The sequence below is a fragment of the Carcharodon carcharias genome, chromosome 19 (genome assembly GCF_017639515.1).
Source record: "Carcharodon carcharias isolate sCarCar2 chromosome 19, sCarCar2.pri, whole genome shotgun sequence".
In the NCBI taxonomy this organism is placed as follows: Eukaryota; Metazoa; Chordata; class Chondrichthyes; order Lamniformes; family Lamnidae; genus Carcharodon; species Carcharodon carcharias.
The window spans coordinates 80,253,106-80,325,194 of record NC_054485.1 but is presented as its reverse complement, the minus strand read 5'-3'; the positions used below and the strand labels follow the sequence as shown (position 1 = coordinate 80,325,194).

General features: G+C 45.0%; 1 protein-coding gene and 2 pseudogenes across 1 annotated transcript in view; 1 reads left to right on the top strand and 2 right to left on the bottom strand.

Annotated features, from left to right (window-relative positions):
* Positions 1–16,478: 16,478 nt before the first annotated feature.
* On the bottom strand, positions 16,479–46,496 carry LOC121291256 (annotated as a pseudogene).
* Positions 46,497–54,766: 8,270 nt separating this feature from the next.
* Positions 54,767–54,910, top strand: LOC121292082 (annotated as a pseudogene).
* A 14,377-nt stretch (positions 54,911–69,287) lies between these two features.
* LOC121291741 (zinc-binding protein A33-like) overlaps positions 69,288–72,089 on the bottom strand; it is a 12,700-nt gene continuing 9,898 nt past the window's right edge. The window contains exons 5-6 of the mRNA XM_041213257.1: positions 70,690–70,838; positions 69,288–69,924 (exon numbers count right to left, since the gene is read on the bottom strand). Of these exons, the coding sequence (XP_041069191.1) occupies positions 69,383–69,924; positions 70,690–70,838 (691 nt within the window). The 3' untranslated portion in view covers positions 69,288–69,382. The remainder of the gene's footprint in view (positions 69,925–70,689; positions 70,839–72,089) is intronic.

Here is a 72,089-nt window from a genome sequence, read left to right as displayed (position 1 = left end):
CAAAGAGCGTACCCCAAAGCTGCAAAACTGATTTCGAACTGTCAAGGAACCCTGGTTGGTGAGCATGATCCCTGACCTCTCCTAGTTCAATTTAGTTAGGTTTTGGGGGTGAGACAAGGGTAAGGGGATTAGTAGCGTGATTTTCCCTCGTTATGCCGTGTGTTCCCCATTCTTAACCAAGTGTACTTTGCAAGTCTGTATAATCTCAGTGTAATCCTAATGTTATAAGTTCATTTGTGACTTCAATAAACCCAGTTCTTTTCTTGCACCAAAACCAGTTGTCTGCTGCACTTTGTCACAACCCCCAAATAAGTCCAAGGTCTAGAACCCAGGGAGTGGGAGTGACTCGAACCGCTCAGAAGTCAGAGGTGAAGCTGACACACACCGCCACCCCCTACATAATGGTGACCGCGGCAGGACCTTGGCAAAAGGGATGAGATGCAGTGGACACTGATTTGGAAGAGGGAACTGTAATAGAAGAGAGGATTTCAACTTATGTGTTCAGTAAGGTGAATATGGAAAAAAAAATGGGTCACTAATGTGCTAAAGGCTGGGCGCCCGGTAGATGGTGCAGCTGAATGGACAGAAGGGATGGATCATAAAAAATCCATAGAAAAGGCCGCCTGGCTGATGTGCTTCAAGAAACAGATGCAGCTTTCGGACTGGCCCGTTGAAGCCCAGGCAGCTGAGATTCGGGAGTCAGCCCTGGAAGTCCAAATAAAGGCCCTAGCAGGGGAGAAGTTGCTGTTAGCATTGCAGGCTCTGAACCAGGAAAGGGTGCAGTTAGTGGGGGAGCTTAAGACCCAGCAAGAATATTTACAGTGTCAGGTCACCGAGGCCAAGAACAATGAGCTGAGGTTGCAGGAAAAGAACGCCCATCTAGCAAGACAAGTAAGAGAGCAGGAGGAGAAAGTAAAAGGCTTACAGGCAGCCTATAAGATAGTTAGTGCACAGGGGTTTGAGAATGCAGACCATGGCCCCTGCCAGAAGCAGACAGAGAGTCTGAACCTTGCTCTAAGGACGGCAAAAGGCATGGTGTGCCTCATAAGCCCTAGTGCAGCTCAGGTCAACTTCACAGGGAACCTGAGGAGGATGTTTCAGACACCCCAGGTAGTGCCAAGGGACTACCCGTTTGAGGAGCAGGAGGGCCCATGACCACCACTCATAGCACCAAGCTTTAGCGAAATCTGGTGGGGGGGAGGTGGAATTAGGGGCAGAAGTTGAGGAGGAAACCCCCAGCGAGAGAGGCTGGGACTGGGGCTGATGTGCCGGGCCCGGCAGCAAAGGTTCAGCCCGCCCGCTGATAACGGGGATGAGAGACCCCTCCAAACCCAGTTCGTAGTTCCCCACGGCACCCAACAGCTTAGGGCCACAGTAAGCCATTTAACTAAACTTGCGGCAAATGGGGATCCCTTGGTCCACTTCAGGGAAGTGGAACAAGCAGCAAGCATCAATGAGTGTAATGATGTTGAACAGGCCAAAATGCTGCTATTCTCCCTGGAGAGTAAGCTCTTCCAGTCCCTCTCTGACCAATGTTAGATGGGACAGTGTGATTACGGGGAGCTCATGAGGCCACGGGGATGAATGAGGGAAGTCCTTTATCCCGGGTGGAAAAAACAGTGCAGCTCGTAGGAGAACCCCCGCAGGCTTTTGCAGACAGGTTGTGGCCGATGTATAGGATCGCATGCAGTGGGACGCCTAACCGGGCTAACCTGGACCAGGATCAGCGGGCCCACTGGCTCTGTTGCCTGGTGGCAAACAGCTTGGCACAGGTCAGGGCCGCAGCAGAAATGTGGTTTGACCCAAAGAACCCCCTGACTACCGAACTCACAATGATCAGACAATTGACCATAGCTTACCGTAATGGTAGAGGAACCGATTTACACCCACCTAAAGGGAAAGTGCATGAAATAAAACCCGGCCAGGGTAGGAAGGAATGGCATCAGGAAAGGACTAACCCTTCCAGCACAAAGCTCAACTGTTATGGGTGTGGGAAGAATGGACACTGGAGGGAGAAGTGTAAGAATCCTTGGAAAGATAACAAGGGAAAGAATTCCTCAACCCCAGCCCAAAGGGCAGAGACAGGAATCCCTCGCGCCACTGTCGAGTCATTTTTGGACACCATGAGAACCCTACTGACTGGCCCAGGGAAGGCAGCAGCCACCACCGGAGCGCTGACCACATCAGCCCCACCTAACCCACCACCCTGACTAGAGCCAGAAGCAGTGGGGGAGGGAGGAGAGGTTTTCATCCATAATGTGAAAGCCCATTCCTCCGCAGAACCCCGGAGTGAGGGCCACCGGCAGGCCGAGGTGCTAGCTAAGGAGGGTGCCTGCGCATGCATTTTCTGGGACCCATATGGGTCCCGTCCTATAACAGCAGTCACGGGTAGGAATGGGAACCAATGTAAGTTGTTTAAATCCGAGAGAAGGGAACAGCCAGCTGGGGCAAGGTCTGAGGATAAAAATCCTCAGCCTGCAGCAGGAGCAAACTCACAGACTGCACGAGCAGGTGCTGTGGCTTGTTTTAAGGGAAGGGCCATCCCACCCACCGTTTGGTACACTCCCCCGCTCATCTGGGACTCAGAGGAGGGAGACCTGAGGGCAGAGAGTTACCTGCCCCTGACACAGGTTTAGAAGAAGTACAGCCTGAGGATAGAAATCCCCAGCCAGCCGCAGTGGAGATTCCACAGACCACACAAGAGGGGACAGTGGCTCGGGTTGAAGACACACCAGCCAGAAAACCCCCACCAGCCAGAGTCCCTAGAAGGTCCCCACGAACGCCACGGCCAAAGAAACCGGGGTCACCACCTCCCCAGTTTAAAAGGGCAGCCCTTCAAGTCAGGGATCGATCTGAGGACAGAGGTCCCCAGCCAGTAGCCGCAGGCTGTGAGGGACCAAAGGTACAGGACAGGGCGGCCACACCGAAGGGAGTAGTGTGCTGTAGCCCAAACAGGGATTAACCTGGCCGCCCGGGGAGGGGCGGTGGATGTACACAGCTTCTGTTATTTAATTTTGAGATTGTTAAGTTTGGGTGTTTTAGTTAAATTTTAAATAAGGTGGTTGGTAGTTTAAGTATTATTGTTTAAGAGTATTGTATTGAGTATTTTTTGTTGAGTAATTTGTATTGAGTCGAGGTCACAAGACTCAACTATGTTTCACCCAATCCAGCGAATCTGTTCGGGACCTGGTGAAATGCTCTTATGCCTCCCTACAGAAAGGATTTTGATAAGATGGGGGGCATACTCCTACTCGCCCTGATAGGAATGGCCACTGGGAGGCGAGGTGACATGGAGGACTCCCACAATTTTGGGTGCTCAGGGGAGAGAGCACTGGTTGTGACTGCGAGGGGCAGCGAAGGTAACGTGGAGGAGATCACTACCTATTCCCATGTGGGAGGATGGCCGGGTGGCTGGGATCTAACTCCACCCGATACTCCAGTCAGACCGGGTTCACCCAAGGGGAGGCCTCCCTCCCCTGCCCCAGCATACAGGCTGTGGCCACACGGGTCGGGGTCACTGAGGGGAAACGCATGTGCCTGACCTACAGAGGACAGATTCCCCTGGGAAGGTGGTGGTGGCTCAGGAAGCTGAGCAGAGACATGGGGGACGGTACAGCTGACTGGGAGCGACTTGGGGAACGACACCCAGCGGACCATTACCGGGAACCATGGTGGGGTGAGCGTGTGCTGGGACAAGTGGTGGAAATCGGAACAGGGAATCTATGTCTGCATGTGGGGATCGCAGAAGACCTGCCCGACGGGCGTATCCATTATCTTTTCCGCAGCATGGCTGGACAAGGGGAAGGGGGTAGAATGGGATCCCACCTACACACTTGCATAACCCCATCCTCTCCAGCCTCAGTTAAGGCCACTGAACTCGTGGCACGCGCCCAAAAGCCCCTGCCCACGGCCCCGACAGTAAGGACACATATGGAGAAGTGCCCTGCCACCATCAAGGGACCATGGAATGGGCTGGTACTAGTGCTGACCGAAAAGGTGCTATACCAGGGGGTACACTACGCGGTAGCTTCCCTGATTCTAAACCTCACAGAGGTACACTTACCTGAGTGGTGCCCCAAGGGGACAGAACAGCTATACCAGGCCCTGTTAAGAGAAATGTTCAGGAAATTCTACGAGTTCGATTTTGCCAATGTAGACAAAACAGAACTGTACACTCCCCATACTGAGTACTTTAGCAATGTGGGGAGACAAAGAAGGGGAACCTGGAATGATGTTTTCACAGCATCTAACACAGGATCCTCTGTGATAAACAGTCTGGATGACATAGAATTGCAAACACAAATAAACGGTTTAAAAACACAATTACGAAAAATCTTAACAGAGGGGAAGACAGTGATAGGCTCAGAGCTACACGAGGACCAGGCCATGATGATCCATTTAAAGGAGATTATTGCTGAGTTGGAAAGGCACGCCAATACACTCTTACAGTGAATGCACTCATTCGAGAGGATAGGAATGCATCAGACAGGCTGCACAGAATGAGGTGTGTACGGGGCATTGTTACTGGGCGAGGGCCGCAGCAACCTGGAGGATTTAAAGCAAGGTTTAGTCCCCTCCTGGATCAGCAACAAGCACCTCGCAGCCCTCCACCCATTTGAGAATTCACTAAGACCATGTCAATTCCACCTAGCCTCTGAAGCCTACCCTGACCCAGTAGATTGTGGGTGCTCAAACCACACCATCATGGGAATAGTAGTGAGGATGCCGGTCATGGGTGGGACAGCCCGACGTGTACCGGTATGTAGGGTGGAGAACATTGGAGTCATTCAAGGGGGTGCACACGTCCGTTTCACAGCGGTCCCACCTTACGTCATAAAATAGGAGCACATGATGACAGGTACAGACCTCTATGGGTGCCGGAGCCGGGGCACACACGTAGTACTGTGTCCCCAGCACTTGAACGCCTATTCCAGACCACAGTGCGGGTTTAAAACTGCTGGTGCACGGCCTATAAACTGTACCATAGAGGTAATGGCACAAGGCCATGTTCCCCCACAGGTAGCATATATAGGGGGTGGGACATATTGCGTCACCCCAAGTGTGCTCCACTACCAGCTTGGACAGCACATCCGGTGTCCGGTAATTGACAGCAGTTTTTGTTTTAAACCCGAGGCAGAAGTTAAAGTGACCCAGGAACGGATTGTCCCCATTCCTGTACCCTCCACTGTTCACCTCAATGTTAGGGAAAACATTACCAACCTGTAGAGCTCTGTCACACATTTCGGTTACGAAATTCCCCCTCTACCAGAACATCTTATTAAACTACTAAAAGCTATAGAGTTATCACAAAAGTATTTCTATACATTGGAACAGAAAACACACGAGATAGAGGGACAGATTCAAGGTATCACAGTCCCACCCTGGGGAGACATTTTCGAAAACAGAGGTCCCTTCATGGGTCAGAATGGCTTCCCACATCCTCATGGTTTGCCAGATGGGAATAGTGTTGTACCTGCTGTGCTCTCAGTGCAAGAGAAAAGGCAAAATCCTAGAATTCCAAAACGAAAGGACCTGGAAGAAGCATTATGCAAAGGTGGAGAGAGATATACCTGTTTGAACATTTCATATATATTTTTTCTGTTCCTGAGTAAAGATTATTGGTTTTTTTTGTGTTCAGTTATTTTTAAGAAAGACTTTTATGTGTTGTTTTCTTTTAATAAATATGTATGTCCACCAAGTGGGGTGTTGGACCTCCTAAATGTTTGGATGTATGTAAATAACTGCCCCACTCTCTCCCCATAGCTTTGTATCAGTCCAAATTTTCCTGTGTTTACTGAATGAGATAAATAAATTAAAAACATTCTTTCTCAAATATCAGACATGTACGGGTTAGAAACTGAGTTTGTGCGGTACTAATTTGCAGTTTAATGAAAGACAGCATCATTAGTAAATTATTACTTATCAATATCATTTTAATAAAACTGTTATGTGTCAGCAGAGAAAGTGACACAAGGAGGCGTGAAGGTCAGGATTGTGATTGGAGCAGCAGCCCTCTCCCTCACTCTTCTTGACATCATCATTGAGTTTGGTTTCTGGAGCTAGAGGCCAAGCAATGTGACAGGCAGACTAGCAGATACTGGCAGAGCTGATCAGAGACTCATGGAGAGCAGCAGAGACTGGCAGAGATCAGCAGTGACCAGCAGAGACCAATAGCGACAGTCTGAGATGAGCCAAGAATAACAGAGATTGACAGTGATCAGCAGAGACTGACATGGACCAGTCAAGACTGGCAGGTACCATTCAGTTCCTCACTGCTGGCCGACAACATCCATTTTCAGTTCTGAAAGATTTATTTTCTTCCATTCTCTTGCCATATTCTCTGGAAGTTCCAGACTCTCAGTTTGAGAACCTCCAGAGCAAATCCTATGCTCCTTCTTCAGATATTTGATGAGGACTGTGTCGAGAAAGCTTTACTCTGTAACTAACCCCGGGCTGTACCTGTCCTGGGAGTGTTTGATGGGCACAGTTTGGAGGGAGCTTTACTCTGTATCTAACCCAGTGCTGTCCTGAAGGGTTCTCAAAATTCCCACATTTTTCATATCATCAACAAGGATATGACTTTTGGACTTTTACCTGAAACCAGACAATGGGAGGAGACAGGATACGCATTCTTCCCTTTAGAACAACCAACACAAAGCTAAAGCCCATCAAAATCTTGCATTAATAATTGTTACTAACTATGGGGGCAGGAAGACCACAATCAATGCAATTATGCAAACCCATCAATACTCCACACATACAATGGCTTTCAGTTCAAGACTAGTTACTGGGGCAGGAAAACAATGATAAACATTATGCAAGCCCATTAAAAACAACGGGACAACAATCACCTAGGGAAGCCCACCAAAAGCAAACAAAGAACTAACCTTGATTTGGATTGAGATAAGAAATTCAAAAAAAGCATTATAACTGTGCCAGGGGATCTGAAGTGAGCAGTTTTGGGGAAGGACACAGAAGGGTGAACAGTTTTGAAAGCTGACACAGGGCAGTGAGCAGTTGGGAGCGGTTGAAGCTGAGTTTAAGCAGGGAGCTGAGCCAAGCAGGGAGGAGATCTGGAGGTTTGCAGACCCACAGGCAACATCACAGCAAGGGGAACAGGGTGGCAGGCTCAACTGAAGACAACAAGGCCGCAACTGCAGCCCTCCATGAAGATCGACCACCCACAACCGCGCCCTCCACCCAACTGAAGAACCTTCGCAGTTTCCACAGACCAGGACCATGTGGGGACAGCAGGCCCCAGAGGACACAAAGAGCGTACCCCAAAGCTGCAAAACTGATTTCGAACTGTCAAGGAACCCTGGTTGGTGAGCATGATCCCTGACCTCTCCTAGTTCAATTTAGTTAGGTTTTGGGGGTGAGACAAGGGTAAGGGGATTAGTAGCGTGATTTTCCCTCGTTATGCCGTGTGTTCCCCATTCTTAACTAAATGTGCTTTGTAAGTCTATATAATCTCAGTGTAATCCTAATGTTATAAGTTCATTTGTGACTTCAATAAACCCAGTTCTTTTCTTCCACCAAAACCAGTTGTCTGCTGCACTTTGTCACAACCCCCAAATAAGTCCAATGTCTAGAACCCAGGGAGTGGGAGCGATTCAAACCACTCATAAGTCAGAGGTGAAGCTGACACACACCACCACCCCTTACAGTACCTGCCTTGGGAGTGTTTGATGAGTCAGTGTAGAGAGAGCTTTACTCTGTATCTAAGCCTATACTGTACCTGTCCTGGGAGTGTTTGATTGGCACCGTTTGGAGGGAGCTTTACTCTGGATCTAACCTCATGTTGTGCTTGTGCTGGAAGTGTTTGATGGGACAGCGTAGAGGGAGCTTTACACTCTATCTAACCTGTGCTGTACCAGTCCTGGGAGTATTGGTTGGGCACAGTGTAGAGGGAGATTTACTCTGTATCTAACCCCGTGCTGAACCTGTCCTGAGAGTGTTTAATGGGACAGTGTAGAGGGAGCTTTAGTCTCTATCTAAGCCCGTGCTGTACCTTCCCCAGGAGTGTTTGATGGGGACACTGTAGAGGGAGATTTACTCTGTATCTAACCCTATGCTGTACAGTCCTGAGAGTGTTTAATGAGTATAGTGTAGAGGGAGCTTTACATTGAATCTAACCCAGTGCTGTACCTGCCCTGGGAATGTTTGATGGGACAATTTAGAGGGAACTTTACTCTGTACCTAACTCCGTGCTACACCTGCTCTCTGTGTATTTGATGGGGGCAGCATAGAGGGAGCTTTACTCTGTATCTAACCTGTGCTGTACCTTCCCTGGGAGTGTTTGATGGGGACACTGTAGAGGGAGCTTTACTCTGTATCTAACCCAGTGCTGTACTTGTCCTGGGAGTGTTTGATGGGACAGTGTAGAGGGAACTTTACTCTGTACCTAACTCCGTGCTGCACCTGCACTCTGTGTGTTTGATGGGGACAGTGTAGAGGGAGCTTTACTCTGTATCTAACCCTATGCTGTACCAGTCCTGGGAGTGTTTGATGAGTATAGTGTAGAGGGAACTTTACTCAGCATCTAACCCTGTGCTGTACCAGTCCTGGGAGTGTTTGATGGGCACTGTGTAGAGGGAGATTTACTCTGTATCTAACCCCGTGCTGAACCTGTCCTGAGAGTGTTTAATGGGACAGTGTAGAGGGAGCTCTAGTCTCTATCTAAGCCCGTGCTGTACCTTCCCCAGGAGTGTTTGATGGGGACACTGTAGAGGGAGATTTACTCTGTATCTAACCCTATGCTGTACCAGTCCTGGGAGTATTTAATGAATATAGTGTAGAGGGAGCTTTACATTGAATCTAACCCAGTGCTGTACCTGCCCTGGGAATGTTTGATGGCACAGTGTAGAGGGAACTTTACTCTGTACCTAACTCCATGCTACACCTGCCCTCTGTGTGTTTGATGGGGGCAGCGTAGACGGAGCTTTACTCTGTATCTAACCTGTGCTGTACCTTCCCTGGGAGTGTTTGATGGGGGCACTGTAGAGGGAGCTTTACTCTGTACCTAATTCCGTGCTACACCTGCTCTCTATGTGTTTGATGGGGACAGCATAGAGGGAGTTTTACTCTGTATCTAAGCCCGTGCTGTACCTTCCCTGGGAGTGTTTGATGAGGACACTGTAGAGGGAGCTTTACTCTGTATCTAACTCCGTGCTGTACGTTCTCTGGGAATGTTTGATGGGGACAGTGTAGCGGGAGCTTTACTCTGTATCTAACTCCGTGCTGGAACTGCCCTGGGAATGTTTGATGGGCACAGTGTAGAGGGAGCTTTACTCTGTATCTAACCTGTGCTGTACCTGTCCTGGGAGTGTTTGATGAGGGAGTAATCAGGAGGCTGGAGCAGCTGAACATTGAGAGTCACATTATCGGTATTCCATGTGCTAGGAATCTCAAGGAGATCAATTCCTGGAGGTATTATGTTGCTCTTTGTCAAAGCTGGCATGGAAATGATGGGGCAAATGACCTCCTCCTGCACTGTAACCATTCAATGATTCTTTGGCCTTGCCACTGCCCAGCTGGGGAATATCTGCTGTTAGCAACATTTCCCAGTCAGATTTTTGTGTTTCTGTCGGAATGACTTTTCAACTATTGATGGAAGAAGGAACCTTCTCTAAACCTATCTAGTAATGGAACAGAATGAACTGTTATTCACAGTCGGACAGAGTTGGAGGCTCTCTGGGACTTGTACAGGGAGAATGTCTGTGCTTAGTTATGATCTGCCACTGCTCAAGCTGAAAGTTGAGAGTGGAGTTTATTCCTCAGTATTCTGGTGACCCAATGTTACACCCTTACATTAAGTAAAAATTCCTATCCTTAGGTCTCTCTCTTTTTCATCATCTGTTTGCTGACTCCTTGACGGCATCACCCACACTGGATCAGCTAACATGCCTATGCTGGGGACACCCAGCTTGATCTGACCACCAGCTCTCTCAGCTCCCTGACCCTGTGGTGCCCTCTGACTGCCTGTCTAACACTGTCATGGGTGAGCCGGCACATGCTCCATGTGGGGAAGAGTGAGGCCACAGGATGCATTTTCAGAGTGTGGCTTCATATTGAAGAGTGATAGTGCCAATAATGAAGGTGGCATGAGTTGATGGTGTGGGTGCATTGATGACTACATAAGTTAATACATGGTATATGTTATCTATCACAAGCCCTGCATAACTCATATCTCCCGGGGTGAGGTCTCCTGATCCGACTGCCTCTCGTGTCTTTCTTGCATGTTGCCATGGCAATGTAACTCAAAGCCTTTCAGTTCTCCTCTCACTCAGAGTGTTATTGTCATCCATCAATGGCTGGGGTTCCCAACACTCAACGCCAATATACACCCTTGCAGTGAGTTTTTTTTAAATCAGGAAGATTGAGTGTGTGCCAGACACCAAAGTAGGATTCATTTGTAGAGTTTCACTGGATATTATTGTTGGCAGAATCAATTGCTGCCCGGTAAATTTGGAGCTTATCACCACCCAGTGTTCCCTGGGGGCCAGGAGTGTGACGTGAACTCTGTCCAGGTCTAGCTGTAGGGGAATGTGCGATAAACATTATCCTTGTTTGGTTGTGAATTGTCAAAGCCAAATAAAACTTTGAGCTTCCAACTCACCTGGGCTCCTTCAACAGCACCTTCCAAACCCACGAGCTGTACCTCCTAGAAGAACAAGGGCAGCAGATAGATGGGAACACCACCACCTGCAAGTTCCCCTCCAAGCCACACACCAACCTGACTTGGAAAAGTACCACCATTTCTTCATTATCACTTGTTCAAAATCCTGGAACTCCCTTCCTAACAGCAGCGATTGAAGAAGGCAGCTCACCACCATCTTCTCAATGGCAGTAAATGCTGGCCTTGCCAGCAATGCCCACTTAGAAATATAGAAACTAGGAGCAGGAGTAGGCCATTCGGCCCTTCGAGCCTGCTCCGCCATTCATTATGATCATGGCAGATCATCCAACTCAATAGCCTGCTCCTGCTTTCTCCCCTTATCCTTTGATCCCTTTCACCCCAAGAGCTATACCTAACTCTTTCTTGAAAACATACAATGTTTTGGCATCAACTACTTTCTGTGGTAGCGAATTTCACAGGCTCACCACTCTCTGGGTGAAGAAATTTCTCCTCATCTCAGTCCTAAATGGTCCACCCCGTATCCTCAGACTGTGACCCTTAGTTCTGGGCTCCCCCATCATCGGGAACATTCTTCCTGCATCTATCCTGTCTAGTCCTGTTAGAATTTTATAGGTTTCTATGAGATCCCCCCTCATTCTTCTGAACTCCAGCGAATATAATCCTAACTGACTCAATCTCTCCTCATACGTCAGTCCCACCATCCCAGGAATCAGTCGGGTAAACCTTTGCTGCGCTCCCTCTATTGCAAGAGCATCCTTCCTCAGATAAGGAGACCAAAACTGCACACAATATTCCAGCTGTGGTCTCACCGAGGCCTTATATAATTGCAGCAAGATATCCCTGCTCCTGTACTCGAATCCTCTGAGATTTGGAGATATTCCATTTAGTTCCCACAGCCCACAAACCAATATAAAAGAAACAAAATGCCCTTTGCGGAGGTGTGGTGAGGATTGTGAATGATGGCAGCAGAATTATGAAGACCAACATACCATTTGCCTTCTTTACCGCCTGTTGCACTTGCATGCTTACCTTCAGCGACTGGTGTACAAGGACACCCAGGTCTCGTTGCACATTCCCCTCTCTCAATTTATAGCCATTTAGATAATAATCTGCCTGTTGCTGATTTTGCTACCAAAGTGGATAACCTCACATTTATCCACATTATACTGCATCTGCCGTGCATTTGCCCACTCACTCAACTTGTCCAAATCATGCTGAAGCATCACTGCATCCTCCTCACAGCTCACCCTCCCACCCAGCTTTGTGCCATCTGCAAAGTTGGAGATATTCCATTTAGTTCCCACATCCCATAAGCCAATACATAAGAAACAAAATGCCTTTTGCGGAGGTGGGGTGAGGATTATGAATGATGGCAGCAGAGTTATTTAACATTAATTTTTGCTGCTCCCCACTGTCATTTACTGGAGAGAGGGAGCCACCTCTCCCTGGGTGCCATGGAGTCACTGAGGATCTTGAGACATTGACTGGGTGTTCAATGCATTGTAGAAACAATGCCTCGTTACTGCTGTGCATGACCTCAGTTGTGTCCTCCATCCTCTCATGTGCGAAGGGTTGGGGCCCGTCTATCCAGGCAAAGAAATAAGGCTCACTGTTACTACCCGCCTCTACAATGTGTCTGTTGTGACAGTCACAGGCATAGTGGCCCAGGCGGTCACAATGAATACAGGGCATAGGAACATCCTTTCTTTGCAGAGGGGTTCTGGATGGTTCTGATACCCGGCTGGATAGCAGACAGCCGCTAACTTACCTTTAATAGGTATTTGGGGAATACAGGCAAAAATCTGCTCCCATACCATTCCAGAAAGTCTGCATGGATCAGCCTGTTTTTCCCATGACATAGGTGCCCAGGACCCTCCAGACTAATGGTCAGACTCATTCATAAAGAGGATTCTGAAGCCGAAGGTCTCCTCTATCATCCCTAGTGTGCCAGAAGATGTCATGCAGCCTATCCATAAAGACACTTAGGCTTCTTTGTATTGGCTGGAACTTGGTGGAAGTCAATGCTCCCTTCCCCTTATGCCCTCCTCAGGTCAGTCTCCACTTGCTCTATCTCCCCCTCAGTCAGAATGCCTAGACCCATTTTTCATTTTCATCCCAGAGACCATGTGACCAGGAGGACCTGTTTGAAGCAATTTCCTCCTAGTTCACATTGTGTGACTTCAAACATATTCTGCCTTGCTATGAGGCGGCTGGCGTTCACGATCGCCATTCCCAATTCCTCCTTCAGCAGAACCTCAGCAATGCCAAGGGTCCCATGTGTGGTTGTAATGGTGGCTTCTGCTGGTCCTCCATGAATGTGCATGGATGTTCACTATCTCCTTATACTCTCCAGTTGGGTTAGGCAGGCTTGCAGCTTTGGCCTGTGTGATTACACAAACCAGTACTTTCCCAACTATATTGCCAGCCTAGCGTGGGAAAGGCAGGGTGGGAAGTTTAGCCACCTTGCCCACACTGTCCCAGCAGGGGCCTGGCTCTCTGGTTTTGCCTTCTGTTGGCCATCTTGTGCCTGAAGCAGTTTGATTTTAGCTAAAGATGAAGCATGGGCAGCTTCAGGGGACAGGATTGCTTGTTGCTGAACTATTGCCCTCCAAAGCACCCTTTGCATCTTTTAACTCCTCACACTGTCTGGTATTTCCTGCTTGCCCCCCAGGTATTTGTTCCATCACTTCTTTGTGTACAAGGTGTCCCGTCGTTCACTTCCTTCTCCCAGTGTGACTGACCGTGCTCTCCTGACTGCTTTCGCTTGTGTCATGTTACTCATCTACCAATTCCTTTATTTTTAATTATTCAACTTGTGGTGCAGTGGTTAGTGTCCCTGCCTCTGAGCCAGAATGTTCCAAGTTAAAGTCTCATTCCAGGACTTGATGGCCACAGAAACTGCGTTCATAATGTGTCCAAATGGGTTGATTATCAACATGCAAACCCTTCCAATCCGCCTGTGGCAGGTGGTAAGAGTGGGAGAGTTTCCTGGTCAGCCAGGATTGATTCGGAGTGGTGCCCTTCAAGCTGTAACCTCTCACAAAAGGCTGGTGACCTGTTCAAGGAGAAACGAGCTATGGAAACAAGCCGAAACATGTGCTTTTCCTGTCTCATATGCCGTGAGGGCATGGGAAGAGAAAAGAAGGGAGGGTTTTTTTGGTAAATTCATTCGCAGGATGTGGGCTTCGCTGGCTGGGCCAGCCTTTATTGCCCATCCCTAATTGCCCCTGAAAAGGTGCTGGTGAGCTGCCTTCTTGAACTGCTGCAGTAGTTGGCGTAGGTACACCTACAGTGCTGTTAGGGAGGGAGTTCCAGGATTTTCACCCAGCGACAGTGAAGGAACGGCGATATATTTCCAAGTCCAGGATGATGTGTACATGTGTGCCCCCTGCACCAACTCATCCTGTCCCTTTGTTTCTGGACTTCCTCAGAGAGCTTACTGACAATGCCATCGGTAATCCTCATCACACTCCTCACATGGTCACCTCCCCCCAACTCCAGCCCCCAGGTATGTTCTGCTTTCTCTGGTAGCCAATGCATCAACTGTTCCCTGTGAAATGCTGATGCCATTGTACACCTGGCTTCACTTATTTGGAATGCCCTTTCTTTCCTCAAGACATCCGGCCCAGTCAACCGAGCTTGTCGGCTCTCATAAGCTAAATCTTGTATGAGCCATGCATCTGTGCATCCCACTCCTGAGACCACTGTAATATGCTAAAGAGATTCGGGACTTCTGGCTGAAATAAACAGCCCTCCTGGTCAGTTTAATCTCTGGTCAGTTTCCAAGCGGGACAGTGCATATACTGGACAGCTTCATCTCTGGTCAGTTTCATGCTGGTCAGTTTCCAAAGGGACAGTGCAGCTACTGGACAGCTTCATCTCTGGTCAGTTTCCAAGCGGGACAGTGCAGCTACTGGACAGCTTCATCTCTGGTCAGTTTCCAAGCGGGACAGTGCAGCTACTGGACAGCTTCATCACTGGTCAGTTTCAGCTCAGCCAGGTTCACCCGGTAAATGTTGATAAACAGCATTTCAGAGGTCACAGGGGCTGAGTGGGAAGGTGTTTAAAGGCAGAGGAAGCTGTCGGAAAGCATTTAAGGGCTGGAATGTTTCAGAGTTGAGAACAGCTGCTTGAACTGGCCGAAATAGCCAATCCGCTCGATGTGGTGTAAGCCGTGCTTTTGCAATCGTTGCCTTTGCTGATGGGAAATTGTCAGCACTGTTTGTGAGATGGAGAAGGCTGTCAGAGATACATGAGGAGGGTATGAGGAGTGGGGACTGCATCTATGGAAACAGATCACAAGAAAAGCCTTAGAGCGGAGGAAAGGCAAAAACTGGACAAAAATGATGACCACCATTGGCATTTCTATCGTACCTTTAATATAGAAACAAAGATCTCCAGGCACTTTGCAGAGCAGGAACTGACACTGAGCCTTAAACACAGTGTGAGGTGAAGCGACTGAATACTTTGTCACAGAGATGTGCGCTCAACAATAACTCGGTACTGGTTAGGAGGTAACTTAATGAAACACAACCGTTTTGTGTTTAATCTTAATTATTGCATCTTCAAATGTTTATGGTAATGTTTTTCTGTGATATTCTGTGTTTTAGCCAACGTAAGTGGTTCTATAAGGCATGCTGATCTTTGTGCAAATATAGAGTGCTGAGGGGTTGATATAATGGATAAGGTCTCACTGGAGTTGTGGCAGCTCATGGCATGTGCCGTTACTTAGACATCTTCCTGCATCCTTCCAGTCGAATATAATTTGTGCTTTAACTTGCTGGCAGTGTGAGCTGGCAGTGATGTAATAAGGACAACAGGGCATAGGGACCACTGTAAACGGCCAGACCAACCATCTATTGCCTTAAACCAGGAAAGTTAAGGATTGAGAAAGTAACAGAGGCACGGTGGTGAATGAAGCAGTCTAATTCAAGTCAAATCAGATAGAGGAAGAGAAAAAGAGTGAAAGAAACAATGCCCAGGATTTCACGGACTTGCCGAAGGGTCTCTCCCCATCCCCGATGGATGCAGTGAGCCATTTAAATCTCCATTCAGTTCAGCGGGACCGTAATATCCCGCCAGGTGGGGTGGGTGGGCAAAAACCATGGCCATTGAGATTGAGAATGAGGGAAAAAGCGACAGAAATACACTTCAAAAGGATAGGTTTTACATTTTAGAAATCTCTAAGAAGAAATTTACTACAGGTCGAGTATCCTTTATCTGAAACCCTTGGGGTTGATTGCGTTTTGGCATTCAGATATTTTGGGTTTTCGGATTTACCGTGTATATGGTAGGCCTAGGCCTACTAACATTCCATTAGCCTAAGCCTAGGCTGGCTATAGCCTACAAATACTAGGTTGTTTCTCCATTTGCAAACCCTCACACACCCTAATTCTTACCTGTTAACACTTATTACGCCAGTAATATAATATTACATTGCTTTATTAACAGGATTAAAAAGCATTCGGTTTTTGGATGTGTTCAGTTTTCAGACGCACATATATAAGATATTCGGATGTACATGCAGGAATAAGACTCAGAAGGGAGCCAAGTTGGTATGTCATTAACAATTGTTAGATTCAATACCTATACCGAACTTTCCGTGGCAAGTTTATTGGGGAATTAATGTGGATAACTAGCAAGTTCTGAAAAACATTGGAGAGGCTATGTAAGGTGAGGAAAATGACAGAACAGCATAAATCGACCAGCAGATTCTGGAGATTCACAACTCACTCCGTAACTCTGAACCTCCTGAATTTGCTGGGCAATTTGTGCAATAACAATAGTGTGGCTATGAACTGGTATTATTCCTCCAGTAAAATGTGGCCCCATTAACTCATCAGAGTTTCAAATGGTGCAGCTTAAGAGGCTCGGTGCTTCTGTTGCTTTTGTTCACCCAGGGGTTAAAGAAGGGGAAGAGTTTGTCCTTGAATGTATCAATGAAAGTGTAGAGATGCGACATTCCATCGGCATCGTAAAAGGACAGCTGTCTTCCCTCATAGTCCAGGTAGACTCCAATTTTCCTGGGCTTGGCAGTCAGTTTGAGGATGGTGGAGGGCACGGTCAGGGCCCCATAGGTGTGCCCGTACCTGTGGCATATGGTCCAGTAGCCGATCGAGGGCATCAGTGTGACCTGCCCCTTCCTCTTGGCCGTCTCCAGGGCCAAGCCCAAATCCCAGTCGGTCTTGCTGGCCACCTCCACCTCCCAGTAATGTTTCCCGGACACGAAGCCCTGGCTGCTCAGGACGCAGGTGCAGGGCTCGAACCTCTCCCGGCCATTCGGTAGGTTTCTCCGCAGGTCCCCGACGTGCACCGCTGTCATGTCATCGGACAGTATGAGCCTGGGCTGTGCGGTTCCGGGATCCAGGGTGAGTGAGGCGGGAACACAAGTAGGAAGATGATCATAAGCGTGCAACATCTGGAAGAACTGATTACAATCTGGAAGGACTAAACTAGAGACCATCAATATAAACCAAGAAATCCAAGAGGAAATTCAGGAGAAACTTCTTTACCAAGAGAGTGATGCGGCTGCAGAACATGCTACCACAGGGAGCTGTTGGGACGAATAATATGAATGCATTTAAGGGGAAGCCTAGATAAGCACATGGGAGAGAGGGAATAGACAGTCACACAGATAATGTTACATAAGAAAGGTTAGGAGGAGGCTCGAGTGGAGCATAAAGAACAGCATGGACTGCTTGGGCTGAATAGCCTGTTGCTCTGCAGTATATCCTATATTATTGTATGCAATGTCATTGGATCATGAAAATACTGAAATCCAGTTCTCAAATAGCATGCACAGACAGAGGAGCCTGTCCTCATGCACATCTTCGAAGCTGGCAGGGCATATTGAGAGTGTGCAAATCATATGTGATCACAGGTTTCATAATGAGAGGTGTTGAGTACAAAAGCAAGGAGGTTATGAAAGGAACCTCAGGTACAAAAATCACCAACTTCTGGAAAAAATGGATTAGGTTAAAAAAAAAGACTGCCTCCAGAAATTACAGTTTATGTGGGCTTCAAATCCTAGAGTTTCAACATCACTGTTGGAGAGGAATCTGCCACAGACACAGATACCAACAAAGGACTTATAAACAGTGAACTCTCAATTTTTTTTGCTTTTTCCATTGAACTTTAATTTGGCTAAGAAAGTAACCTCCTCCAGTATAGCTTGTAATTCTTCATGCTTGTCTGTGGGTGTGTGTGTTGGTGTGTGCGATGCGAAGGCCGAGATGTGGGTTTACCTTTTTTAAAAAATTTATATCGTTCCCTTGGTGCGTTCTTAACTCAATAAAAACAAACCCCTTTTTGTTTTAAACTCAAGAATGCCTGCCATTCTAGATTCTTTGAAATCAGCAGATAAATGGTTAAACACGGACAGTGAGTAAATTCCTTCATCCTTACAAATTACATCAGGTCATGTTACAATCATTCCAGGAGTGAAAAAAAAGACAAGTGTTCTCATTTGTTGTAACAACACCTCTTTATTGTGACACATTTTCCCTTTTGTTTTGTTGATAAAATGCCTCCTGTTACAAAATGACTTAACCCCTACATTATCATAGGCACGTTTTTAATTTTTTAATCAATATTTTTTCTTCCCCTGATTTATTCCTTCTCCTGTTTTGGTTCTTTGTCCTCCAAGTATATCCAGTACCTTTCCCACATATATACATAAATATAGAACATATATTTTATAATATATATTTTATAATATACATATATAAATCTGCATAGGAGGTGTTGGCAAGATATTATTTGACTGCAGGAGGCATCACACTTCAGCCTGTCTGGTGCCCATACTGGTGAGTGATCAGGACCAGGGACCATGATGTATTGTCTGCCTGCTCCCTGCTTAGGATGGATGAGAGCTGAGATTGGCAACTGTCACACAGGCTATAGGACGGTGATACGTGTTGCAGTCCTTGGAGAGTCCATGTGCAAGTCAAAGGCATGGGGTGGGGTGGGGGGGGTGTGGGGGGGTATAATTTCCTTTGCACATACAATAACGGAAAGGTTGCTCTATTACTAAACTGGGGAGACCTCTGAGAAAACCCACCTTCCAGTGACGGCACCTGAGTTCAAATCAATCGAGGTGAAAGGCAGAGGTTTGTGTGAGATGAGTTTCAGGCCATCTCAGGTTGGTCATTGCTATACAGCAGAGGCTGCCCTGAACTTGAAGAAGGAACAGAAATTAATACCAAGGATTGGGAGTCGGTAGGATCAGAATAGGAGAATCCCTTTTATGCTCATGGCTGACGGTCTCATGCACTTTAAGTGACTTCATCTTTAAGAGTGATCAAATAAGTGTTTATGATAAAAATATGAGATCCCTGTGAAAGTTACTGAGCTTCCATCTGGGTTTCCAGTCACTTGTGGCATTGAAAATGGGAGAGGAATTTTCTGAGCCTGTGCTAAACTGAGAATTCTCAGCGACAGCAGGCGGTACATGAGAAAATAACAGCCTCACTGTTCGTGTTCACCAGGAGAAGGAGAATAACAGTAAATCTATCCGTGTTTAGCAGGAGAGAGGGGATTATGGTAAATCTATCAGGGTTTACCATCAGAGAGAGGATTATGGTGAATCTATCAGTGTTCACCAGGAGAGAGAGGATTGTGGTAAACTTATCACTGTTTACAAAGAGAGAGAGGATTATGGTAAATCTATCAGGGTTTACCATCAGAGAGAGGATTATGGTGAATCTATCAGTGTTCACCAGGAGAGAGAGGATTACAGTAAATCTATCAGTGTTTAACAGGACAGAGAGGATTACGGTAAATCTATCAGTGTTTACCCGGAGAGAGAGGATTAAGGCAAATTTATCAGTGTTCACCAGGAGAGAGAGGATAATGGTAAATCTGTCAGTGTTCACCAGGAGAGAGAGCATTATGGCAAAACTTTCTGTGTTCACCAGGAGAGAGAGGATTACAGTAAATCTATGAGAGTTTAACAAGAGAGAGAGGATTATAGTAAATATATCTGTGTTTCCCAGGAGAGGTAGGATTACTGTAAATCTATCAGTGTTTACCTGGAGGGAGAGGATTACGGTAAATCGATCAGTATTTACCAGGAGAGAGAGGATTATGGTAAATCTAGCAGTGGTTACCAGGAGAGAGAGGATTACGGTAAATCTATCAATGTTCACCAGGAGAGAGAGGATTACGATAAATCTATCATTGTTTACCAGGAGGAAGAGGACTATGGTGAATCTATCAGTGTTCACCAGGAGGGAGGGGATTACGGTAAATCTATCAGTGTTTACCAGGAGACAGGGGATTATGGTGAATCTATCAGTGTTTACCAGGAGAGAGGATGACAGTAAATCTATCAGTGTTTACCTGGAGGGAGAGGATTACGGTAAATCTGTCAGTATTCACCGGAAGAGAGAGGATTACGGTAAAACTATCAGTGTTTACCAGGAGAGAGAGGATCATGGTAAATCTATCAGTGTTCACCAGGAGAGAGAGGATTATGGTAAAACTATCAGTGTTTACCAGGAGAGAGAGGATCATGGTAAATCTATCGGTGTTCACCAGGAGAGAGAGGATCATGGTAAATCTATCAGTGCTTACCAGGAGAGAGAGGATTATGGTAAATCTATCCGTTTTTACCAGGAGAGAGAGGATTATGGTAAAATTATCAGTGTTTACCAGGAGAGAGAGAATTATGGTAAATCTGTCAGTATTCACAAGGAGAGAGAGGATTACGGTTAATCTATCAGCGTTCTCCAACAGAGAGAGGATTACGGTAAAACTATCAGTGTTCAACAGCAGAGAGATGATTACAGTAAATCTATCAGAGTACCTCAACAGAGAAAAGATTACACTAAAACTACCAGTGTTTAACAAGAGAGAGAGGATTATGGTAAATATATCTGTGTTTACCAGGAGATGGAGGATTACGGTAAATCTATCAGTGTTTACCAGGAGAGAGAGGATTACAATACATCCATTAGTGTTCACCAGGAGAGGGAGGATAATGGTGATTCTATCAGTGTTTACCAGGAGGGAGAGGATTACGGTAAATCGATCAGTGTTTACCCGGAGAGAGAGCATTAAGGCAAATTTATCAGTGTTCACCAGGAGAGAGAGAATAATGGTAGATCTATCACTGTTCACCAGGAGAGTGTGGATTATGGTAAATCTGTCAGTGTTCACCAGGAGAGAGAGCATTATGGCAAAGCTTTCTGTGTTCACCAGGAGAGAGAGGATTACAGTAAATCTATGAGAGTTTAACAAGAGAGAGAGGATTATAGTAAATATATCTGTGTTTCCCAGGAGAGGTAGGATTACTGTAAATCGATCAGTGTTTACCAGAAGGGAGAGGATTATGGTGAATCTATCAGTGTTTACCAGGAGAGAGGATGACAGTAAATCTATGAGTGTTTACCTGGAGAGAGAGGATTACGGTAAATCTAGCAGTGGTTACCAGGAGAGAGAGGATTACGGTAAATTTATCATTGTTTACCAGGAGGAAGAGGACTATGGTGAATCTATCAGTGTTTACCAGGAGGGAGGGGATTACGGTAAATCTATCAGTGTTTACCAGGAGACAGAGGATTATGGTGATCTATCAGTGTTTACCAGGAGAGAGGATGACAGTAAATCTATCAGTGTTTACCTGGAGGGAGAGGATTACGGTAAATTGATCAGTATTTACCAGGAGAGAGAGGATTATGGTAAATCTGTCAGTATTCACCAGGAGAGAGAGGATTACGGTAAAACTATCAGTGTTTACCAGGAGAGAGAGGATCATGGTAAATCTATCAGTGTTCACCAGGAGAGACAGGATTATGGTAAAACTATCAGTGTTTACCAGGAGAGAGAGGATCATGGTAAATCTATCGGTGTTCACCAGGAGAGAGAGGATCATGGTAAATCTATCAGTGCTTACCAGGAGAGAGAGGATTATGGTAAATCTATCCGTTTTTACCAGGAGAGAGAGGATTATGGTAAAATTATCAGTGTTTACCAGGAGAGAGAGAATTATGGTAAATCTGTCAGTATTCACCAGGAGAGAGAGGATTACGGTTAATCTATTAGTGTTCTACAACAGAGAGAGGATTACGGTAAATCTATCAGCGTTCTCCAACAGAGAGAGGATTACGGTAAAACTATCAGTGTTCAACAGCAGAGAGATGATTACAGTAAATCTATCAGAGTTCCTCAACAGAGAAAAGATTACGCTAAAACTACCAGTGTTTAACAAGAGAGAGAGGATTATGGTAAATATATCTGTGTTTACCAGGAGATGGAGGATTACGGTAAATCTATCAGTGTTTACCAGGAGAGAGAGGATTACAATACATCCATTAGTGTTCACCAGGAGAGGGAGGATAATGGTGATTCTATCAGTGTTTACCAGGAGGGAGAGGATTACGGTAAATCGATCAGTGTTTACCCGGAGAGACAGCATTAAGGCAAATTTATCAGTGTTCACCAGGAGAGAGAGAATAATGGTAGATCTATCACTGTTCACCAGGAGAGTGTGGATTATGGTAAATCTGTCAGTGTTCACCAGGAGAGAGAGCATTATGGCAAAACTTTCTGTGTTCACCAGGAGAGAGAGGATTACAGTAAATCTATGAGAGTTTAACAAGAGAGAGAGGATTATAGTAAATATATCTGTGTTTCCCAGGAGAGGTAGGATTACTGTAAATCGATCAGTGTTTACCAGAAGGGAGAGGATTATGGTGAATCTATCAGTGTTTACCAGGAGAGAGGATGACAGTAAATCTATGAGTGTTTACCTGGAGAGAGAGGATTACGGTAAATCTAGCAGTGGTTACCAGGAGAGAGAGGATTACGGTAAATTTATCATTGTTTACCAGGAGGAAGAGGACTATGGTGAATCTATCAGTGTTTACCAGGAGGGAGGGGATTACGGTAAATCTATCAGTGTTTACCAGGAGACAGAGGATTATGGTGAATCTATCAGTGTTTACCAGGAGAGAGGATGACAGTAAATCTATCAGTGTTTACCTGGAGGGAGAGGATTACGGTAAATTGATCAGTATTTACCAGGAGAGAGAGGATTATGGTAAATCTGTCAGTATTCACCAGGAGAGAGAGGATTACGGTAAAACTATCAGTGTTTACCAGGAGAGAGAGGATCATGGTAAATCTATCAGTGTTCACCAGGAGAGAGAGGATCACGGTAAAACTATCAGTGTTTACCAGGAGAGAGAGGATCATGGTAAATCTATCGGTGTTCACCAGGATAGAGAGGATTACGGTAAATCTATCAGTGCTTACCAGGAGAGAGAGGATTATGGTAAAACTATCAGTGTTTACCAGGAGAGAAAGAATTATGGTAAATCTGTCAGTATTCACCAGGAGAGAGAGGATTACGGTTAATCTATTAGTGTTCTACAACAGAGAGAGGATTACGGTAAATCTATCAGCGTTCTCCAACAGGGAGAGGATTACGGTAAAACTATCAGTGTTCAACAGCAGAGAGATGATTACAGTAAATCTATCAGAGTTCCTCAACAGAGAAAGGATTACGCTAAATCTACCAGTGTTTACCAAGAGAGAGAGGATTATGGTAAATATATCTGTGTTTACCAGGAGATGGAGGATTACGGTAAATCTATCAGTGTTTACCAGGAGAGAGAGGATTACAATACATCCATTAGTGTTCACCAGGAAAGGGAGGATAATGGTGATTCTATCAGTGTTTACCAGGAGGGAGAGGATTAAGGCAAATTTATTAGTGTTCACCAGGAGAGAGAGAATAATGGTAGATCTATCACTGTTCACCAGGAGAGTGTGGATTATGGTAAATCTGTCAGTGTTCACCAGGAGAGAGAGCATTATGGCAAAACTTTCTGTGTTCACCAGGAGAGAGAGGATTACAGTAAATCTATGAGAGTTTAACAAGAGAGAGAGGATTATAGTAAATATATCTGTGTTTCCCAGGAGAGGTAGGATTACTGTAAATCGATCAGTGTTTACCAGAAGGGAGAGGATTATGGTGAATCTATCAGTGTTTACCAGGAGAGAAGATGACAGTAAATCTATGAGTGTTTACCTGGAGAGAGAGGATTACGATAAATCTAGCAGTGGTTACCAGGAGAGAGAGGATTATGGTAAATTTATCATTGTTTACCAGGAGGAAGAGGACTATGGTGAATCTATCAGTGTTTACCAGGAGGGAGAGGATTACGGTAAATCTATCAGTGTTTACCAGGAGACAGAGGATTATGGTGAATCTATCAGTGTTTACCAGGAGAGAGGATGACAGTAATTTTATCAGTGTTTACCTGGAGGGAGAGGATTACGGTAAATCTATCAGTATTTACCAGGAGAGAGAGGATTATGGTAAATCTGTCAGTATTCACCAAGAGAGAGAGGATAACGGTAAAACTATCAGTGTTTACCAGGAGAGAGAGGATCATGGTAAATCTATCAGTGTTCACCAGGAGAGAGAGGATTACAGTAAATCTATGAGTGTTTAACAAGAGAGAGAGGATTATGGTAAATATATCTGTGTTTACCAGGAGAGAGAGGATTACGGTAAATCTATCAGTGCTTACCAGGAGAGAGAGGATTATGGTAAAACTATCAGTGTTTACCAGGAGAGAAAGAATTATGGTAAATCTATCAGTGTTCACCAGGAGAGAGAGGATCACGGTAAAACTATCAGTGTTTACCAGGAGAGAGAGGATCATGGTAAATCTATCGGTGTTCACCAGGAGAGAGAGGATTACGGTAAATCTATCAGTGCTTACCAGGAGAGAGAGGATTATGGTAAAACTATCAGTGTTTACCAGGAGAGAAAGAATTATGGTAAATCTGTCAGTATTCACCAGGAGAGAGAGGATTACGGTTAATCTATTAGTGTTCTACAACAGAGAGAGGATTACGGTAAATCTATCAGCGTTCTCCAACAGAGAGAGGATTACGGTAAAACTATCAGTGTTCAACAGGAGAGAGATGATTACAGTAAATCTATCGGAGTTCCTCAACAGAGAAAGGATTACGCTAAATCTACCAGTGTTTACCAAGAGAGAGAGGATTATGGTAAATATATCTGTGTTTACCAGGAGAGAGAGGATCATGGTAAATCTATCGGTGTTCACCAGGAGAGAGAGGATTATGGTAAATCTATCCGTTTTTACCAGGAGAGAGAGGATTATGGTAAAACTATCAGTGTTTACCAGGAGAGAGAGAATTATGGTAAATCTGTCAGTATTCACAAGGAGAGAGAGGATTACGGTTAATCTATTAGTGTTCTACAACAGAGAGAGGATTACGGTAAATCTATCAGCGTTCTCCAACAGAGAGAGGATTACGGTAAAACTATCAGTGTTCAACAGCAGAGAGATGATTACAGTAAATCTATCAGAGTTCCTCAACAGAGAAAGGATTACGCTAAATCTACCAGTGTTTACCAAGAGAGAGAGGATTATGGTAAATATATCTGTGTTTACCAGGAGATGGAGGATTACGGTAAATCTATCAGTGTTTACCAGGAGAGAGAGGATTACAATACATCCATTAGTGTTCACCAGGAGAGGGAGGATAATGGTGATTCTATCAGTGTTTACCAGGAGGGAGATGATTAAGGCAAATTTATCAGTGTTCACCAGGAAAGAGAGAATAATGGTAGATCTATCACTGTTCACCAGGAGAGTGTGGATTATGGTAAATCTGTCAGTGTTCACCAGGAGAGAGAGCATTATGGCAAAACTTTCTGTGTTCACCAGGAGAGAGAGGATTACAGTAAATCTATGAGAGTTTAACAAGAGAGAGAGGATTATAGTAAATATATCTGTGTTTCCCAGGAGAGGTAGGATTACTGTAAATCGATCAGTGTTTACCAGAAGGGAGAGGATTATGGTGAATCTATCAGTGTTTACCAGGAGAGAGGATGACAGTAAATCTATGAGTGTTTACCTGGAGAGAGAGGATTACGGTAAATCTAGCAGTGGTTACCAGGAGAGAGAGGATTACGGTAAATTTATCATTGTTTATCAGGAGGAAGAGGACTATGGTGAATCTATCAGTGTTTACCAGGAGGGAGAGGATTACGGTAAATCTATAAGTGTTTACCAGGAGACAGAGGATTATGGTGAATCTATCAGTGTTTACCAGGAGAGAGGATGACAGTAATTTTATCAGTGTTTACCTGGAGGGAGAGGATTACGGTAAATCTATCAGTATTTACCAGGAGAGAGAGGATTATGGTAAATCTGTCAGTATTCACCAAGAGAGAGAGGATAACGGTAAAACTATCAGTGTTTACCAGGAGAGAGAGGATCATGGTAAGTCTATCAGTGTTCACCAGGAGAGAGAGGATTACAGTAAATCTATGAGTGTTTAACAAGAGAGAGAGGATTATGGTAAATATATCTGTGTTTACCAGGAGAGGGAGGATTACGGTAAATCGATCAGTGTTTACCAGGACGGAGAGGATTCCGGTAAATCTATCAGTGTTTACCTGGAAGGAGAGGATTACGATAAATCTATCAGTGTTCACCAGGAGAGAGAGGATTATGGTAAATCTATCCGTTTTTACCAGGAGAGAGAGGATTATGGTAAAACTATCAGTGTTTACCAGGAGAGAGATGATTATGGTAAATCTGTCAGTATTCACCAGGATAGAGAGGATTACGGTTAATCTATTAGTGTTCTACAACAGAGAGAGGATTACGGTAAATCTATCAGCGTTCTCCAACAGAGAGAGGATTACGGTAAAACTATCAGTGTTCAACAGGAGAGAGATGATTATAGTAAATCTATCAGAGTTCCGCAACAGAGAGAGGATTACGGTAAGTCTATCAATGTTCATCAGGAGGGAGAGGATTACGGTAAATCTTTCTGTCTTCACCAGGAGAGAGAGGAAGACAGTAAATCTATCAGTGTTTACCAGGAGAGAGAGGATTATGGTAAATCTATCAGTTTTTACCAGGAGAGAGAGGATTACGGTAAAACTAGCAGTGTTTACGAGGAGCGAGAGGATTATGGTAAATCTGTCAGTATGCACCAGGAGAGAGAGGATGTCGGTAAATCTATTAGTGTTCTACAACAGAGAGAGGATTACGGTAAATCTATCAGAGTTCCACAACAGGGAGAGGATTACGGTAAATCTTTCTGTGTTCACCAGGTGAGAGAGGAAGACAGTTAATCTATCAGTGTTTACCTGGAGAGAGAGGATTATGGTAAAACAATCAGTTTTTACCAGGAGAGAGAGGATTACTGTAAATCTATCAGTGTTTAGCAGGAGAGAGAGGATTACGGTAAATCTATCATTGTTTACTAGGAGAGAGAGGAGTATGGTGAATCTATCAGTGTTTACCATAAGGGAGGGGATTATGGTAAATCTATCAGTGTTTACCAGGAGAGAGGATGACAGTAAATCTATCAGTGTTTACCTGGAGGGAGAGGATTATGGTAAATCTGTCAGTATTCACCAGGAGAGAGAGGATTACGGTAAAACTATCAGTGTTGACCAGGAGAGAGAGGATCATGGTAAATCTATCAGTGTTCAGCAGGAGAGAGGAGATTACGGTAAAACTATCAGCGTTCACCAGGAGAGAGAGGATTACGGTACATGTATCAGTGTTCACCAGGAGAGAGAGGATTATGGTAAATGTTTCAGTGTTCACCAAGAGATAGAGGATTACGGTAAAACTATCAGTGTTCAACAGGAGACAGATGATTACAATAAATCTATCAGTGTTTACCAAGAGAGAGAGGATAATGGTATATATATCTGTGTTTACCAGGAGGCCGAGGATCACGGTAAATCTATCAGTGTTTACCAGGAGTGAAAGCATTATGATGAATTTATCAGTGTTTACCAGGAGGGAGAGGATTACGGAAACTCTATCAGTGTTTACCAGGAGAGAGAGGATTATCGTGAAACTATCAGTGTATACCAGGAGAGGGGATAACAGTAAATCTATCAGTGTTTACCTGGAGGGAGAGGATTATGTTAAATCTGTCAGTATTCACCAGGAGAGAGAGGATTACGGTAAATCTATCAGTGTTCTATAACAGAGAGAGGATTACGGTAAAACTATCAGTGTTCAACAGCAGACAGATGATTACAATAAATCTATCAGTGTTCACCAAGAGAGAGAGCATTATGGTAAATCTTTCAGTGTTCACCAGGAGAGAGAGAGGATTACGATAAATCTATCATTGTTTAGTAGGAGACAGAGGATTATGGTGAATCTATCAGTGATTACCAGAAGGGAGAGGATTATGGTAAATCTATCAGTGTTTACCAGGAGACAGGATGACAGTAAATCTATCAGTGTTTACCTGGAGGGATAGGATTACGGTACATCTATCAGTGTTTATCAGGAGAGAGAGGATTATGGTAAATCTGTCAGTATTCAACAGGAGAGAGAGGATTACGGTAAATCTATCAGTGTTCTACAACAGAGAGAGGATTACGGTAAATCTATCAGCGTTCACCAGGAGAGAGAGGATTAAGGTACATGTATCAGTGTTCACCAGGAGAGAGAGGATTACGGTAAATCTATAAGTGTTCACCAGGAGAGAGAGGATCACGGTAAATCTATCAGTGTTTACCGAGAGAGAGGATAATGTTAAATCTATCTGTGTTTACCAGGAGAGAGAGGATTATGGTAAATCTATCAGTGTTTACCAGGAGAGAGGATGACAGTAAATCTATCAGTGTTTACCTGGAGGGAGAGGATTATGGTAAATCTGTCAGTATTCACCAGGAGAGAGAGGATTACGGGAAAACTATCAGTGTTGACCAGGAGAGAGAGGATCATGGTAAATCTATCAGTGTTCAGCAGGAGAGAGGAGATTACGGTAAAACTATCAGCGTTCACCAGGAGAGAGAGGATTACGGTACATGTATCAGTGTGCACCAGGAGAGAGAGGATTACGGTAAATCTATCAGTGTTCACCAAGAGAGAGGATTACGGTAAAACTATCAGTGTTCAACAGGAGAGAGATGATTACAATAAATCTATCAGTGTTTACCAAGAGAGAGAGGATAACGGTAAATATATCAGTGTTTACCAGGAGAGGGAGGATTACGGTAAATCAATCAGTGTTTACCAGGAGAGGGAGGATTACGGTAAATCTATCAGCTTTTACCAGGAGAGAGAGGATTACGGTAAAACTATCAGTGTTTACCAGGAGAGAGAGGATTATGGTAAATATGTCAGTATTCACCAGGAGAGAGAGGATTACGGTAAATCTATCAGTGTTTAACAAGAGAGAGAGGATAATGGTAAAAATATCTGTGTTTAACAGGAGGCCGAGGATCATGGTAAATCTATCAGTTTTTACCAGGAGTGAAAGGATTATGATGAATCGATCAGTGTTTACCAGGAGGGAGAGGATTACAGAAACTCTATCAGTGTTTAACAGGAGAGAGAGGATTATCGTGAAACTATCAGTGTATACCAGGAGAGAGGATAACAGTAAATCTATCAGTGTTTACCTGGAGGGAGAGGATTATGGTAAATCTGTCAGTATTCCCCAGGAGAGAGAGGATTACGGTAAATCTATCAGTGTTCTACAACAGAGAGAGGATTACGATAAATCTATCAGTGTTTACCAGGAGAGAGAGGATTATGGTAAATCTGTCAGTATTCACCAGGAGAGAGAGAATTACGGTAAATCTATCAGTGTTCTACAACAGAGAGAGGATTACGGTAAATCTATCAATGTTTACCAGGAGAGAGAGGATCATGGTAAATCTATCAGTGTTCACCAGGAGAGAGAGGATTATGGTAAAATTATCAGCGTTCACCAGGAGAGAGAGGATTAAGGTACATGTATCAGTGTTCACCAGGAGAGAGAGGATTGCGGTAAATCTATCTGTGTTTACCAGGAGAGGAAGGGTTACGGTAAATCTATCAGTGTTTACCAATAGAGAGAGGATAATGTTAAATCTATCTGTGTTTACCAGGAGAGAGAGGATTATGGTAAATCTATCAGTGTTTACCAGGAGAGAGGATGACAGTAAATCTATCAGTGTTTACCTGGAGGGAGAGGATTATGGTAAATCTGTCAGTATTCACCAGGAGAGAGAGGATTACGGTAAATCTATCAGTGTTCTACAACAGAGGATTACGGTAAATCTATGAATGTTTACCAGGAGAGAGAGGATCATGGTAAATCTATCAGTGTTCACCAGGAGAGAGAGGATTATGGTAAAATTATCAGCGTTCACCAGGAGAGAGAGCATTAAGGTACATGTATCAGTATTCACCAGGAGAGAGAGGATTACGGTAAATCTATCTGTGTTTACCAGGAGAGGAAGGGTTATGGTAAATCTATCAGTGTTTACCAAGAGAGAGAGGATAATGGTAAATCTATCTGTGTTTACCAGGAGAGGGAGGATTACGGTAAATCTATCAGTTTTTACCAGGAGAGAGAGGATTATGGTAAATCTATCAGTGTTCACCAGGAGAGAGAGGATTATGGTAAAATTATCAGCGTTCACCAGGAGAGAGAGCATTAAGGTACATGTATCAGTATTCACCAGGAGAGAGAGGATTACGGTAAATCTATCTGTGTTTACCAGGAGAGGAAGGGTTATGGTAAATCTATCAATGTTCACCAGGAGAGAGAGGATTAAGGTAAATCTATCAGTGTTTACCAAGAGAGAGAGGATTAAGGTACATGTATCAGTGTTCACCAGGAGAGAGAGGATTAAGGGAAATATATCTGTGTTTACCAGGAGAGGGAGGGTTACGGTAAATCTATCAGTTTTTACCAGGACAGAGAGGATCACGGTAAAACTATCAGTGTTCTACAGCAGAGAGAGGATTACGGTAAATCTATCAGTGTTCTACAACAGAGAGAGGATTACGGTAAATCTATCAGCGTTCTCCAACAGAGAGAGGATTACGGTAAAACTATCAGTGTTCACCAGGAGAGAGAGAATTATGGTAAAAGTATCAGCGTTCACCAGGAGATAGAGGATTAAGGTACATGTATCAGTGTTCACCAGGAGAGAGAGGATTACGGTAAATCTATAAGTGTTCACCAGGAGAGAGAGGATTACGGTAAATCTATCAGTGTTTACCAAGAGACAGAGGATAATGGTAAAACTATCAGTGTTTACCAGGAGAGAGAGGATTATGGTAAATCTGTCAGTATTTACCAGGAGAGAGAGGATTACGGTAAATCTATCAGTGTTCACCAGGAGAGAGGATTACGGTAAATCTATCAGTGTTTACCAAGAGAGAGAGGATTAAGGTACATGTATCAGCGTTCTCCAACAGAGAGAGGATTATGGTAAAACTATCAGTGTTTACCAAGAGAGAGAGGATTAAGGTACATGTATCAGTGTTCACCAGGAGAGAGAGGATTACGGTAAATCTATCTGTGTTTACCAGGAGAGGGAAGGTTACGGTAAATCTATCAGTTTTTACCAGGAGAGAGAGAATCACGGTAAAACTATCAGTGTTCTACAACAGAGAGAGGATTACGGTAAATCTATTAGCGTTCTCCAACAGAGAGAGGATTACGGTAAAAATATCAGTGTTCAACAGGAGAGAGATGATTACAGTAATCTATCAGAGTTTCGCAAGAGTGAGGATTACGGTAAACCTATCAGTGTTCATCAGGAGGGAGAGGATTATGGTAAATCTTTCTGTGTTCACCAGTAATGAGAGGAAGACAGTAAACCTATCAGTGTTTACCTGGTGAGAGGGGATTACGGTAAATCTATCAGTGTTTACCAGGCGAGAGAGGATTATCATGAATCTATCAGTGTTTAACAGGAGAGAGGATGACAGTAAATCTATCAGTGTTTACCTGGAGGGAGAGGATTACGGTAAATCTATCAGTGTTTACCTGGAGAGAGAGGATCATGATAAATCTATGAGTGTTCAGCAGGGGGGAGAAGATTACGGTAAGACTATCAGCGTTCACCAGGAGAGAGTGGATTACGGTACCTGTATCAGTGTTCACCAGGAGAGAGAAGATTACAGTAAAACTATCAGCGTTCACCAGCAGAGAGAGGATTACGGTATATGTATCAATGTTCACCAGGAGAGAGATGATTATGGTAAATCTATCAGTGTTCACCAGGAGAGAGAAGATTACGATAAAACTATCATTGTTCAACAGGAGAGAGATGATTGCAGTAATTCTATCAGTGTTCACCAAGAGAGAGAGGATTATGGTAAAATAATCAGTCATTACCAGGAGAGAGAGGATTATGGTAAATCTATCAGTTTTTACCAGGAGAGAGAGGATTACGGTAAAACCATCCGTTAACCAGGAGAGAGAGAATTACGGTACATGTATCAATGTTCACCAGGAGAGAGTGGATTACGGTAAATCTATCTGTGTTCACCAGGGGAGAGAAGATTACGATAAAACTATCTGTGTTCAACAGGAGAGAGATGATTACAGTAAATCTATCAGTGTTCACCAAGAGAGAGAGCATTATGGTAAATCTATCAGTGTTCACCAGGAGAGAAAGAGGATTACGATAAATCTGTCATTGTTTACTAGGAGAGAGAGGATTATGGTGAATCGATCAGTGTTTACCAGGAGAGAGGATGACAGTAAATCTATCAGTGTTTACCTGGAGGGAGAGGATTATGGTAAATCTGTCAGTATTCACCAGGAGAGAGAGGATTAAGGTAAATCTATCAGTGTTTACCAAGAGAGAGAGGAATAAGGTACATGTATCAGTGTTCACCAGGAGAGAGAGGATTAAGGGAAATATATCTGTGTTTACCAGGAGAGGGAGGGTTACGGTAAATCTATCAGTTTTTACCAGGACAGAGAGGATCACGGTAAAACTATCAGTGTTCTACAGCAGAGAGAGGATTACGGTAAATCTATCAGTGTTCTACAGCAGAGAGAGGATTACGGTAAATCTATCAGCGTTCTCCAACAGAGAGAGGATTACGGTAAAACTATCAGTGTTCACCAGGAGAGAGAGAATTATGGTAAAAGTATCAGCGTTCACCAGGAGAGAGAGGATTAAGATACATGTATCAGTGTTCACCAGGAGAGAGAGGATTACGGTAAATCTATCAGTGTTTACCAAGAGAGAGAGGATAATGGTAAATCTATCTGTGTTTACCAGGAGAGGGAGGATTACGCTAAATCTATCAGTTTTTACCAGGAGAGCGAGGATTATGGTAAAACTATCAGTGTTTACCAGGAGAGAGAGGATTATGGTAAATCTGTCAGTATTTACCAGGTGAGAGAGGATTACGGTAAATCTATCAGTGTTCACCAGGAGAGAGGATTACGGTAAATCTATCAGTGTTTACCAAGAGAGAGAGGATTAAGGTACATGTATCAGTGTTCACCAGGAGAGAGAGGATCACGGTAAATCTATCTTTGTTTACCAGGAGAGGGAGGGTTACGGTAGATCTATCAGTTTTTACCAGGAGAGAGAGGATCACGGTAAAACTATCAGTGTTCTACAACAGAGAGAGGATTACGGTAAATCTATCAGTGTTTACCAGGAGAGAGAGGATTGTGGTAAATCTATCAGTTTTTACCAGGAGAGAGAGGATTACAGTAAAACTATAAGTGTTTACGAGGAGAGAGGATTATGGTAAATCTGTCAGTATTCACCAGGAGAGAGAGGATTACGGTAAATTTTTTAGTGTTCTACAACAGAGAGAGGATTACGGTAAATCTATCAGTGTTCTACAACAGAGAGAGGATCACGGTAAATATATCAGCGTTCTCCAACAGAGAGAGGATTATGGTAAAACTATCAGTGTTTACCAAGAGAGAGAGGATTAAGGTACATGTATCAGTGTTCACCAGGAGAGAGAGGATTACAGTAAATCTATCTGTGTTTACCAGGAGAGGGAAGGTTACGGTAAATCTATCAGTTTTTACCAGGAGAGAGAGAATCACGGTAAAACTATCAGTGTTCTACAACAGAGAGAGGATTACGGTCAATCTATCAGCGTTCTCCAACAGAGAGAGAATTACGGTAAAAATATCAGTGTTCAACAGGAGAGAGATGATTACAGTAATCTATCAGAGTTCCGCAACAGAGTGAGGATTACGGTAAACCTATCAGTGTTCATCAGGAGGGAGAGGATTATGGTAAATCTTTCTGTGTTCACCAGTAATGAGAGGAGGACAGTAAATCTATCAGTGTTTACCTGGTGAGAGGGGATTACGGTAATTCTATCAGTGTTTACCAGGCGAGAGAGGATTATCATGAATCTATCAGTGTTTAACAGGAGAGAGGATGACAGTAAATCTATCAGTGTTTACCTGGAGGGAGAGGATTACGGTAAATCTATCACTGTTTACCTGGAGAGAGAGGATCATGATAAATCTATGAGTGTTCAGCAGGGGGGAGAAGATTACGGTAAGACTATCAGTCATTACCAGGAGAGAGAGGATTATGGTAAATCTATCAGTTTTTACCAGGAGAGAGAAGATTACAGTAAAACTATCAGCGTTCACCAGCAGAGAGAGGATTACGGTATATGTATCAATGTTCACCAGGAGAGAGATGATTATGGTAAATCTATCAGTGTTCACCAGGAGAGAGAAGATTACGATAAAACTATCTGTGTTCAACAGGAGAGAGATGATTACAGTAAATCTATCAGTGTTCACCAAGAGAGAGAGCATTATGGTAAATCTATCAGTGTTCACCAGGAGAGAAAGAGGATTACGATAAATCTGTCATTGTTTACTAGGAGAGAGAGGATTATGGTGAATCTATCAGTGTTTACCAGAAGGGAGAGGATTATGGTAAATATATCTGTGTTTACCAGGAGAGGTAGGGTTACGGTAAATCTATCAGTTTTTATCAGGAGAGAGAGGATCACGGTAAAACTATCAGTGTTCTACAGCAGAGAGAGGATTACGGTAAATCTATCAGTGTTCTACAACAGAGAGAGGATTACGGTAAATCTATCAGCGTTCTACAACAGAGAGAGGATTACGGTAAAAATATCAGTGTTCAACAGGAGAGAGATGATTACAGTAATCTATCAGAGTTCCGCAACAGAGTGAGGATTACGGTAAACCTATCAGTGTTCACCAGGAGGGAGAGGATTATGGTAAATCTTTCTCTGTTCACCAGTAATGAGAGGAAGACAGTAAATCTATCAGTGTTTACCTGGTGAGAGGGGATTACGGTAAATCTATCAGTGTTTATCAGGCGAGAGAGGATTATCATGAATCTATCAGTGTTTAACAGGAGAGAGGATGACAGTAAATCTATCAGTGTTTACCTGGAGGGAGAGGATTACGGTAAATCTATCACTGTTTACCTGGAGAGAGAGGATTATGATAAATCTATGAGTGTTCAGCAGGGGGGAGAAGATTACGATAAAACTATCAGCGTTCACCAGGAGAGAGTGGATTATGGTACCTGTATCAGTGTTCACCAGGAGAGAGAAGATTACGGTAAAACTATCAGCGTTCACCAGCAGAGAGAGGATTACGGTATATGTATCAATGTTCACCAGGAGAGAGATGATTATGGTAAATCTATCAGTGTTCACCAGGAGAGAGAAGATTACGATAAAACTATCATTGTTCAACAGGAGAGAGATGATTGCAGTAATTCTATCAGTGTTCACCAAGAGAGAGAGGATTATGGTAAAACTATCAGTCTTTACCAGGAGAGAGAGGATTATGGTAAATCTATCAGTGTTTACCAAGAGAGAGAGGATAATGGTAAATCTATCTGTGTTTACCAGGAGAGGGAGGATTACGGTAAAACTATCAGCGTTCACCAGCAGAGAGAGGATTACAGTACATGTGTTAATGTTCACCAGGAGAGAGTTGATTAAGGTAAATCTATCAGTGTTCACCAGGAGAGAGAAGATTATGATAAAACTATCAGTGTTCAACAGGAGAGAGATGATTGCAGTAATTCTATCAGTGTTCACCAAGAGAGAGAGGATTATGGTAAAACTATCAGTCTTTACCAGGAGAGAGTGGATTACGGTAAATCTATCAGTGTTCTACAACAGAGAGAGGATTACGGTAAATCTACCAGCGTTCTACAACAGAGAGAGGATTACGGTAAATCTATCATTGTTCTACAACAGAGAGAGGATTACGGTAAATCTACCAGCGTTCTCCAACAGAGAGGATTACGGTAAAACTATCAGTGTTCAACAGGAGAGAGATGATTACAGTAAATCTATCAGAATTCCGCAACAGAGAGAGGATTACGGTAAGTCTATCAGAATTCCGCAACAGAGAGAGGATTACGGTAAATCTATCAATGTTCATCAGGAGGGAGAGGATTACGGTAAATCTTTCTGTGTTCACCAGTAATGAGAGGAAGACAGTAAATCTATCAGTGTTTACCTGGTGAGAGGGGATTACGGTAAATCTATCAGTGTTTACCAGGAGAGAGAGGATTATCATGAATCTATCAGTGTTTAACAGGAGAGAGGATGACAGTAAATCTATCAGTGTTTACCTGGAGGGAGAGGATTACGGTAAATCTATCACTGTTTACCTGGAGAGAGAGGATTATGATAAATCTATGAGTGTTCAGCAGGAGGGAGAAGATTACGGTAAAACTATCAGCGTTCACCAGGAGAGAGTGGATTACGGTACCTGTATCAGTGTTCACCAGGAGAGAGAAGATTACGGTAAAACTATCAGCGTTCACCAGCAGAGAGAGGATTACGGTACATGTATCAATGTTCACCAGGACAGAGATGATTATGGTAAATCTATCAGTGTTCACCAGGAGAGAGAAGATTATGATAAAACTATCAGTGTTCAACAGGAGAGAGATGATTGCAGTAATTCTGTCAGTGTTCACCAAGAGAGAGAGGATTATGGTAAAACTATCAGTCTTTACCAGGAGAGAGAGGATTATGGTAAATCTATCAGTTTTTACCAGGAGAGAGAGGATTACGGTAAAATTAGCAGTGTTTACGAGGAGAGAGAGGATTATGGTAAATCTGTCAGTATTCCCCAGGACAGAGATGATTATGGTAAAACTATCAGCGTTCACCAGGAGAGAGAGGATTAAGGTACATGTATCAGTGTTCACCAGGAGAGAGAGGATTACAGTAAATCTATCAGTGTTCACCAGGAGAGAGAGGATTACGGTAAATCTATCAGTGTTTACCAAGAGAGAGAGGATAATGGTAAATCTATCATTTTTTACCAGGAGAGAGAGGATTACGGTAAAACTATCCGTTCACCAGGAGAGAGAGAATTACGGTACATGTATCCATGTTCAGCAGGAGAGAGAGGATTACGGTAAATCTATCAGTGTTCACCAGGGGAGAGAAGATTACGATAAAACTATCAGTGTTCAACAGGAGAGAGATGATTATAGTAAATCTATCAGTTTTCACCAAGAGAGAAAGCATTATGGTAAATCTATCAGTGCTCACCAGGAGAGAACGAGGATTACGATAAATCTATCATTGTTTACTAGGAGAGAGAGGATTATGGTGAATCTATCAGTGTTTACCAGAAGGGAGAGGATTATGGTAAATCTATCAGTGTTTACCAGGAGAGAGGATGACAGTAAATCTATCAGTGTTTACCTGGAGGGAGAGGATTATTGTACATCTATCAGTGTTTACCAGGAGAGAGAGGATTATGGTAAATCTGTCAGTATTCACCAGGAGAGAGAGGATTACGGTAAATCTATCAGTGTTCTACAACAGAGGATTACGGTAAATCTATCAATGTTTACCAGGAGAGAGAGGATCATGGTAAATCTATCAGTGTTCACCAGGAGAGAGAGGATTATGGTAAAATTATCAGCGTTCACCAGGAGAGAGAGGATTAAGGTACATGTATCAGTGTTCACCAGGAGAGAGAGGATTACGGTAAATCTATCTGTGTTTACCAGGAGAGGAAGGGTTATGGTAAATCTATCAGTGTTTACCAATAGACAGAGGATAATGGTGAATCAATCTGTGTTTACCAGGAGAGGGAGGATTACGGTAAATCTATCCGTTTTTACCAGGAGAGAGAGGATTATGGTAAATCTGTCAGTATTCACCAGGAGAGAGAGGATTACGGTAAATCTATCAGTGTTCACCAGGAGAGAGAGGATTAAGGTAAATCTATCAGTGTTTACCAAGTGAGAGAGGATTAAGGTACATGTATCAGTGTTCACCAGGAGAAAGAGGATTACGGTAAATCTATCTATGTTTACCAGGAGAGGGAGGGTTACGGTAAATCTATCAGTTTTACCAGGAGAGAGAGGATCACGGTAAAACTATCAGTGTTCTACAACAGAGAGAGGATTACGGTAAATCTATCAGTGTTTACCAGGAGAGAGAAGATTGTGGTAAATCTATCAGTTTTTACCAGGAGAGAGAGGATTACAGTAAAACTATAAGTGTTTACCAGGAGAGAGGATTATGGTAAATCTGTCAGTATTCACCAGGAGAGCGAGGATTACGGTAAATCTATCAGTGTTCTACAACAGAGAGAGGATTACGGAAAATCTATCAGCGTTCTCCAACAGAGAGAGGATTACGGTAAAACTATCAGTGTTCAACAGGAGAGAGATGATTACAGTAAATCTATCAGAGTTCCGCAACAGAGAGAGGATTACGGTAAGTCTATCAGCGTTCTACAACAGAGAGAGGATTACGGTAAATCTATCAGTGTTCATCAGGAGGGAGAGGATTACGGTAAATCTTTCTGTGTTCACCAGTAATGAGAGGAAGACAGTAAATCTATCAGTGTTTACCTGGTGAGAGAGGATTACGGTAAATCTATCAGTGTTTACCAGGAGAGAGAGGATTATCATGAATGTATCAGTGTTTAACAGGAGAGAGGATGACAGTAAATCTATCAGTGTTTACCTGGAGGGAGAGGATTACGGTAAATCTATCAGTGTTTACCTGGAGAGAGAGGATTATGATAAATCTATGAGTGTTCAGCAGAAGGGAGAAGATTACGCTAAAACTATCAGCGTTCACCAGGAGAGAGTGGATTACGGTACCTGTATCAGTGTTCACCAGGAGAGAGATGATTACGGTAAACCTATCAGTGTTCACCAGGAGAGAGATGATTGCAGTAATTCTATCAGTGTTCACCAAGAGAGAGAGGATTATGGTAAAACTATCAGTCTTTACCAGGAGAGAGAGGATTATGGTAAATCTGTCAGTATTCACCAGGAGAGAGTGGATTACGGTAAATCTATCAGTGTTCTACAACAGAGAGAGGATTACGGTAAATCTATCAGTGTTCACCAGGAGACAGGATCATGATAGTGATTATGATCTGTCCGCCTTTCATTCCTGGGATCATTCTCGTGAACCTCCCATCGACCCTCTCCAGGGCCAGCACGTCATTTCTGAGATATGGGGATGGGCAGAGAGAGGATTTCAGTAAATCTGTTGGTGTTTACCAGGTGAGAGACAGTTACAGTAAATCAATGAATATTTGCGGGGAGAATGGATTATTATGAACTGAAAAGCCTCTTACCAGGAGAGAGGATTTGCAGCATTTCTTTCCAGGTTACATATTGGATGGGTCCCCTGAATATTCCCAACTCCAGATGCCTGCTCACCATGCTCCCTACCTCATTTCTTCCCTTTTGCTGGAGCCTGGGGAAATGGTTTAAGCACAGATTTATTGGAAATATTACATGAGGCTGTTAAAATTACATAAACCGACCGTCGATGTGCAAGTCACAGTTTATAATGTACACTCACCTCTGTTTTAATCCTTTCAGCTCCTGCATACAATTATAAAACACAATGGTTAATAATCAGCAAGTCATTAATTTTAATGCCTCTAATCTGCCTTTTACATGCGGTGAGATTCCCATCTACCTGATGGCCAGGTGTTCCAGGCATTGCCCCAGTGCTGTATACAGGCTAGGATAGGCATGTATTGACCCAGCACCTTTCACAGGTCCAAAACATTTCGCACCTTAGTTTATAGTCACTGCTGTGGGGAACGTGGCATCGAATTTGTGCACAGAAATATCCCACAACTAGCAATGCAATAATGACCAGGTAATCTGAGGGGGGTGGGGGTGTTTCTTCATGAAATTGAGTGAGGGATAACTATCAGCCAGGACACCGGGGATCATTCTCTTCTTTGCAACGGTGCCACAGGATGTAGGTCAAATGGCAGAGGATGAGAGATGGATGGTGAAAGAGTGCCGGGAGTGGGTAACAAAACTGATTTTTAAAAAGTCAATGGAGCAGAGAGAGCAGTAACATCAACTCTGGCCGAAAGGCAGGTCAGGACGCTCCTGCCCCCTGACCCTTTAAGAGAGAGCAGTGTATGAAACCAATAGCTCTGCTCAGTGCTGCTGTGGTGTGAAGCTCCTGAACACATCCTACCCTGCCTGTTATAAATCATGCCCGATAGTCCCTTGTATATTTTTTATTCATTCACAGGGTGTGGGATTCCTAGGCCAGCATTTATTGCCCATCCCTACTTGCCCTTGAGAAGGTGGTGGTGAGCTGCCTTCTTGAATCGCTGCAGTACATGTGGTGTAGGTACACCCACAGTGCTGTTAGGGAGGGAGTTCCAGGATTTAGACCCAGTGACAGTGAAGGAACAGCGATATATTTCCAAGCCAGGATGGTGAGTGACTTGGAGGGGAACTTCCAAGTGATGGTATTCCCATCTATGTGCTGCCCTTGTCCTAGATGATAGTGATCGTGGGTTTGGAAGATGCTGTCTAAGGAGCCTTGGTGAATTGAGATCAGTGGACGGCAGATCGGGCAGAGGATATAATGTGTGCTTAATTCAATATATCCTATTTTATACCATTGTTCCATATTAAAATGACCACCAATGTGATATCCATGAATGACAAGATAGAAACTCTCCTTACTGACGGAGCCCAACGTTGAAATCATAACTCTCAGCTCACCCAGTCTCAACGATATTCATGGGAAGTGGCTACCTCAATCTCACCCACGGTTCAGTCCCTTTGTTCCCTCATACAGAGCCTACATATTGAGTCAGCTTAGTGTACAGAGCAGGCAGTAGCCAATATCTGTTCTCGATCAGAATGGAACCACTCCACACCCATTTTTCTACTTAAGGTTTTTTGAACAGCATTCACATCCCAACTTGCACACCTACTTGCCCATCGAGGCTCTATTCATCAGAAAAGCTGTCTCAGTCAGGAGCTCCACTGGATGGAGCCATTTTAGCATGTTTCTCTGCTGCAGGTCAACCATACAACCTCTCCAGATCAACAACTTCTATTTCTATAGCATCTTTAAGGTAATGAAACACCCCAAGGCGCTTCAGAAGAACATTACAAAACCAAGTATGAACAGCTAACCACAAAAGGAGATATTAGGTCAGATGACCAAAAGCTTGGGCATAGAGGTAGGTTTTAAGGAGTCGCTTAAGGGAGGAAAGTGAGGAAGAGAGGTAGAGAGGTGTCAGGAGGGAATTCCAGAGCTTGGAGCCTAGGCAACTGAAGGCACGGCCACCAATGGTAGAGCAATGAAAATCAGGAATGCTTAAGAAGCCGGAATTAGATGAATGCAGGAATTGCGGAAGGTTGTGAGGTTGGAGGAGATTGAAGAGATAGCAAGGAGAGAGGCCACGGGCAGATTGGAAAACAAGGAAGAGAATCTCCCATCAGGCAGCCAACGGGACGGTGGAACAAATGGAGCAAATAGCTAAAACAGGCCGCTTGTGCCCACTCTCCAGGATTGCCATCCATCTCCTGCCCATGAAGAAGGAAGAGCAAGAAATGTTGCTTAAAATTGACACTGGCCCACCAGCCCTGGGGGTGAAATGAGCAAGTAGGGAGGAAAGTCAGGCAAGATTCCGGAGGGGCTGTTAAATTCCGGGGTTGCTTCTCGCTGCTGTGGAATATTGGGAGCCCCGGGCACAGCAATTGCATCATCACCTTGAAAAAAGCGGAGTCATCCTGTTCAGCGATTCCTGCTCGGAACTGGGAGAGGTCTTGTTCTGCGGCTGACCAGACCTTCTTGATGGCACTCAGGTTTGCCCCCATCGATCGCAGGCACCGCGCCTTCTCTTGCTCCAGCTCTTTGTTCAAATGCTGCTCTTTGTCTGTGAGGAATTGGTGCATTTTTGCAAACTCCGAGGAGACGTGATGCAAAAGCGCCCCCGAGGTTTCCTTCGAAAAGAAACAGGGTCATTCTTCCATCAGTCCTAACTCCAACCGAAACTACAGCACGTGACTGAAAGTGCGTTCAACTCTGATCCAAACCAAATTGAAACAATGAGACAGGGACAGATGAGGCCACAGCTGGAGTACTGTGTGCAGTTCTGGTCGCCACATTATAGGAAGGATGTGATTGCACTGGAGGGGGTGCAGAGGAGATTCACCAGGATGTTGCCTGTGATGAAACATTTAAGTTATGAAGAGAGGTTGGATAGACTTGGATTGTTTCGTTGGAGCAGAGGAAACTGAGGGGCTACCTGATCGAAGCGTACAAGATTATGAGGGGCATGGACAGGGTGGATAGGGAGTAGCTGTTCCTCTTAGTTGAAGGGTCAGTCACGAGGGGACACAAGTTCAAGGTGAGGGGCAGGAGGTTTAGGGGGGATGTGAGGAAAAACTTTTTTGCCCAGAGGGTGATTACGGTCTGGAATACACCGCCTGGGAGAGTGGTTGCTCTCAAATCCTTTAAAAAGTATCTGGATGAGCTCTTGGCACGTCATAACATTCAAGGCTATGGGCCAAGTGCTGGTAAATGGGATTAGGTAGGAAGGTCAGGTGTTTCTCACGTGTTGGTGCAGACTCGATGGGCTGAAGGGCCTCTTCTGCACTGTGTGATTCTGTGAATGAAATACACAAATAATTGGGAATGTGATTCAGAATGAAATTTCCTTCTGAATTTTGTAACCAGAAAACTGAACGCATTGTCTCCAAATTTTGGCTAAAAGCAGTGGAAATAGGAATTTTGCTCCTTTAATGATCAACAATAACTTTTATTTAGATAGCGCCTTTAGTGTCATGGAATGTCTCTAGGTGCTTCACAGGACCATGATAAAACAAAGTGTGACAGAGAGCCGCTCAACGAGATATGAGGTCAGATGACCAAGCGCTTGGTCAAAGAGGTAGATTTTAAAGGAGTGTCTTAAAGGAGGAAAGTGAGATAGAGAGGTGTAGGGAGGGAATTTGAGAATTTGGGGCCTAAGCAACTTGAGGGATAGCCAACAGTGATGGAGCAATCATAGTTGGTAATACATAGAGGGCAGAATTACAGGAGGGCAGATATCTCGGAGGGTTGTAGGGCTGGTGGAGAATTACAGAGTTGGGGGGTGTTTTGGGTGGGGGCAAGGCCATGGGCTTGAAAACAAGGTTGTGAAATTTAAAATCAAGATGTTCCTTGACCGGGAGCCAATGTACGTCAGCGAGTACAAAATGGGGGATAGGTGAATAGGGCTTGGGAGACACAGGGAGCAGAGTTTTGGATGACCTCACGCTTACCTCATGAGGGTAGAATGCGGGAGACAAGTGAGGAGTATGTTGGAATGATCAAGTCTGGAGCTCACAAAGGCATGAATGAGGGTTATCGTTGTGATGATCAGTGCCAAGACTATTCTAGAAATGGTAATAAAGACGGGAATCAATGGACAGGAAAATCAGGTGTAAATTGAGCTGCCCAGGCGCTGACTGTGATCTGTTCCACCCAGAGGGAACAGTCCAAACCTATTTTTAATGGAGACATTGAGGTGAAAGGCCAAAATTTAGTGCATCCACCAAGCTCCTAAAGAAGAAGCAAGATGGTGAGTAAAATAAGGAGGTTAAATTAGGCCTAGCTTGGATAGTTAACCGTCTGTAGAGTGCTGGGCAAGGAGGAGGGCAAGAGTTCCACAATGGGCTTACTCAGTATCGCCCGTTGCACGCACGCACCCTCCGAGAGTGCGGCACCATGGAGTCAAACGTACCTCCAGGGCGGAAATCTGCTCCTGTTGCTGCTCGACGAGGAGGCGCCTCTTCCTCTGTTTCCCTTCTTCCACTGTCAAAATCTCACTCAGCTCACGCTGAAGGAAGTTGAAAGGGTACAGTTAAAATCCAGCTGCTCGCAATGGTTCATAATCCAAAGTGTGTGTGGAGGCCACCCCAACATGGGGTGGGGGGGGGCGAGGGGTGGTGGTGGTTGGGGGGAGACAGCCAATAGCCAGAGACCCACGGCCTCAGATTCATTTGAGGTGGGTTTTCCATGAGACCCGGCTGGTGGCGATTTCATTTCGAAACACTTGACGTGGGTCCCTCAGGCCTCTGAAGAGGAGGGGAGCCACTGCCCTTATCTGGCCTGGCCTACATTTGACTTCAGGCCTGCAACAATGCAGGTTGACCCCGGACAGCCCCTCGAAGGGGCAGGGCAGCCACTCGGTGGTATTGCCCTCAGAGTCAGTGCCAGGGTCCACAGCTGCTGTCCGGCCTGCTGCATTTTTCCAACATTTTCTGCCTTTACTTCAGATCTCCAGCATCCGCAGTATTTTGCTTTTATTAGCGTCACTGGTGGGGGAGCGGGGGAGTTGGCTCATAAATGCTGGGCTTGCCAACAGTACCTCCATCACGGGAGTGAATCAAACTGTTTTAATCTGCACTCGTTCAGCAGTGCGGCCCCGTGCTCCGACCCCTCGCACCCCTGTCCAACCCGCGTCCTGTGTCCCTCCAGCCCAGCATCGACCGTCGTTCCTGAGTCCACCGATTCTCATTGCTCAGCCCGAATGGCAGGGGCTCTGGTTTGGCTTGAGAGTGAGGGTAGCGGGTGAGAGTGGAGGAGGAGATCCCAGCCGGGGCCCGATAGTGTTGGATCGCCGCCAACCTTTTAGTGGGCAATCACTCATCGCCCAAGGGAGCAGGTGAAGGTGCAGAATGGGGCGTTAATTCAGGCCTGACAGGGCATGCTTCTGGGGTGAGTTGTTGAGTCCCAGAGGACAGGGGGTGTTTATTCAGTTATTCTTGAGGGCAAATTTTAACTGTTCCTGATTCATGGTGCAATGGTGAGGGAGGGGCCCCTTTAACTGTTACTAGCCTTGGGTGTGATGGTGAGGGAGGGGCCCCTTTGACTGTTACTGGCCTTTGGAATGATGGTGGGGGACAGGCCCCTTTAACTGTTCCTGATCTCAGGAGTGATGAAAGGGGAGAGGCCCCATGACCTGTTCCTGATGCCGGGAGTGATGATAGGGGAGAAGCCCCTTTAAGTGTTCCTGATTCTGGGAGTGATGCTGGGGGAGGGGCCCCTTTAACTGTTCCTGATCTCGGGAGGGACCCCTTTAACTGTTCCTGATGCCGGGAATGATGATGGGGGAGGGGCCCCTTTAACTGTTTTTAATTTGCACTCTGCAAGATTTTAATTCACACTCTGCAGGATTTTAATTCACACTCTGCAGGATTTTAATTCACACTTGCAGGATTTTAATTCACACTCTGCGAGATTTTAATTCACACTCGGCAAGATTTTAATTCACACTCTGCAGGATTTTATTTCACACTTGCAGGATTTTAATTTACACTCTGCAGGATTTTAAGTCACACGCTGCAGGATTTTATTTCACACTTGCAGGATTTTAATTCACACTCTGCAGGATTTTAATTCACACTCTGCAGGCTTTTAATTCACACTCTGCAGGATTTTAAGTCACACGCTGCAAGATTTTAATTCATACTCTGCAAAATTTTAATTCACACTCTGCAGGATTTTATTTCACACTTGCAGGATTTTAATTCACAGTCGGCAAGATTTTAATTCACACTCTGCAGGATTTTATTTCACACTTGCAGGATTTTAATTCAAACTCTGCAGGATTTTAATTCACACTCTGCAGGCTTTTAATTCACACTCTGCAGGATTTTAAGTCACACGCTGCAAGATTTAAATTCATATTCTGCAAGATTTTAATTCACACTCTGCAGGCTTTTATTTCACACTCTGCAGGATTTTGATTCACACTCTGCAGGATTTTAATTTACACTCTGCAGGATTTTAATTCACACGCTGCAGGATTTTAATTCACACTTGCAGGATTTTAATTCACACTCTGCAGGATTTCAAGTCACACTCTGCAGGATTTAAATTTACACTGCAGGATTTTGATTCACACTTTGCAAGATTTTAATTCACACGCTGCAGGATTTTAAATCACACTCTGCAGGATTTTAATTTACACTGCAGGATTTTAATTCACACTCTGCAAGATTTTAATTTACACTCTGCAGGATTTTAATTCACGCTCTGCAGGATTTTAATTCACGCTCTGCAGGATTTTAATTCACACTCTGCAGGATTTTATTTCACATTCTGCACGATTTCCCAGCCCATTGAAGCAGGGAGCAGACAGATCAAAGTGATACACCCGAATGCTGTGACATTCCTGCCTCGGGAATTCAGATAAAATGACTCTCCCCGTTCCCCGCCCGGCTCCACGCCCTTTCTGCCGGCCAATGTTCGGTTCTGCGGGGGGCCCCCCTCTCCGGGTGTGTGGCAAACCCACCTTGTGCGTGGCGGCTGCCTGCCGCAGCGGCAGAAAGCTGTGGCCTGAGTGCCTGGGCTCATCTCTGCAGATGAAGCAGATCAGCTCCCGGTCTTCCTAGCAGAAGAGTTTGAGCCCCTCCTGGTGCTCCGAGCAGTGCAGGCTGCTGCCCCGCTCCCGAAGCTGCTCCTGCTCCATTTGCCGCTGCTGCTGCTCTTGCTCCAGCCGCTGCAGCTTGTCGACCAGGTTGGCCAGCACACGGTTCTGCTTCAGCGCCCTGCTGGGGAAGACCAGGCGGCACTCGGGACAGGACACGTCGCCCCCCTCGGCCTCCCAGCACTTGCTGATGCAGGGGCGGCAGAAGTTGTGCTCGCACTCCAGCCTCACGGGCTCCACGAACAGCGAGAGGCAGATGGAGCAGGTCAGATCTTCCGCCAGGCACAGGACCTGCGGGCTGTATGCCATTCTCTTTGTGAGCTTTTTCCCGCCTTGGAAACAGCACTAAGCATTTCCACCTCTCCCCTCCCCTCCAACAGAGAGAAAAAAAATACTTTCACTTTCATGACCGCTTCTTGCAGACGGTTCCAAAGCTGAAAGTAACAGTCTGATCTCTCAGAGGCTTCTGCCCAAGGATCTGATCCAACTCGGTTTCTAGGGCTGAGAGGTTGATAGTGAGTGAGTTTTATTTCACAGAAGGGGTATTGGCTATCAGACCCTTGTTACCCTTTCACAGGTAGCATTTGTTGCCCTTGGACTCAGAGGCTTTTGCAAGGCCATTTCAGAGAGGCAGATGCTGTGGGTTTGGAGTCACATGTAGGCCAGGCCAGGTAAGGACAGCAGATTTCAGGGACATAAGTGAACCAGATTGGGTTTTTTGGGGGGCAGCCATTGACAATAGCCATTACTGAGACTAATTCTATAATTCCAGATTTTAGGAATTGAATTTAAATCCTACCTGGCTGCTGTAGTGGTAGGATTTGAACCTGTGTCCCTATTAACCTGGGCCTCATGAATTATCAGCTCATTGACACTCCCACTCTGCCACCACCCCACTTAACCCAAGGTCATTTAATCCGCCCTGATTTCTCAGGGTAATTTTAACATTAACTCCAGGCAAGAAATCCACAATGTCACTGGTTTTAAGCCCTCACTGACTCCAGCAGAGGATGTGTAGACCTGCACCGCCCACAATCCTGGCAGTCTCCCAGCGGGTGTTTCGGTTAAAATCACCCCCAGTAGGTTTGGGTAAATTCCAGTAGGGGGGGTTGGTGGTGGATGGATGGGCTGGGGGTAATGGGGCTGAACAACCTTCTCATTCGGAGGCATTGTTCATTGTTGGATTACCTTCTGCGTTCAGTACCAACTGTACTGGATGCATTAGACCCCGGGGAGTTTAGCATCGATTTGGCACTCTCTTCTCCCCTGAGACTTTGCTCGGCTCTCGTGGAGCCGTGGTTGAGTTGGTGACACTCTCGCCCTCTGAGTCAGGAGGTTTGTGGGTTCAGGTTCCATTCCAGAGACCTGAGCACAGGAATCACTGCCGCAGGATCGAGCGCAGCACTGAGGGAGTGCTGCACTGTCACTCAGAGGTGCTCTCTTTTGGACGAGACGTTAAGCAAGGCCCCATCAGCCAGTCTGGGTGGACGTAAAAGGCACTATTTCAAAGAAGAGGAGGTATCCCCAGTGTCCCAGCCCATTCTTACCTCTCAAACAGTATCACCCAAACAGATGACCTGGCCATTGCCACATTGCTGTCTGTGGGAGCTTGCTGTGTGCATAACACTGCTGTATTTCCTACTTTATATCAGTGACTCCATTTCAAAAGTACTCCATTGGCTGTAAAGTGCTAGAGGCCGTGAAGGGCACTATACAAACAGAGGCTTTTTCCACTTCTGCATTTTTCCCCCTCCCCACCCCATGTGGAGTTGCAGGAATGAGTTGTCCCTCAGCCAAGAATAATAATTTCTACTTCCCAGCAAGGAAACCGCGGCTTGAATCATCCCTCAGCTATACAGCACAGCTGCAAGTTTGGAAGTTAGTGCTTGTGTTTCAGCAAGCAGCATTCTGCCCAGGGATCTTTGTACAGCAGGCTAGCACTGTGATCCTGTCCGGTCATGGAAAGCACTGTTAGTCGGCGTTGGGAGTGGCAGAGGAAAGATTACATGCCTTGGTTTATGGTTTAGAAGCGATGTTGCTTTGCTATCTGCCAGATCATTGGCGGGGGAGATGGTGGTGCAGTGGTAATGTCACAGCACTAGTAATCCTAAGGTCTAGGGAGCGGGGGAGGAGGAGAGAAGGGGGGGTAGGGTGGGGTGGGGAGAGGGAATATGGGTTCAAATCTCACCACAGCAGTTGGTGGAATTTAAATTAAATAAATCTAGAATATTTTTTAAAAAGTTGGTCTCAGTTGTCATAAACACAACCTCATCTGGTTCACTAATGTGCCTTTAGGTAAGGGAATCTGCCATCCTTACCTGGTCTGGTCTGGCCTACATGTGACTCCAACCCCAACAATGTGGCCTGGGGGGTGAATGCAATTTGGGATGGGCAACATGTGCTTGACAGGAACACCCACACCCCAGTGAAAGAATAGTAAAAGAACTGATTTGACCTTTGGCCCAGTGTTAGAAGCAGGATTACTATCCCATTTCTCCAACTGATTTCTGCACAGTGAACATCAGGCGCTTCCCGTCAAGGTATAGGGGGGTTTTCGCTCTGCTAGCTTATCACCTCAGAAAACAATCCACACAATCACACTGCTCTCATGTTAAACACAGCATCTTGCCTCAACATGAAGTCAACAGAGACCAAATTGGCTCATTTCGAACGATCCCAAGGGAAGGTCACAGCAGAGACATGGCAGCATCGATAGTGTTTTGATCAATAAGCTGCTGCAGCTTCGAAACAATGAGAAAACCCCAGAAAGTCAGCCAGTGGAAATAATCCCTCGTCAACCAGCACGTTAAGCCATCAAAGACATTAAAAACAATACCCTTGTGGTTATATGGCGCCTTTCACAACCTTGGGAGGTCTCACAGTGTTTTACAGCCAGTGAGGTACTCTTGAAGTTTGGTCACTGTTATAATGTAGGAAACGCAGCAGCCAATTTATCCACAGCAAGATCCCATAAACAGCAATCGTTCATCGAAGCATTCAAAAGACTGTTATGTGAAAAGGGATAATGGGCAGGGTTACGGGGGGAAGTGTGGGGAAGTGGGAGAATGGTGCTAAGGGAATTGCTCATTCGAAGAGCTGGTACAAGGGCTGAATGGCCTCCTTTTACGCTGTAACAGTTCAGTGATAATGAGCAGATAATTTGCTTTACGTGTTAGTTGGGAGATAAATGTTGACCTGGACACTGGGAGAACACATTGTCGAGTGCTGCTGTGCTAGCACACTGGTTGTGGTCTTGAATTTAAGCCTGTCGCCTCCAGAGGACTGAGCACATAATCCTGACTGACACTCCCATGCAGTACTGAGGGAGTGCTGCACTGTCAGGGTGCGATAGTAGGCCGAGGCTCCCTCTCAGGTAGATGTAAAAGATCCCACATCACTATTCTGAAGAAGAACAGGGGAGTTATTTCCCCTAAGGGTTATCTAGGCAGACACTGGGGGTAACCTTAACTCTCAGCGAGGCTGGGTGGTATCTCAGCAGCTGCCCATTATAGCCTCTGATTTAACTTTACACTGAAGTCAATTGACATCACCCATTTTGCACTATGAATGTTAAAAGGACCCATGTTCAATGATTGAGACATTCTAACATTTGTACAAAAGGCCACTAAAACCCATCTCGGAGCTGTTGAGAGGACAAAATCTAACTACGCTGCCTTATTCTGCCATTATACCTCCCATCATTCTTATCAATCGATCCATGCCATGGCTTGGTCTTTGTGAATTTATATAGTTTTATAAACATCCAATCATTTCTTTTTCTGTCACTTCAAATGCTTAGGAAAGAGTGGTGTAGAGCTCATGGAATTGTAATTTTGGATTAAAACTTTGCAAATGCTGTTCTGACATTAATGAGACATGAGACAGAGAAACCAGGTAACTGCCCATGTAACCGAAACTTGGCACAATCCATCAGCAGTGACTGTTTTTTGAGAACTGATTGGTTAGTGTGGATGTGTGGAGGGAAGGAAATATCTGGCTAATTTATTTATTAGTGGCCATTAACATGCCGGAGCAGACAGTGTCAGTTCGTCTCTCCCTATCACTTTCATTCAAAAAACGACTGCTGTGTGTGTGTCTCTATAAGGAGCTGCCGCACTCCAGATTCATTCATTTGCATTTCTCTCTCCAGCAGCCTGCGCTCCAAAAGCCCACATCGGGAGGAGTTTTATAGCCCCATCGTGGTCAGTGGGGGGGGGGGGGGGAGGGGTGGTGGCGTGGAGCAGTAAAATACAGTGAGCATTTCAAAAGCCCATTGAATTCTGTGGAACCATAATATCCCCAGTCCCAATCTCTCCCCACCCCCGTCCCAAACTCTCCCCACCCCCAGTGCCAATCTCTCCCCTACAGTCCCAATCTCTCCCCACCCCCCCGTCCCAATCTCTCCCCACCCCCAGAAAAAACAGCAGGGGGAGTTGCAGACGGTGAAGAGAGCCAAAACGAAGAAGGGGCTAAGAAGGAACCAAGCCATATCCCAGACAAGTGGCAAGAGGCGTCTCCCATCCGACACGGATGACAAAGGCAGCAGCTCTTTGGACGGAGAAGGGCCAGGGCGGCACCGACAGAAGAAGCGGCAAAACGCTAGGGAGTTGGAGGATGAGACACCCGAGCTCCAGAACATTGGAGACAATGAGGAGACCAGCGCAGCCCAACTTTGCCCATAACCCGAAGAGGCCAGTGCACCCCTGGCCCAGGAATCTGGGAGCAGTGAGGCGCTCAGCGCACCCCAGCTCCGGGAAGCTGGGAGCAGCAACGCCCCAGAGGGGGAGAGGATTGGAGAAGCTTCTCCAACAGAGGACATTTCAAACCCCGCTCTCTGCACGGACCCCCAGATGCCACCCGAGCAGAACACCGCCAATGGGGAGGTTCAGGACGCTTTCCTCAGCCCATCCAAAGTGAGGCAATTTGAGCACACCACAGGTATGAAGGAGCAGACTAAAGGTTTGGGACTCTCAGAGACAACAGGTTTGATAAGAGAATAAATGCTTTAAAATGGGTTTAAAGATTGTATCCATAAATGTGTGTAGCATTAAATCTACTACGCGGTGTGTTGCAACCTTGGACTACTTTGCCAAGGTCAAAGCTGACCTGTTGTTTCTGCAGGAGTGTGCGATACCGCACCTCAGCTCCTACAGGCAATGGTCACGATGGTGGTCCCACAGGCCATCGATCGGGTCGGGAGGAAACGACTCTCGTTCCTCCAGCTTGGGTATTCTGCTATGGGGAGGCAGCTTCACCGTCTTCCAGGTTAAGGAGGTGGTGGGCAGGCACCTCCTCATAGCAGACGTAATGTACAAGAACGCTCCACTCTGGGTAATTAACGTGTATGTCTTAGCTCAAAACAGCGAGTGGCTGGCAGCCCTGCAGCAGCTCCCACTGCTGCTGGCGACCTCCAGGCCAGTCATTCTGGGCGGTGACTTCAACTGCATCATCGATGCGGCTGGACGATCCGGCAGGGCCGAAAGCAGATTGGACGCTACGTCCAGATCCCTGATGGAAACAGTAAAGGATGCCAAGCTGCACGACATCTTCAGCAACCCTGCAGATGGAGCGCAATGTAGATACACCTGGTCGCGGCCTGACGGGTCCGTCTGTTCCAGGATAGATTTCCTGTTTGTGTCCCGTGCATTCACAGTCAGATCCACTGATGTCAAGCCGGTGTTCTTCTCTGACCACTGCCTCCTACTGGCTGACTGTCACTTAGAGAAGGACCAGAAGGTAGGCAGGGGGGCATGGAAGCTAAACGTGCAACTGCTGACCCCAGAGAACATTGAGGAGCTCAAGAGGGATTACAAAGGTTGGAGAACCATGAAACCCCACTTTGAGTCACTGACACACTGGTGGAAAGCGATCAAGGGAAACATCAAGAGGTTTTTCATCCTCAAAGGCACCCAGAAAGCTAGAAAGGAATAGAGGGAAATGTCCCGACTCCAGAAAAACATGCAGCACCTGCTCCGGCTGCAGTCGATGGGGGTCGCTGTCAAGGAGGAACTCCAAGAGGTGAAGAGCCAGCAAGCCTCGCTCTTTGCCTCGGAGGCCTCCAGGATCATCTTCCGTTCCAGTGTCTGCTCCGTGGAGCAGGATGAGACATGCTCACGTTTCTTCTTCCAAAAGGTACACAGAGAGAGCTCTGTGATCAGCGCCTGAAGGAAGAAGATAACTCAGTAAAGTCATCGCAGTCCGACATTTTGAGGATCAGCAAATCCTTTTATGCCGGATTGTATGACGTGAAGCCCACAGATATCGCAGCCTCCCAGTCCTTCCTGTCCTCTATCACGGAGGTCTTAGACGACAGTACACGGGAGAGCCTGGACAAACCACTAACTCCTGACGAACTGATTAAGGCCCTTGAGTCCTTCGAGAAGAGTAAAACTCCCGGAAGCGACGACTTGCCGGTGGAGTTGTTTTCGGCTTTGTGGGACTGGATCAGCCCGGACCTGCTAGAAGCGTATGAGAGTATGCTCCTGGCCGGCAGTATGTCAGAATCCATGAGGAAAGGCATTATCACCCTCATCTACAAGCACAAGGGGGGAAGAGAGGAAATTAGAAATTGGCGACCCATTTCACTGTTGAATGTGGACTGTAAGATTCTGTCCAAGGCCATCGCCAATCGGGTCAAATCCGCTCTGGACTTGGTGATCCACCCTGACCAGACCTGCACTGTGCCGGGCAGGAAGATTTCTGACAGCCTCGTGCTGCTCAGGGATACGATTGCCTATGTACAGGACAGGGGTGTGGACACCTGCCTCATCAGCCTGGATCAGGAAAAGGTCTTTGACAGAATATTGCACATCTACATGGTGGATGTGCTCTCCAAAATGGGGTTTGGGGAGGGAATTCGCAATTGGATCCAACTGCTCTACACTAACATCAGTAGTGCAGTCTCTATCAGTGGGTGGGAATCAGATAGCTTTCCTATTAAATCTGGAGTCAGGCAGGGCTGCCCTCTCTCGCCTGTTCTTTTCGTGTGTTGCATAGAACCCTTTGCTGAGTCCATCAGGAAGGATCCGGGCATAAGAGGAGTGACGATCCCAGGCAGTGGAGGCACTCAGATCAAAGCCTCCCTGTACATGGATGATGTCACTGCCTTCTGCTCGGATCCGCTGTCGGTGCACAGACTTATCCACATCTGCAACCAGTTCGAACTGGCCTCGGGAGCCAAGGTTAATCGTGGGAAGAGCGAGGCCATGTTCTTTGGGAAATGGGCTGACAGATCCTTTGTCCCCTTCACTGTCAGGGCTGACGGCCTGAAGGTGCTGGGGATATGGTTCGGAGGGACCAGGGCATGCATTAGAAACTGGAAGGAGCGAATGTCTATGGTGAAAAGGAAACTGGGCATGTGGGAGCGACGGTCCCTCTCCATTGCGGATAAGAACCTGGTCATCAGGTGTGAGGCACTCTCGCTGTTGCTGTACGTGGCGCAGGTCTGGCCCATTCCACACTCCTCTGTGGTGGCGATCACCCGAGCCATCTTCCACTTTATCTGGAGGTCGAAAATGGATCGTGTCCGCAGGGACACGATGTACAAGCCTCTAGATAAAGGGGGAAAAAACGTGCCCAACATCGCCCTCATACTGAGGGCCACCTTTGTGTGTGGCTGCATCAAGCTGTGCATAGACCCTCGGTACACAAACACCAAGTGTCACTGCATGCTGAAGTTCTACCTGTCCCCAGTGTTGCGAAGGATGGGTCTGGCCAAGCTGCCGCGGAACGCTCCAAGTAGTTGGACCGTGCCACACCACCTTCCCTCGTGGGAAAATTTATGCAGAGAAACACCTTTGACCACAAGTCCATCAGGCAGTGGTCAGCACGTAACGTCTTAAAGGCCCTGAGGGAAAAGGAGAGGGCGGATCCTGTGGGATGGTTCTCTGAGCAGTCTGACAAAGTCATTTGGCAGAACGCCTCATCGCCAGAACTTTCCAACAAGCACCAAGACGTAGCTTGGCTGGTGGTGAGAAAGGCCCTCCCTGTAAGATCCTTCCAACACGCCAGGAGTCTCACCCCCTTCTGCACGTTGCCCTCAAGGTGGCTGTGGTGGGGAAGAGACCATTGTTCACCTCCTTGTGGATTGTGCCTTTGCGAAGAAGGTCTGGAGAGAGATGCAGTGGTTTCTGTCGAGGTTCATCCTGAGCAGTTCTGTGACACAGGACTCTGTGCTCTACGCGCTGTTCCCAGGGACACACACCGAGACAAACATCAACTGCAGCTGGAGGATCATCAACTCGGTGAAAGGCGCTCTTTGGTCTGCCCGAAACTTGTTGGTCTTCCAGCACAAAGAGTTGTCCCCGACTGAGTTTTGCAGACTGGCACATTCCAAGGTCCAGGACTACATGCTGAGGGACACACTAAAGCTTGGGGCAGCCACCGCAAAGGCGCAATGGGGAAGGGTCGCTGTCTAAAACCTTTCTGCCATAGTGGATGAGTGGCTGGGAACTGTGTAGAGCCCCTCGGGTTGTACAGCTTAAAATGAATGTCTGCCAATGATTGTAATATTCATTGTTTGTACTGATACACCTTGTGATTCATGTTGTAAAAGTTGAACCTGATTGTACCCTTGTAATGGTGATTTTGAAATGGTTTGGAATGTGGTTGAAGATATTTTATGAATAAAGTAGATTTTTGCAAAAGAAAAGGTTCTCCCAGGACGAGGCGAGCCCATCGCACTTCAGGTGTGCTGACCCCTGCGATGTCCCCAAATGCAGGATACTTGACTGCAACATTTGTGGTAGTGGGGGACTGCGTTCGCGCTCTACCCTGATTTACAATTCAAAAAAATAGACTTCAACTTCTTTCTTCAACAAGTTTCTTTATTATACCTTATCCAATACAAGCAATATAGGCCACAAAATACTCTTTCCAAATCTAGACTCTTTTGTTTTTCCTCCCGCAACTATCCAGCCCCCATTCTTTTCCTCCCTGTGATTATCAACAGGGGATTATTCCATCTCTGCATCATTTTATTGCTGCCATTTGTTTTGTGGCCGACAAATTCCACATGCCATTTTTAACCCTGCATTTGCCCACTCCAATATTCTCTCTCAAACCCCAATATAATACCCAACCCACCATCAAAACAGTTCCTGCACTCCTTCCAGCACCACCCTCCACCTCCCAACCCACCCCGTATCTCTCTGGACTTCTGTATAACATCATCAGTCAGCTATTCATTCATTTACATTCAGCATTTTCTAACCTCTCCTCATCCCCAGTCCCAATCCCTCCCCTCCCGCAGTCCCAATCTCTCCCCACCCCCACTCCCAAACTCTCCCCCGCAGTCCCAATCTCTCCCACCTACAGTCCCAATCTCTCCCCAGCCCCAGTCCCAATTTCTCCCTACGCCTAATCCTCTCCTCAAAGTCCGAATCTCTCTCCCGCAGTCCCAATCCTGTCCCCCCTCCCAATCTTCCCCACCCATCTCCCCCCACACACCAATTTGCACCCCCACCCAAAGGGTTCTCTCCCAACCGAAATCCCCTTTTTCTGGGCTGGCTATATCTCACTGTGACTGGTCTTATTACAGAGCCATGGGCTGGCCTCACAGTCTGTCTTTTTTGCTATTCATTTAAGACCTATGGGTATCACTGGGTAAGGCCAACATTTATTACCCATCCCTAATTGCCCTTGAGAAGGTGGTGGTGAGCTGCCTTCTTGAACGGCTGCAGTCCATGTGGTGTAGGTACACTCACTGTGCTGTTAGGGAGGGAGCTCTAGGATTTTGACCCAGTGACAGTGAAGGAATTGAGATATATTTCCAAGTCAGGATAGTGAGTGACTTGGAGGGGAACTTTCAAGTGGTGGTGTTCTCATGTACCTGCTGCCCTTTGTCCTTCTAGATGGTAATGGTCGCAGATGTGGAAGGTGCTGTCTAAGGAGCCTTGGTGAGTTTCTGTAGATGGTACACACTGCTGCTACTGTGCATCAGTGGTGAAGGGAGTGAATGTTTGTGGATGTGGTACCAATCAAGCAGGCTGCTTTGTCCTGGATGGTGCCCAGCTTCTTGGGTGTTGTGGGAGCTGCACTCATTCAGGTTCTTTCCCCTCTTTCCCGCTGCCGTGTGTCTCAGGGTCTCCTCGCACATCTCACACAGCTCAGCAAGATCATCTACAGAACTAAATTGAGTCCGAGTCAAAGGCCCAACAGATGGGGAACTGGAATCGATGTCAACACCTTCCTTTCCCTCCATTCCGTAGGTCTCAACCTCCGATTGGAAGGGGTGGGGGGTGGGGGGAATGGTGTTGCTGGTGGAGGAGCAGCCGAACAAAACATTTGAGTGGAAAAAGACAGTTCCAAATATTATCTGGCATCTTTAGAAATTGTCCTCCTCGGGTGTCAGTGTCTATATTGAGCAAATCGTCTGAACAGTTCTTGGACAGTTTCAACCCATACACGCACTTTCACAAACATGGTCAGAACTTCCTCAATCGGTATGAATATTTGAACCTCCAGTAAATTGAGGCTTCAACAGCAGATTAATTTTAAACCAGGGAGGTAAATTCTTTTAGAATATGGAGTACTTGCACCATTTATGTAGCATTTATTATGCCTACTTGGCAATTATTATTTTTACCCACTGGGAGGTGACATCTCTCTGAGGCTCCTCCTTTCCTGTGGACCTCAATCCTCGCTAATTCATTCTGACCCTTTTCTCTCTCCCTTTTAATTTCTTCTGTTCTGCTGTCTACTTTGCCTCTAATAATAGGTGTATTTCAGCTGAATCTCAAGTACAAGTATACCTCAAAATATCGTACAACAGCCCTGTTTAAATGTCCAATGATTTGCAGATTTTAAAAATTCAGAGAACTGTTCTCAGTACCAGCATTCATTTCGAGGGCAACCTGGACCACCTTCACAAGCAAGTTCTGAGTGCTTGAAATCCCTGAGATGTTGCCTGCTTCCCAGTGGGTTACAGTCGGGAAGAGGGAGGGGAGCTGGAATTAGGAGTACACCCATCCTAAATTCAGTCACAGGGTTTTCAGACAGTGTTTTCAGACAGTGCAGATTTATGATTTGAGATCCGTTGAAAGATCACTGACCTGAAATATTAACTCTTTTTCAAACTCCACAGTTGCTGTCTGACCTGCTGAACGCGGCATGTTCTGTTTCCGTTTCAGATTTCCAGTTTCCGCAGCATTTTGCTTTGGAATAAAGAATGCAGTGTAGTTGGGAGATGGACAGTGGTGGCAGACAGGATCAAACTGGGCCAGAAGGAGACATAAGTAATTTGAACTTGAGGCTCATGAAAGGTGCTGCATTAATGCAGAGTACCATAGGCTTTGCAGACAGTGTTGATTTATGATTTGAGATCTGTTGAAAGATCATTGGCCTGAAATATTAACTCTTTTTCACACTCCGCAGTTGGCGCCTGACCTGCTGAATGTTTGCCTGTTTTCCTATGTATTAATCATTTGAGTCCCCAGGCATCAGTAAACTGTGCTTTCTAAATGAAAGGTATTAGTGCCAGTAAGCATTTTATTTTGAACCATGTGATATTTTGAGTCATTAGTCTTTAGCATAGCTAGAATTTCATTATGCAACATTTTAATTATTTAATTCAAGCCTATTAAAAACGAGAAGGAGGCGCTTGAAAGTGATTTTTCATGGCCTGCCCACTTTTATGGTTGGCAGACAGGCCAATCGGCCAGACGGCCTTTATATTTTTGCTGAAACCTCAATCCAGGGCGGGATGAAATCTCCATGGGGAAATAACATAAAATGAGATATCTGGGGATTGTTTTTTTTTTAAATGAGATATGCTTTCAGGTGTTTGGTTGTGCTGCATGGACACATTTTGCAGCGTTTTTGTTGTTTTGTTTATCCTGTGGAGGTCTGCAGCTCCCTGGGGCAGCTGTCTTCAGGGAGCTCACTGGAAGCGTTTGCCCCTGCCCGCAGTGACGTCAGCGCCCGCCCTCTTCCTGCCCCCACCAGCAGTGCTGAGCCTTTCTCAGCACGTGCTTCACGTTGGCTGGCCGTTAATTGGCCAGGCAGTGTGAAATCACGGTTGGGGGCCAATCATGGTCGGAGGCCCATTTCCCGACCACCCCTGCGTGCGACTGACAAGCGAAAAATTCAGGCCATGAATTACAGAAAAACTTACCTACTTGCCTGGGGGATGGTATATAGAGGGGCCGCTGCTTTCATTGATTTATATTAATAACCTAGACCTGGATGCACAGGGCACAATTTCAAAATTTAAAGATGATGCAAGACTTGGATGTATTGTGAACTGTGAGGAGGATAATGATAGACTGCAAGAAGAAATAGGCTGGTGGAATAGGCAGACATGTGGCAGATGAAATTTAATGAAGAGCAGTGTGAAGTGATACATTGTGTTCAGGAGAATGAGGAGAGGTGACAGAAAATGAAGGGTACAATTCTAAAGGAAATGCAGGGGGACCTGGGTGTATATGTGCATAAATCATTGAAGATGGCAGGACAGTTTGAGAAAGCAGTTAAATTATACTGAATCCTGTTTTTTTATAAATAGGGGCACAGAGTACAAAAGCAAGTAAGTTATGAACCTTCATAAAACACTGGTTCAGCTTCAACAGGAAGGATGTGAAGGTTTTAGAAAGGGTGCTGAAAAGATTGATGATAATGGTCCGGAGGATGAGAGGCTTCGGTTAAGTGGATAGATAGGTGGAGTTTGGGCTGTTCTCCTTGGAGAAGAGAAGCTTAATAGGAGATTTATTAGACGTGTTCAAAATCTTGAGGGGTTTAGGTAGTGCAACTGGGGAGGAACTGATCCCATCGGCAGAAGGTCGAGAATCCTAAGGCGATTAACAAAAGAATCAGAGGTGACATGAGGAAAATCTTCCTTAATGTAACAATTGGGATGCACTGCCTGAACTTGTGTTGGAGGCAGATTCAAAAGGGAACTGGATAATTATCTGAAGAGAAGAGATTTTACAGGGCTACAGGGAAAAGGTGGAGGAGCAGGACTAATACCTGTTGCAGAGGCAATGTGCTGAATAGCCTCCTTCTGTGCTGTAACCATTCTATGATTCCAGTATAGATACACTCAAGGAACTTGATAAACACATGAGGAAGTGAAGTGGGGCAGTTAGGATTGGTATTAAAATATATATACATTAATAACCCTCAGAGTAGACGCAGGGGCAGCATGGGATACTTGACATACTGGAAACATGTGCAAACATGAAGGGAACAAAGGGAATTCAGTCCCAGGCAGGCTGGAGAATTCCAAGCCAAAAGAGGAGATAATCACCTGTACTTTCCCTCCAGTCTCACTGGTCAGGCCAAAGAAACCCACCAGGCATTGAATGTATCAGAATGGCTAGCCATTTGTGGCTGTTTAACAAAATCCTGTAGCCATTAGTAGCTGTTTATCAAGATCTTGTAGCTATCAGCAGCTGTTAAAAAAAAGTTTAGTAGTAATGTCTGGCAGCAAGAATCATAAAAGATGCTGTAAACGGTGAAATTTTGTGACATTTCCCTTGGTTGACTTGGGACCCCCTCCCAGGCATCTCACTTACGTGAACCTCACAGACTCTAGACTGGCTACTCTTTCTCCAAAACAATTGGCATAGTCGGCAGGATCCTTGTAACATTGGGCACTAACTCCAGGTCAAACGTTGACATCAATGGTTGGGCGAGCATGTTTATTTTACCACCTGTTAGATAGGGTGGTCAATGTTCGATATGGAAAGCTGGTCGGCCGATTGGAGAATCCGAACGAGAGAAGGAGTCTGTGGGTGAAGTAACTAAAGACAGTGCAGCATGCAGCACATGGGTGTTCCGGGGGTAAACCAGGGTTGGGTCCTTGGGTAAATATAATTGCCATAATTGCGCCTGGGTTCAATCAGAGTCAGCTCCTTGGGTAAACTTAGTTGTTCCTGGACTAAACCAAGGCGAGAGGTGGTGGCCATTGGGTAAAACAGGAGGAGGCCACAGCAAACCAGAACGATTGTACGGCAAAGCAAGAGGATGTCCGCAAGAGAGTAGTGATAGTCCGAATACAAACACATCAGCCATGGCAGATAAAACCGCAGAGTGCTGGGGACCCGCAGGGTCACTCAACGACTTTTTAGAGAATAGAAATAAAAAGGTAATTAGTAAAATGACCAGGGAAGCCTGGGATTGGTCATGGACTGCAGACAAGCATAAGAACTGGTAGGAAAAACATACGGACGGAAAGGAGGGAATAATTATGTAAGCGCTACATTGAAACCTGCCAGTTAGAACAGGGTAACGGGGAACGAAAATGTTGCGAGCAGAACTCAAGTTTACTGCACTAAAGGCTGATAAACCTTCGGTGTCCTGGTCCTGCATGTAGTTTAAGTGGATCTTATGAAATAGAACAGATCTGAATCACTAAAACATTTTGTTCTGGAGCGAGAAAGAGAGAAAGAGATAGGGGTCCTCTAGGGGGTTAGTGAGAAATGACACTTAGGAGAGACGTGGCTTTAATTCTAAACTCTTTCCCTTTGATTGCTCTGTAAGTGAACAGTCGAGGAATCCCTGTCTTCCCCTATACTGTGTGAGGACTGCTTTTTGAGTCACAAGATTCAAACTTCAGTCTTAAATTAAAATGTTTTTTTAATGTGAAAATTCGCTTGCTTCTTGAGTTTTACTTACAGCTGTTTGAAAAGATACCTTGAAGAAAGACTTGAGACTCAGGACTCGAGTTATTTTCTTGCTTCATTTTTTAAAAAAAGCACATACGTTTTGATTTAGCTTTCGAGTTGTTCAACTGTGAATGGGGGATGCAAAGTACAATGTGAGAAGCTTCCGGAGAGAATGTGCACTTCCTAAAGATTTTGTGTGGGTGATGCATGTTTTGAGTTTATTTTTCCTGAAGCTCTGATTTTACAGGCGCGCGTTTTAATTGTTTTCACAATGGCAATTGCTATCTACTTTAAGGGAGAAGCAATTGGAACAAAGTAAATGTTTTAAGTTATAAATCTGAGTTGACATTTCTGATCAAAGTCGCAATTCAAATTTTGTTTGTTAAGCAAGTGGGAATCTTAACTCGGTTAACCATAAGTTAACACGTGAGTTAGTTTTAAATTTGGAGATGGTTAATTGGAACTTTAAAAAAAAGCCCCGAACTGTTTGTTTTAGACCCAGGCTGTGAATAAAAATGCGATGATTTGACAAAAAGGATTTAATCGCTGGGAAGAAAAAGGACAATTTGGAAATGAAAGGGATTTTAAAAGCTTGGAATTTGTAGCCAAATGGGGCTTGTGCTTTTTTGTTTTCTTTAAAGAGGTGGAATATGCATCAGAGCACAACAAGCAACAGCAGCATCTTTACAAGTCGAGGAATTTTTTCACAGTATTGTGATAATTTGGACTGAAGGCTTTACCTTTCAAAAAACAAATTGCCCGAACTCGTTCAGATTTGTTACTAGTTATCTTTTGAAACTTAAAGCGTTTGTAAATCAGCTGTAGTTGACTTCCTTTGGATGAGGGACCCAAATGTAATATTTCCAAGGTTTGCTGACGACACGAAAGTAAGTGGGAATGTGAGCAATGAGGAGGGTGTTAAGAGGTTTCTAGGTGATTTAGACAAGTTGAGTGAATGGGCAAATACATGCAGTATAACGTGGATAAGTGTGAAGTTATCCAGTTTGGTAGGAAAAACAGAATGGCAGGGTATTATTTAAATGGTGATAAATTGGGAAATGTTGATGTACAAAGGGACCTGGGTGTCCTTGTACATCAATCACTGAGAGTAAGCATGCAGGTGCAGCAAGCGGTTAAGAAGGCAAATGGTCTTTTGGCCTTCTTTGCAAGAAGACTTGAGTACAGGAGTGAGGATGTTTTAGTGCAGCTTGGTGAGACCACACCTGGAATACTGTGTGCAGTTTTGGTCTCCTTATCTAAGAAAGGATATACATGCCATTGAGGAGTGCAGCGAAGGTTCACCAGACTGATTCCTGGGATGGCAGGATTGTTGTATGAAGAAATATTGGGCCGACTAGGCCTGTATTCACTGGAGTTCAGAAGAATGAGAGGGGATCTCACTGAAACATATAAAATTCTGACGGTGATGGACAGACTGGATGCAGACACAATATTTTCTCTGGCTGGGGGGTTCTGGAACAAGTGATCACAATAAGGGGTAGAATGTTTAGGACTGGGATGAAGAGAAACCTTTTCACTCAAAGGGTGGTGAACCTGTGGAATTCTCTATCACAGAGGGCTGTGGGGGCCAAGTCACTGAATATATTTAAGAAGGAAATAGATAGATTTCTGGACTCTAAAGGCATCAAGGGGTATGGGGAGAGTGTAGGAATATGGCATTGAGATAGAGGATCAGCCATGATCATATTGAATAGCTGAGCAGTCTTGAAGGGCTGAATGACCTAATCCTGCCCCTATTTTCTGTTTCCATGTTTCTACAAATGTAGACCTTTTTGTCTCCGATAAGTTGATTTTAAAACCACCAAACCTGGACATAATTTTTGAAATTTAAATTGGTCATTTAAATTGATATGAGTTGCTGCTCCATGAACTCAAAGGGAAAGGGAATTTACTTGCGTTTAAAGGGATCAATGGAATTTTTAATGTTAAAGAAAAAGTTGATAAAACCAGTCTAGGTGGTTCAAGGGAGTATCTTTTTATTGAAAGAGAAATAAATGGAACACATTTTTAGACAACAATATTCTTGTTTGAATTTGGGACAAGTTGGCTGCTCAAGAAGGCAGCTCACCACCATCTTCTCAAGGACATCTTGGGATGGACAATAAAATGCTGGCCCAGCCAGTGAAGCCCACATCCCGTGAATGAATAAAAGAAAGATTGCAATAATATTAGTATGATTTGGTAGATTCCCTAGTAAAATGTTATGTAAGGTAAAGGCCAAGCAAACTTGTATCATCCGTTGCTTTATTTTTATGCATTAAATGCTAATATCTTGGGAATTAACAGGACTCCTGTGAATGAATAAGGGATGTCGTGGATTGAGGTGATTTGCAGTGAAGTTGTAATGAATAATAATGGGGTTTTATTAGCCATGGTTATGTACGATTACGGAATGGAGACATAGCATCCTTTTTTTGAAAAAAAAGGGAATGTAAAGTTGGTGCAGGTCACGCCACTCAGGATTTTTAAAAAATATATTCATTCATGGGATGTGAGCATCATTGGCTAAGCCAGCATTTATTGCCCATCCCTAACTGCCCTTGTTCAGCGAGCATTTGACAGTCAACCACATTGCTGTGGGCCTGGAGTCACACATAGGCCAGACCAGGTAAGGACGGCAGATTTCCTTCCCTAAAGGACATTAGTGAACCAGGTGGGTTTTTACAACAATCGACAATAGTTTCATGGTCATCATCAGACTTTTAATTCCAGATTTTTATTGAATTCAAATTCCACCACCTGAACCTGGGTCCCCAGAGCATTACTCTGGGCCTCTGGATTACCAGTCCATTGACAATACCACTATGCGACCACCACCTCCTCTAAAATATTTCTTCATGCAAATGACTCTTTAACTGCATTCTTCTATCAGAAGCCGGAGAGAACTTAACCTCCACTGTGAGTTGCATTCGAACTAGGTTTGCTGCAGGGCACTGACCACAGCGCTCCAGATGCATGGTTGCACTGTTGATTAGCTGCAGCACAGCAGTACACACTCACAACACAGCAGCTCAGGAACTAGAGAAGAGTTGTCAACAATATTCCTGTGGGAAACTAGAGGTTCTAAGGATTTTCTTTGAATAGTTAAAATAATCATCACAAGAGTTAAACAGTCCTCTGTAGCATGAATGTGCAGAGGTGGAGTAAGTGTTAGCTGAGCTATAAGGAAACCTAGCTTCTGTTTGGAACCAGCTTGGGTCTATACGGCTATGACATGGACGAAAGAAGGAATAATTATCTACGTCAATAGAGCACGTTAAAGCCTGGAATCAGATGGAATGTTTGAGTCATGAAAAACGATGAATGTTGTTGTTGTAGTGGACAGTAAGTTTCTTCAAGGCTCACACATGAGGTAGGATAATAACTAGTGGGATGTGTAAATCGGCAATGTGTAAATTATGTGACAAAAAAACATTTGAGGATAGGGGATAGATTTAAGAAACAACACATAATAACAAATTGGGATTGAGCATTATAGGTACGATCTGGTATCCATGTCAATTTAGTGGAAGTCTAGAAATTGTAGATTAGATCAGTAATTTGGCAATTTTCTCTTGGTAATGTTTTGTGTCCTTGCCTGAGATGGTTGTTTCAAAGGGAACTGAACTGCAATTGCTGACCCTCGCCCAAGGTATTGGGACCATGAAGAGGGAGATGAGCAATGACTTTGCCCCACACACATATACACGCCTTGCTCTGTTGAGAAAAGCGAGTGAAGTCCAGAAAGAGTGACATGATATTGGGATTCCAGTGTGAGTGTGCAGTTGTGATTGGACAAGTGCCTCTCGCAAACATAGGGAGTGACTAACATGGAAAATACATGGCGTTAAAGAATGGCTTCCAAATGTTTTTAGCTACTGGACAATGGCACGACATGGGCCTGAATTTCACGCTCCCCCACTGGCGGGTTTTTAGGGGATGGGGGGGTCACGGAGCATGAAATTAAAGGAACAGGATCCTATCTGAGTCCCCGCCTGCCCCGACCTTGCAGTGAACATTAAAGTCTTTACCCTGCATTTAAACTGAACCATTTACTCCTTTCCTTGGTGTATACTAGACGGTTCCTTCATAAATTAGATGTTTTTTTTAATAGGTAGAAGCATTTGAAACTTGCCGACAATGGCCTGTGTGATGCAGAGATGCTCAATTTGAAAACCCTCCTCAAGGGGACAGTAACTCGGCAGGTTCGTTGTCCCCATCCGGCTGGGACCAATATTGAGTGAAATGACTTTTGCACCGAGGTTAAAGTTACAAGGGCGAACTGAGTTTACTCGAATGTTTATGCTGCTTCAGCTTCTGCTGATTTTAACCAAACTGTACTGATATAACAAGTCTACACCCTTATACTTAATCAAGTGGCTCTCCTTTATTAATACACTTCAAGTGTGAACCATGGTTTTAGAAAGAAAAATATCATCCATTAAATAGAAGAAAAATACTGCATTAGTATTAGATGTTGGCCCAGATCTTCCGGTCATAGAAACATAGGACACAGAAGCAGGAGGAGGCCATTCGGCCCTTCGAGCCTGCCTTGCCATTTAATAAGGTCATGGCTGATCTGATTGCGGTCTCAACTCCACTTTCTTGTCTGCCCCCCATTACCTTTGACTTGCTTGTCGATCAGAAATCTAACTCAACATTGAATAAATTCAATGGCCCAGCCTCCGCTCCTTCCTGGGGAAGAGAATTCCACAGGCTAATGACCCTCAGAGAGAGAAAAAAAGTCTCCTCATCTCCATCTTAAAAGGGGGACCCTTTATTCTTAAACTGCGTCCCCTGGTCCAAGTCTCACCCACAAGTGGAAACATCCTCCCGATACCCACCCTGTCAAGTCCCTTCAGGATCTTACGTGTTTAAATAAGATCACCTCTCAATCTTCTAAATTCTGGTGGGTTTAGGCCCAACCTTTCAAACCTTCTTCAATAAGATAAGCCAAGCGGCGATGCTGAGACATTGCCCTGACTGCCAAGATAACTGTGACCTTACCTCGTTGCATCCTTGAAGCTGGGTCTTCCTGTTCTGGCTGCAGACGCAGTGCTTTTAGTGCATCTTCCACTTGGACCGTTGGCAAAGAGGAGCATCACAGAGGCCAGCGTTACAGCACCCCTATGTTCAGCTAAGCGTTTAAAGGTTCTCAGCTGAGCTGGCTATTGACTGAGTGGGTAAGTGAGTGAGTGAACAGGTGACACTTACGCGTATGCTCACTCAGCTGTTGACTCACATGTGAGAAAATGGGCCTTTCATGAAATAACTGGAAAATAAAGGTCCTTTTCCAACCAGCTCCCAAAGCACGACAACTTCCATTGGGTGCTGAAGTGAAACAGCGGCAGACCTCACAATATTCACGGCAGCTGCATCAGTAAGCCCTGCCCAATAGCTACTATTGGTGCACAACTTAGAATTGTTCTAACTCCAATGAGAAAAGCTTCTGATTCCCAAAATCCCATCTCTTACCTGAAAACAAAGACCCACCTCAGACTAACCCCTGAACAACAACAACTTACATTTATCTAGTACCTTTAATGGAACAAAATGTCCCATGGCACTTCACACTGTGATTATAAAACAAATTACACCGAGGCACGTAAGGAGATATTAGGTCAGTTGACCAAAGGCTTGGTCAAAGCGGCAGGTTTAAAGGAATATCTTAAAGGAGGAAAGTGAGGTGGAGAGCTTGGAGCTGAGGCAGTTGAAGGCAGCCTGGCCACCAGTGGTGTAGCAATTTAAATCAGGAATGCAGAGGGCAGAATTAGAGGATCCAGATATCTCAGAGGGTTGTAGAACTGGAGCAGAGTACAGAGATAGGGGGAGACCACGCCATGGAGGGATTTGAAAAACAAGGATGAGAATTTTAAAGTCAAGATGCAGCTTACCCAGGGGCCAGTGTAGGTCAGCAAGCACAGGGTTGATAGGGGAATGGGACTTGGTGGAAGTTAAGATACAGGCAGAAAGGTTTTGGATAACCTCAAACTGACAGAGGGTAGATAGTGGCAGGTCAGCCACGAATGCATTAGAATAGTCAAATCTAGAGGTGGCAATGGCAGGGATGAACATTTGAGCAGATGATGAGTTAAGACAGGGATGAAGTAGAGCAATATTATGGAGCTCTTATGGACGAACATGAGGTTGAAAGCTGATCTCAGGATCCATTGTGACACCAAGATTGCTGCGATCAGACTTAATCTCAGGTTAATCTCAGACTGATGGAGTCAGAAACTAGGGACAGAGTTTTTTTTTACATCTACTCGTGGTTAGCTATGATTTGTCGAGACTATCTAAATAGCTCGGCGTGTTTGGGATTGTGGTGTAGCACATTGCCTGGAGCCAGGTTATGTAGATCTTCAGTTCCAGAGCCAGGTTATGTGAATCTTCAGATGGTCCTGATTTTACTAGCTCCTGCCTGCATATGAAAAGTGCAATGTGCTTCCAGGATCCCTTTACACCACTTTCCCGATAGCAAAAGCCATTGTTGAACTTTGTAAGACGGACCCTGGATTCAGAGAGAGCAGCAGAGTCTCTCCCAATGGAATGACCAGGATTGAAGAGTTCCAGATTGGATAGATTGTGTGAGGGGCCTGGAGCTCACATGGGATCTCTGGCCCCGATCTTTACTGAGAGAGAGGGAGAGTGTACTTGATGCAGACAGGGGTTAGGGATAATTCACAACATGGGCATACATTTGATCCTGATAATGATGAGATGTATGCCTAAAAAGGGGACATTTTGATAAATTTAGGCTTGATTTAATTTAGTTGCATGAAGCCTAATTACTGGACCCCAAATTAACCATTAAACTGTTTGAGTTTGACAGAGATATAACCATCATGCAAAGACTCAAACACTGAATTAGCAAATAATACCAACATTTATTGAGCATAAATAAAATAAAACAATACACTTATCAATTCACAAAAGACTTGTCAATTAACTAAAAAAAAAACAAAAAGTATACAAAAAGAGATATGCTGTTGAAGCTTTTTAGATCTTTTTAGATGTTAGAGTCGACCTGCCTGTTTGGAATTTAAACAAAAGCTTGGCAGTTAACTGCTCCCTGGTGCGTTCTCCATGGCAACGCCTCTACTAATCAGAGTACTTGCCAACCAATCAGCACTCTCTTCTCATGCAGTAAAAATTGTTGTTCCCTTTACAATGGGTATTCTTGTGAATCTGCCTTGTTGAGTGCAAGACCAAAAGCTTAGGCAGTGTATCTCTTTTTTCAACAATATTCAAGCCCTGTAACGCCCAAGTTATTATAAGTAGAATTATCAACCAAACACCGCAGATTTGATCCAAGCAATGACAGGAAACTCCCTCTGTCCCTGAGGATGTCAATATCAATTATCTTAACCCTTTGCACTGATAGGTATTCACCTCGGCCTCCAAAGTAAACTGCACTACCAGGGTCCATGCTGACAGGAATTCTGCCTATGTCCCTGGACCCAGTGCTACACTATCGGTCACCATACCAACAACAAACTCCCTCTGTCCCTGTGGATCAGTCAATGCAACTGGTTTCCCTTAACCTGGTACACACACACCAAATGGTTCCCAAAATCCTCTTCCATATCTAATCCTGGCATCAGCCCACCTTAGTCCATAGTTGTTGTTAAAGGCTAATTGGTCAATAATGTTGTAAGGGTTAATTTCATTGGTTCTAGCCATTGGCGCACATTGCCTCAAACAGAATACAATGGATTATTTCAAGATGCATTCATCATCTTAATACCACAAAAATGTCCCATTCATTAGACCAGCACTGGGTCAGTCAAGGCTGGTGTGTTTATGGTAGGGGCCAATGCAGGACAGACAAGGATCCTTTCTCACAGCTTTGGCTACAGGACTTCGAGTTTCAAATTTAAATTCCTAAGGTAGAACTATTAGTAGAAAATACAGAAATAAATATAATCTGACTCTTATTAATTATTGGATTAGTAGTGACTTACTCTTTAGTTACAGGGTTATTGAGGTACATCTAAACCAATCATCTGTTTCTGTTGGTGACTGCATGAGAGGACTATATATTGAGTTAGCTTGCAAAAGGTCATCAACATTTACTTGGCTTATTTTCCGATCACGTCAGTACAAAATGGTGACTTGACGTAGTTGTTTTGCTGCAGAGTATATGTTCTGTAAAAAGCCTCCAAAAATGGTCAAGTTAAGCAGGCAACTTAAATCCTACCAAAATAAAAGGTAAGAAGCAGAGCTGCAGTGGTGGGGAAGTGTGGGAACAGGGATTCAGTTCTTGTTCCTCCCAGTTCACAAGCAGTGCTGGAAAAGCACTTCCTGTTTGCTCCAATTGCTCCTGTCGCTATTTAGCTCCCAGGTTTTCCCGACCCTGAAAAATCTATCCACGCAATGTTGAATTTCAATTGGGTTCCCAATAGCAGTGCGAGAGGGAGACATGGACAAGCCCGTGACGTGACACTCTGCCACAAAATTGTACACACAATGAGCAGCAGGGGTCATGTTTTGTGACGTACCTGTTTTATCGGCACCTCCCCCCACCCCCCCCCCCCCCCCCCCCCCACCCCCATGTCCTGATTCTCTCCCTCCCCTCATGGGGGAGGGGTTGGGGGTAATATTGACCCCATTTCCTTTCATGTTCTGATACAAGTTTAGGAATCTACTTTTCAAAATGACGCAGTTTAAGAGGAGCAGCATTTTTACCATCGTTGTACAATCCAGGATAGAAATAAGGAAAGAGTTGCTCAGTGAATGTGCCAGTGAGAGTGTGGAGAATGGACATATCATCAGCATTGTAAAAGGTCACCTGTCCTCCCTCATAGTCCAGGTAAACACCGATGGTCCTGGGGTTTACACTCGGGGTCAGGGTGACTGAATCGATAGCTTTATATTCATTCCCTTTTCTCAACCACAAAGCCCAGTAACCATCTTCAGGAGCCAGTTTTAGCCCACCCTTCCTATTAGCTGACTCTCTGGCCACACCCACGTCCCAGTCAGTCTTGTCTCCGACCTCCACCTCCCAGTAATGTTTCCCTGATGTGAATCCCTGTGACCCCAGGACACAAAGACACACATCAAATCTCTTCGGATTATCAGGACGCATCGGGTTTCTTCTGTCACTGCTTTTCACACTGGTCAAGTCTTCAGACAGGATGAGGTCAGGATGAGCTGTGTTTGGGTCCAGGGTCAATGAGGATGAAACTGGGGAAATTAAAAATATATCACGTTAAATATTTTACACACAGGAAGCTGGATGAATAAGTGTTAATATCTGGTGTCTTTATAACAGGACTTGGCACCCAGTCCAAATTTCTGTATCAGTTAATACTGCAGAGTGGGTACAGTGTACAGTTAGATATATTCCCAAACTCCAGTGTGTACAGTGAACAGATATTACACACAGGGTACAGTGTACAGTGAGATATATTCCTGGACTCCAGTGTGTACAGTGAACAGATATTACAGACTGAGCACAGTGTACAATTAAATATGTTCCCAGACTCCAGTGTGTACAGTGAACAGACATTATAGATTGAGTACAGTTTACAATTAGATATATTTGCAGACTCCAGTGCGTACAGTGAACAGATGTTACAATCTGGGTACAGTGTACAATTAGACAAAGTCACAGATTCCAGTGTGTACAGTGAACAAATATTACACAGTGGGTACAGTGTACAGTTAGATATGTTCCCAGACTCCAGTGTGTACCATGAACAGTTTTACAGACTGGGTGCACTGTACAGTTAGATATATTCCCAGACTCCAGTGTGTACAGTGAGCAGATATTACGGACTGGGTACACTGTACAGTTAGATATATTTCCAGTCACATAAAGAACAGTCCCTTGAGTGAGGTCCCAGATGCTGCTGACACCAGTGATTTGTCTCCAGTAGCATGCAGCACCTTCAGGAGTGGGGGAACCTCTACAGAAAATGGATAAAAAAAAACTATGCAATTTCTTACCTGGAAACATGACCTGTTTCATTTCCTTCCACATTGGGTAGAATAGCGGGCCTGGAAATCCTGGGTACTTCCGTCTTTGAAACTCCAGTATTTCCTCATCTTCATCTGCCTCTGCACCACCTTCCTCTTCCTCCTCTTTATCCGGGTACCTGATTAAATGGAATTGATTTAGTCACTCACTGCTGGATGCAAACTGTGATCACAGTGTAAAACCACGTGAGAGCTTGGATTGGATATTCACTTATCCATCTTTGAATTAGTTGTTTAATAGAACTTGATTATTGTTGAATAAAGGGCATGTCAAATCTTTTCATCTTGCACTCATCAGCACACTTTGCAAGAATACCAAATAAGGAGGAAAACAATAATTTATACTGTATGTGAAGAGACTGCTGATTGGTTGGCAAGTGGACTCTGATTAGTAGATGTATTGTTATGGAGAATGCACCAGTGATGCTGACTAACACTTAACTGCCAAGCATTGTTTGAAATTTAAACCAGGCAGCTTGACCTTGAGGAATGAGTCAGTGAGTAGCTGTCACTTATTTTAATTGGTTGAAACAGTTGCATTAAGTGCATGTTCTTTTGGTCTGCAAAGAACAGGGCCCTCTGTATGCCTGTGGACATGATCCATTTTCAATCTCCAGTCAAAGTGGAAGATGGCTCGGGTGATCGCCACCATACAGGAGTGTGGAATGGGCCAGACCTGTGCCACATACAGCAACAGCGAGAGTGCCTCACACCTGATGACCAGGTTCTTACCCGCAATGGAGAAGGAGCATCGCTCACACATGCCCAGTTTCCTTTTCACCATAGACACTCGCTCCTTCTAGTTTCTAACGCATGCCCTGGTCCCTCCGAACCATATCCCTGAAGCACAAGCCTCTAGATAAAGGGGGAAAAAACGTGCCCAACATCGCCCTCATACTGATGGCCACCTTTGTGTGCGGCTGCATCAAGCTGTGCATAGACCCTCGGTATGCAAACACCAAGTGTCACTACATGCTGAGGTTCTACCTGTCCCCGGTGTTACGAAGGATGGGTCTGGCCACGCTGCCGCGGAACGCTCCAAGTAGTTGGACCGTGCCTAACCACCTGTCCCTCGTGAGAAAATTTATGCAGAGAAACACCTTTGACCACAAGTCCATCAGGCAGTGGTCGGCACGTAACGTCTTAAAGGCCCTGAGGGAAAAGGAGAGGGTGGATCCTGTGGGATGGTTCCCTGAGCAGACTGTTAAAGTCACTTGGCAGAATGCCTCATCGCCAGAACTTTCCAACAAGCACCAAGACATAGCTTGGCTGGTGGTGAGAAAGGCCCTCCCTGTAAGATCCTTCCTACATGCCAGGAGTCTCACCCCCTCTGCACGTTGCCCTCGAGGTGGCTGTGGTGGGGAAGAGAC